This window comes from Salmo trutta, chromosome 5 (assembly GCF_901001165.1).
Source record: "Salmo trutta chromosome 5, fSalTru1.1, whole genome shotgun sequence".
Lineage (NCBI taxonomy): Eukaryota > Metazoa > Chordata > Actinopteri > Salmoniformes > Salmonidae > Salmo > Salmo trutta.
In genome coordinates this window covers 66621455-66692340 of record NC_042961.1, presented here as the reverse complement: position 1 = coordinate 66692340, position 70886 = coordinate 66621455, and the positions used below count along the sequence as shown (strand labels likewise).

Here is a 70886-nt window from a genome sequence, read left to right as displayed (position 1 = left end):
TTATTTTCAGCAAACTCAACATGTGTAAATATTTGTATGAACATAAGATTCAACAACAGAGACATAAACGGAACAAGTTCCACAGACATGTGACTAGCAGAAATGGAATAATGTGTCCCTGAACAAAGGGGGAGTGGGGGTCAAAATCAAAAGAAACAGTCAGTATCTGGTGTGGCCACCAGCTGCATTAAGAAATGCAGTGCATCTCCTCCTCATGGACTGCACCAGATTTGCTTGTTCTTGCTGTGAGATATTACCCCACTCTTCCACCAAAGCACTTGCAAGATTCCGGACATTTCTGGGGGGAATGGCCCTAGCCCTCACCCTCCGATCCAACAGGTCCCAGACGTGCTCAATAGGATTGAGACCCGGGCTCTTCACTGACCATGGCAGAATACTGACATGTGATTGTATCCCAAATAGCCCTCTATTCCCTATGAAATGCACTACTTTTGACCAGAGCCCATAGTGAATATGTTGCCCTGGACAAATGTAGTGCACTTGTTTTAAAGGCTAATGCTAATTCCACAAACTCCCAATTACCCTCTGGACACGCCCCTCTCCTGCTAACTCACCACACCTGAACTCACTCTGCTAATCACCAATTCCTCTTCCATTCCTTTGGTATATAAGCAGCTTGTTCTACCTGGGTTTGTTCTGCATTTGTGGTGTCCCAGTTCCTTTATTGGTTCTGTTGTTGGTTGGCTAAAGTACCTTCCTGCTATTGAAACATTTAAAGGGTTTTAATTTCCTGCATTGTGGCATAATATCCTGTTCATCCTAGCTTGTGTAGCATTATGGTGTTGCTAGCCCAGTATTAGACCTTTAATTTATCTGTAAGGGACTTGTTACAGCTTGTGAGATGAGACATGGTCCAATGATGGTACCTGCTAGCAGAATGTCTCTTACATCTATAATCCTGTAGACTGTTCTGCTCGGTTGCCCTTTGCACTGAGTCTCAGTGAACAAGAAACTATGAAATGCTGTTTTTTTTACCCCCCCCCACCCTCAAATTCAAACAGATTCATTCCATGTTTGCTCAGCTGTCTTGCTAACCCCCCTCACAACACGAGTTATTGATCACAGCTCAGTGCTGTAACTGGTGACTTACCAGAACCATCTAGCGTATTAAGGATGGATCTTCAGAGGTGGGACCCATGCTGCCAGCAGGTACCTCATTTAACATCTCCTGAATGCAAACGCTTTGACAGATTTCCAAATAACTTTACAGGGAGAGCACACTTTGCAACAATCTGAGTTATCACAGACTTTCCTGATGGCCATTTCACCTTACCTACAGGTGTTACAAGCCACTAAGCCTTACCTGCCAGCCTTTAATATTATGCTTTTATTTTTTGTTGGACAATAAAAGAACCAGAACTGAATATGGTTCAACCATAATGCCTGCATTCTGACAGATTTGGAAATAGCCAAAGCTGCAGGGCATTTCTACATTTGGGAACTAGGCTTCTGATTCTCAGTGCTGCCTTTGCTCTAGGAGATGCAAGTAAGAGTCCACTTTTCTTCACTCATTCTGTATTTTTATTGTAGAATAGGTGACTGACTGATCTTCAAATAACATTGTAGCTGTGATTTGTACACTGGCCTTTAAAGCCACATGTAACTTCTCCTTACAGATTCAATTCTAGAAGAAGACTTGTGTCCTTCCGGTTGGACCAAATATGGATCAAGCTGCTAAATGTTTGTAAAGACTACAAGGAGCTGGCCTGAAGCAGAGGTTTCGCCCTTACCATCTACTGTGAATTTGGAGGGACAGTGCAGTTGAAATTAGCTCCTTTTACATTACCTTAAAGGTGATACTTTCTTAAACGGCAACACATGACTGATGTGAAATACTGAACATCCCTTTAAATTAACCTTTTAAGACAACATATTTTGCTACAGGGGTACAATAGGAACCATCTTTCACAGTAATCCTATTGCAAGATATTCCCTACATAGTACACTGCTTTTAACCAGGGCCTATAGGGTCACAGCTAGTCCACTATATAGGGAACAGGGTTCTATTTGGGACACAACTCATCCATCTATTCCATTGTCGTGTTCTTCCAGAAATACAGAAAGTCACCTTGATGACAAGGTTTGGTGAAAGAGAGGCTTGACCCTCACAAAGAAAAGGCACGCTAGCTATTCACCCTCTCCCACCTTCTCTGCTCCTCACAAAAGAATGCTGCTCGTCTTTAGCCTTAAGACATTGATCTATCACCTCTCATCTTGCAGACTGTTTTAAATTAAATACACTGAGATTGTGGTATTTCTTGCACAATACTTTTGCACTACGATGATGTAAAAACGTACTACAAACGTCTGCTAACATTAGCCACCGCTAGCTGAGAATCATTGGGAGCGGTGGGGCAGGCTGTGCCGGTCCTCTTTCTTTTCTTTTTTTTTCAACGGTCTGAAAGATGCTGGAAATTAATATCTTCTTAATGCAAAGACCAGGAAACTCTGGAAAAAATACACGGCGATTTATATAAATTAATGGCTCTGAATGCACTGTCAGCATGCAGCCAAAAGTTACCAACCACTTTTGGAGCTAACTAGCTAGTGCTCTCAAATGGAATCCTTATGTCGACAGCAGATGAGACTTGTGTTCATAACATGGCTAACTTACCTAGCTAACAAAACAAGTTATATTAACAGGATAGATAGCTGGCCATCAGCAACATTGGGTTGTCAATGAGACAGAGCTCGCTAACCAGCTGAGCCAGCAAACAAAATAATCATTTCGTATTTGAAAAAATACCCAACAGACTCTGCATTTCAGGAATCACAGTAGCAAGTATCCCTGGTGCGCTGTTGAAATATTTAGCCATTTGAAACTATTTGTTTTTCAATGAAAACTCTACCTTTTTGTAATCATCTCAATGGATTTCATGTGTTTTAAACATGAGCTTGTCCAAGGTGTTGGACTTGACGACAGTTGCTATTCATTGGAGCTCTACGATCAGATGCCCAACATTCTGGGGCAAAAGGTCAATAAGACAGACAGCAGGGTTGGCAGTTAATTAAAATGAATGTAACATTCCAGAGCTTATAGTTAACGTTATGCTGCGTCTAAAGTCTATCTGCTGACATCACAATGATGACAAAAGGTTTTCCTGCTCATTATTTATCTCATTCTGAAATGTCATTGTGTTTCCAAGACATTATAATGCACTTCAGACTACATCTTCCTCAGCTTCAATTAGGTAGAATTAAGTATCTTCATAACCATATTGTGACCCAATATGCAAGACATGAATGTGTTACAAAAGTTGAATACCTTCACTTTGAATTGACCCCAACCCTGTCAAACAGGTAGATATCGGACATGTCTAGCAGGTTTTGGGCTGGACAGAAAGTATGCGGAGGTTTGAAGGATGAGAGATAGATTGAGAAAAATAGAGGGAGGGGTCTGACTGGACGGGTCCTTAAAAAGGAGAGGAGGGAGAGGTAGAACTCAACTCACGGGCAGGACAGAGAGAGACACTAGAACTCAACTCAACTCAACTCACAGGCAGGACAGAGAGAGAGAGAGACCCAGTGAAGACCTTTGAAGATCTCTGAAGAAGTGAAGCTACAACTGAAGACTTCAGAAGGTGAGATTCCAACATCTGTTCATCTAATACTGTCCCTGTCTGCGTCCCAACTGACCTCCTATTCCCTATGTAGTGAGCTACTTTAGACAAGGGCCCATATTACCTTTGTGGCCCTGAGCTATTCTCTATTTAGTTCACTGTGGGTCCTGGTCCAAAGTACTGCACTACATAGCGGATAAGAAGCCTTTTGGGAAGCATCCATGTTCCTGTGTGCTAGGTGAATCTATTGTATGTAGTTGAAGAGATGATACCTGGGATGACCAGGACCGAGTTGAGAAAATGCTGCCTTAGCAGTTGCATCATTTTTGTAGCTAACACAGGGTTTCCTTAACCTCTCTGTCACGGATCCCTCCGGTACTGTTGCTCTTTCCGTGCACCAGTTTCGGAGGTCTAAGTCACCGGCCTCTAGGAACTGAACTGTGTCATTACCCACACATGGTCCCCATATTCTCCCCTGATTAATAAACGTTTAAGTGTGCCCTTTGTTCTCAATCGATGTATTGTTCCAATGTCCATTGGTAGTTGGTGGTGTGAAAACCTGTGCCTTGTTGTGTTGGCGTTCGTGCCGCTTGCATTGTGCATAGATGATTACGAGTCTCGTCCCGTGTATTTATTCAAGGTACTCTTCGCTCTTTTGAATGGGTTTCAGCCCTGTGTTTTGTATAAGTGTTTGTTTGATTATAAAAAAAATTGCATGCAGTGGGCATAATAAAGTTAAAATAAAAAACTTTGCTTTTATAATTAAAATATTGAAGCTTTATAGTTACGTGATGACATCACGTACTCCAACAAACAACGATTAATCCGACTCATTTTCCAACAATTTGAAACCCTTTGTTCCATTCTTGGACTTCACTGTTCTCCACTCATCTTTTTCGCAAACTGTACTCAACTTGCTTTCAACTTCAAACGACACTTTTGATTCCGCCGTCTCCACCAACCTCCTCACAAAACTCGAGAGGGAGGGGTCTGACTGGATCTGTCCATAAAATAGAGAGGTGGGAGACTTAGAACTCAACTCACAGGCAGGATTTCAGAAAGTGAGATTTCAAACTGTTCATCTAATACTGTATGTGAATGTATCCCAAATAGCCCTCTATTCCCTATGAAGTGCACTACTTTTGACCAGAGCCCAAAGTGAATATGTTGCTCTGGACAATGTAGTGTACTTGTTTTGAAGGATAAGGCTTATTCCACAAACTCCCAATTACCTTCTGGACACGCCCCTCTCCTGCTTGCTCACCACACCTGAACTCACTCTGCTAATCACCAATTACTCTTCCATTCCTTTGTATAAAAGCAGCTTGTTCTACCTGGGTTTGTTCAGTATTTGTAGTGTCCCAGTTCCTTTACTGGTCCTGTTGTTGGTTGGCTAAAGTAAGTTCCTGCTTTTGAAACATTATGTTTTTAATTTCCTGTGTTGTGGCATAATGTCCTCTTCATCCTAGCTTGTGTATTGTTATGGTGTTGCTAGCCCAGTATTAGACCTTTAATTTAACTGTAAGGGACTTGTTACAGCTTGTGAGATGAGAAATGGTCCAATGATGGTACCTGCTAGCAGAATGTGTCTTACATCAATGTTCTGGTTGGTTGCCTTTTGCACTGTCTCAGTGAACAAGAAACTATGAAATGCTAATTTACTTTCACCCCCCCCCCCCAAAAAAAACAAACATGGATTCCATGTTGTGCTCAGCTGTCTAGCTAATCCACCTCACCATATGGGCACCATGTTGGGCCATACTGAAGAAACATGGACGTGCAAAGCCAGAACACAACATTGGCAGCCATATTTGGATTGGTAGTGTATAAACTAGATTTAGTTATTGAACAGTGCTGTAAATGGTGATTTATCAGAACCATGTGTATTATGGATGGTTCTATAGAGGTGGAACCCATGCTGCTAGCAGGTACCTCATTGAACCATGTTGTCTAGCAAGCTGTTGCTATGGAATGTCCTTAGACCTTGCTTCATTAATTAATAGGTCTAATATTGGGCTGTGGTGTAACTTACTGGTCAGTCGTATGTTAATGTGTGTATTCATCCAGCACCACATGTTATCACAGCCTTTCCTGATGGCCATTTCACCCTACCTACTGGTGTTACAAGCCACTAAGCCTTACCTGCCAGCCTTTAATATTATGCTTTTATTTTTTGTTGGACAATAAAAGAACCAGAACTGAATATGGTTCAACCATAATGCCTGCATTCTGACAGATTTGTCAATAGCCAAAGCTGCAGGGCATTTCTACAGTTGGGAACTAGGCCTGTTTTACCCCAGTGTGAGTGGAGAGAAATACCTGCCCAGAAGTTCTCCTCAGCCCTGCTTAGGGAATAGGTTGGCATTTAGGAGAGCAGATATATTCCTCTTCTAATCTACTGTATGTGGAGTTGAATCTGGTTTTGATGGCTTCACTCTTTATTCTCTCAGGAGACTCCATGACCATGTTGACCAGTCTTCTGATTCTCAGTGCTGCCTTTGCTCTAGGAGATGCAAGTAAGAGTCCACTTTCCTTGACTCATTCTGTATTTTTATTGTAACATAGGTGACTGACTGATCTCCAAGTAATATTGTACCTGTGATTTGTACACTGGCGTTTAAAGCCACATGTAACTTCTCCTTACAGATTCAATTCTAGAAGAAGACTTGTGTCCTTCCGGTTGGACCAAATATGGATCACGCTGCTTAATGTTTGTAAAGACTACAAGGAGCTGGCCTGAAGCAGAGGTATAACCCTTACCATCTAGTGTGAATTTGAAGTGGAAGTGTAGTTGAAATTAGCTCTTTGACATTACCTTAACGGTAATACTTTCTTAAATGGCAACACATGACTGATGTGAAATACTTAACTTCCCTTTAAGATGGGAATTTTCTATACATATTTAATGTGGAGTCGTGCCTCCTGTATACTAGAAGCCACAGGACATGGTTTAAGACGGAGGTGAACTAATATCTTTTTAAGAGAATATTTTTAAAGGTTATTAGTTGTGATGGTCAAGTCCAGAAGACAAATTCTCAGCAACACTGGCTTATACATGAAATGTCTTTGTTCCCATCTACTGCTTGGCTGTTGCTGTAGATAATGTTTTTTAATTGACTTGCCTAGTTAAATAAATACTTTCTTCTCTAGCGGAACTGTGTGTCCCTTGGTGATAAACTGGTGTCTGTACCCAACGTTGTGAAGTACCTTGGCGCAAACCTGTCATCTGTGCACAGCTCCGCGGAGGAGGAGTTTCTACAGGCTTTGGTCTTGGTCAAGACTGTTGGTTTCCCTCCTACCTGGATTGGTGGATTTTATTCTGTTAAGGTGGGACCATTAAGCACAGTGTTCTATAGAGCATTACTGCAAGGAACTCCGTTCCATCTCATATTGCTCAAGTGAAGAGCAGACCTGGATTAAAAAAATAAACGTGAGGTGTGGCATGTTGGCACCTGTAATTATTTTTAGTAATTCTATCTGAGTTGTGTAATGCTATATTGTGTGGACCCCAGGAAGAGTAGCTGCTGCTTGTTAACAGCTACTGTACTGGGTTCCACATAAAATATCAAGAGTACTTAGGTAGCCTAGCCGTTAAGACCATGGGGCCAATAAAGGCAAGGCTGGTAGTTTGAATCCCAGAGCTCACTCCGTGAAATCTGACGTGCCCTTGAGCAACGCCCTTAACCTAATTGATCCTGTAAGTCCTAGATGAGAGAAAATCTACTAAATTACATTTAACTGTCAACTTAAGTAGGAGGCTTTTATACAGATGTGAAACGGTTCTAGGTAAGTATAAATGTTCTTGTAAACATGTGTATGGTCTTTGAAATGCATATGGATGATTGCAGATGTGAGGATTAGACTCCACGTTGTTCTTTACACAAGCAACAGTCCCAGTCGGAGGGTTTTGAAGTAGTGGTAGCTTTAACTGTTTTGTTGTTTCAGGTGGTAGAGGAACGACTACATTTAGTTTGTATTCTGAATCCCACTTTCCCCCCTCAGGACAGGCGGTGGTTCTGGAGCGATGGCTCTGACTTTGATCACCAGAACTGGGCAAAAGGAAGGCCCGGCAATGTTGGTGCCGGAGAGACTTGTATTCATATCAACTTTGGAGGTACAGTAATCCCAGTATCATTCATTGATCCAGTCATCAAATTAAACTTTATTCCCAGTTCATTTAACAATTGACTCTCATGTACACTTTCCTACTGTTGTGTGTCTTGTGTACAGCTGAATATTTTGGTTCTGTGTTTCGTCTTCAGGTCAAAAGCGCTGGAACAATGCTTTATGTGGAAGGAGCTTGCCCTCGGTGTGCTCCCTGAGACTCCTGCCGCTTCGCCAGACTATACATTAAAAGCAGCAATGCTATTCCGTAGTGTCTGCATCCTCAATACTTCATGGTAACGTCAAATACTTTGCTGCTAAATGACGTTTCAGTTACTACACAAATGTTGAGGAGTTGTTTGCAGCCAATAAAACGTGTACACTATTTTGTCTCATGAGTCATTGAACATGAATGATGCGTTGTAGTTAGTACTTTCTCTTACTGGTCCCCTGTGGGACTCAAACCCACAACCCCAATGTTGCAAGTGCCATGCTTGACTGCGCCACCAGGACTTAACTTTATGTTAATGTAGACCTGTGAAATGCCGCAATATGTTTAGGATACTGACGGTTGAAAAGACATGTTTAACCTGTCATGAAGTTCTTTTGATTATAAATGTTTCTTAAGTTGTGTGTTAAAGAACTGAGAAGGTCATTAAGCGTTATGCCTGTCCTTTGTCACCACTCTAAAAACAGGTGGTTTTTATTCACCTAGGCAAGTCCACTTGTTTACCATGACAACCTACTCTGGACGGCGCTACGCCAATTGTGCGCCGCCCTATAGGACTCCGAATCACGACTGAATGTGCTACAGCCTGGAGATGAACCAGGTACTGTAGTGACTCCTCTTGCACTGAGATGCAGTGCCTTTGACATCTGTGCTGCGCAGGTTCCTGGAGTATCGTTTAGGGGTTCCCCCTAGTTACAATTTTAAAGAAACCCCATGTTCAAAGAACCCCTTTATAAGTGATCCTTGAAGAGAAAATAAAATCCTGAGGTGACATGCAAGGTCATCATTTGAAATCTGGGGTGTTGCTGTTCTCTATCCATAGCCAGAATGTTCACCGTTGCCCTCTTTGAGCACAGTTGACCCCCTCCCCCTTGCACCATCTCCCTACCCAGGCCCTGTGAAGGCGGTCGTAAATTCCATAGGAAATGTCCTGCCTAACCGGCCACAGTTGAGACAGAGGGGTTTCATAGAGAGACAAAGAATTCTTCCAACTCACAGAATTGGAGAACCGAACGACCATTTATGTTCTGGAGAAGGTATAAAAGATCGGTGAAGGGTCCAGCTACGAACTGGTCCGCTTGGTACAATTTTGTGATACCCATTGGAGACAATAGTACCATACTAAGGTTTATATAATAGCCCCAGATATGGGACTTGCATCTAAATGGTTGTATTAATAAGGATAAAGCTTTTTGGAATACGTTGAGATGCTATGTAGTGATAATGTGAGAACATATTTCTGATCAAAGCTTAACCTGTCTAGGACCGGCGGGACGAATTTGTCCCACCTACGTAACAGCCAGTTGAATCCTGTGGCGCGATTTTCAAAACCTTTGAAATGCTGTTACTTCAATTTCTCAAACATATGACTATTTTACAGCTATTTAAAGACAAGACTCTCGTTAATCTCACCACACTGTCCGATTTCAAAAAGGCTTTACAACGAAAGCAAAACATTAGATTATGTCAGCAGAGTACCCAGCCAGAAATAATCAGACACCCATTTTTCAAGCTAGCATATGTCACAAAAACCCAGAAGACAGCTAAATGCAGCACTAACCTTTGATCTTCATCAGATGACACACCTAGGACATGTTATACAATGCATGCATGTTTTGTTCAATCAAGTTCATATTCATATCAAAAACTAGCTTTTTACATTAGCATGTGATGTTCAGAACTAGCATACCCCCCCAACTTCCGGGGAATTTACTAACAATTTACTAAATTACTCACGATAAACGTTAACAAAAAGAATAACAATTATTTTAAGAATTATAGATATATTACTACTCTATGCACTCGATATGTCCGATTTTAAAATAGCTTTTCGGATGAAGCACATTTTGCAATATTCTGAGTAGATAGCCCGGCATCACAGGGCTAGCTATTTAGACACCCACCAAGTTTAGCCTTCACCAAAATCACATTTACTATTAGAAAAGTTTGATTACCTTTCCTGTTCTTTGTCAGAATGCACTCCCAGGACTTCTACTTAAATAACAAATGTAGGTTTGGTCCAAAATAATCCATAGTTATGTTCCAACAGCGATGTTTGTTCGTGCGTTCTAGACACTATCCCAATGGTAAATAACGGTCATGCGCACGGCGCATTTCGTGACAAAAGATTTCTAAATATTTCATTACCGTACTTCGAAGCATGTCAACCGCTGTTTAAAATCAATTTTATGCCATTTTTCTCGTAAAAAAGCGATAATATTTCGACCGGGAATCTGCAATTAGGTAAACAGCCGAAAGAAAATAGTGCACGGGGTCGAATCGGGCACGCGCCAAATTCCATTCTCCTCTGATAGATCACTTGGCAAAGGCGATTATGTCTTTCAGCCTGAGGCTGCCTCGTCATCGTTCAGGTTTTTCCCGGGCTCTGAGAGCCTATTGGAGCCGTAGGAAGTGTCAAGTTACAGCTAAGATCCTGACTCTTCAATAAACAGAAGCAAGAACAACACCTTGTCAGACAGGCCACTTCCTGCATGAAATCTTCTCAGGTTTTTGCCTGCCATAGGAGTTCTGTTATACTCACAGACACCATTCAAACAGTTTTAGAAACTTTAGGGTGTTTTCTATCCAAAGCCAATAATTATATGCATATTCTAGTTACTGGGCAGAAGTAGTAACCAGATTAAATCGGGTACGATTTTAATTTGATGTGAAAATACTGCCCCCTATCCCAAAGAAGTTAAATCGGTCATTGGCACGCCCCCCCAGGGACACAGACAGGACCAGGCGTCATGTGACAAGCCTGTTCTATGTTCACGTATAAAACCCCCACCCTGATTTTCTTTCATCAGACCAGGCCTCCACTCCATGACGAGTTGGCCAATAGGTTTGACCATCCAATTCCTCTACTGAAAGTTAACTACACCACGTGGTTAACTTTTAGACTATCGATACCGACAGAATAAGAAGTCTATATTATTAGTCTGCAGCTAAGTACTCGATATCATCGAACGCGAAGACAGACGAAACACCCATTCTATAACGACATTAATGAATGTCGCTTTGAAAGACCCTTTCTAACGAAGAGAGAGAGAACTCCAACAGAACGACCTTTCCAACGAAGATCGACGACACACTGAGTGTAAATATATATATTGATCGCAATTGTTTCCGAATGAGTGAGCATTCACGTGCAAAGGATTAGCATATCAATTGTTAATATTTATCAACTCTGTAGTGTCTTCTCAGCTGCCCTTTATGACCCTTTGTTTAAGACACCAGCCATGCCGGTTTTAGCCCACTAGGGCACATTACTCCACCAATGCTTTGTAACGATAACAACTGTTTGTATGCTTTCTGTGAATTACTTAGTTAGTAAATCAATTATTTAAGACAATTGATGTATGGATGACTGTTTAGTAAAGGCTGGATTTGTGCAGATACAACAATTTACGACGTTTGGAATGAGACTGGACGCGAGGTAAAATACACCATTTAAACCAGAAGATATCGGCCTATACTGTAATATAGATATGTTATAATATAGGAAAGTTTATATTAGCAAAATTATAACTTTTAATCTGAATACTTTTCCTTGGTGCCCCGATCTCCTAGTTATTACAGTTAAACGATTAATCAGTTTAAACGCGGAATAATAATAACCAGGGAGGTATTTTGATAAACATGTCTTCAGTTAATGGTGCCCAAAGACCCGACACAGTGCACGTGGCAGAACAGGATTCCCGTTATATTCAGCGGTGTAGGCAGGTCAAAGTCTGAACCTGAACATTATTATACAGATTAACACGCACACGACAGAATTCATGCCTTGATTTTTGTAGGTGACAGAAACTTTTGCATAATAGCTTTCATACCTTGTCCATAATGTAGAGTCCTATGTGGTATCCTTGAGTTAATCTAACCACGTTGTCCGATTTCAAAAAGGCTTACGGCGAAAGCATAAAGTTAGATTATGTTCGGAGAGTACATGAACAATAGCTGTGTGTAATGTTTTGTCAATTCAAAGACAGGCATCACCAAAAGCAGAAAACCAGCTAAAATTATGCACTAACCTTTGACAATCTCCATCAGATGACACTCCTAGGACATTAGTTAGACAATACATGCATTTTTAGTTCTATCAAGTTTCATATTATATCCAAAAACAGCGGTTTTACTATGGCGTTGATGTTCAGGAAGTCAGTTGCCTCCCAATAACCGCCAGTCAAATCAGCACAACAAATTAAATAATTACTATTCGAAAACATTGGTAAAATATTATATTGTCATTCAAAGAATTATAGATTTACATCTCTGAACGCAACCGGATTGCCAGATTAAAAATAACCTTACTGGGAAATCACACTTGCAATAACTGAGCACTGCGCCCAGAAAAATACGCTTTGCGATACAGACTACCGCCATGTTGGAGAGATCTAAAAATCGAAAATAACTATGTAAATAATCCATTACCTTGATTTCTTCATCAGATGTCACTTCCAGGAATCCCAGGTCCATACGAATGTAGTTTGTTTGAAAAAGCTCATCATTTGTCCAAAAGCTCCGTGTTGTTAGCACATGATCTATGCCCGCCGGACTTTACTTCATGAACGAGGGGAAAAAAATATTTACGTTCGGTCAAACATGTCAAAACGTTGTATAGCATAAATCATTAGTGCCTTTTTTAACCAGAACATGAATAATAAAGGCGGACGATTGGAACGAGTACCCAAGATGAACTCGACGCGCGCCAGAGTCTCATCGGCCACCACCGTTCCATGGCTCTTGTTCGGTCAGATCTCACAGTATAAGACTCAAAACACTTTGTAAAGACTGGTGACATCTAGTGGAAGCCATAGGAAGTGCTCAACGATTAATAAGCCCCTGGTGTGTTTCAATGGCATAGGCTTAAACGTAATTCAACACATCAGGTATCCACTTCCTGTCAGAATTTGTCTCAGGGTTTTGACTGCCATCTGAGTTCAGTTTATACTTAGACACCATTCAAACAGTTTTAGAAAATTCAGTGTTTCTATCCAAACCTGAACAATATGCATATTCTAGCTTCTGAGTTGGTGTAGGAGGCAGTTAAAAATGGGCACATATTTTTTTCAAAATTCTCAATACTGCCCCCTAGCCCTAAGAAGTTAAAGGATGGTAAATGTGCTCTACATAAACTTTGACATGCCTCATCTGTATACCTGCAGACAAGTCTTCTGCACGCAATACAGCTAACCTTATGATTATCCATTGAATTGTGTCCATTCTCTGTTTAACATGAACACACAGGAAAATAGATGGTAACAAACTATATTTAGATCATAAGGGACAAACCTCACCTTGATCTTTCCATTTCAGTTAAGCGCCTGCTACTGTCCATTTAAATGTTTGTTGGGCAGGTAGGTTCCTTGATGAACCCCATCTTCCTTGGGGTTCTTGGATTAACCTTCTAGGCCATTTTCAGTGCCAAGAACCGTAAGGTTCTTCAAAGAACTGCGGACCTTAGAACTCTAGTTAAACCCCCACATTTTTATTGTACTCTGACTAGGATTCAAAAGGCACTCGCACATCTCTTTGTTGCATGGTTTTAGTTGAATAAGATGAGGAAGAGCACCGTACATGCTAGTCTCACTGCTCTAAGGATCGGCCTCGTTAGATCTTTCAGTGTTCACAACCTGCACCTCTATGTAGACTGCTCCAAACACATCCGTTCAATGCAGCCAATGGGGTTGGAGTATGAGAGAATATAAGTGTTACCCAAAAATAACAATGCGCATGAGTATTCTAATAAAGTGTGTACATAACGTGTCAAACAAGACATCGACCTACCAAGTAAGTTGTCATTAATCATTGGGTTCTGTACAAGAATAAAACATGAGTAGACTAAAGTGGCAGCATTAATTCATGTTCACATTTACAACATAAATAGGCATTTCATCATTAAGACCTTTTGGGAATAATGAGGGTGAAAATCCCAGAACATTCTTCAAAAGACACTGATATGACCCCACCATCAAAAGAAAAAATGGCAATTCTTTTGCTTTTCACACAAGCCTCATCTGAAGGTAGAAGAGTTTAAATAATGAAGACATACAGTTAGAGCATGTACTTTATTTTACAGGATGATATAATGCATGAAGCAAACAATGGAATGATTTAGTGAAATGTGAAGATGTAGATTCAGTAAAGGGGTCTTTCATCCCTCTGTGGCCTGGAACAATTCTTCAGCCTCAGAGTAGCATGGTTTTGACTGTGGACTCTGTATATATTGGAATGACATTTTGATGTCTATGGAGGACCAAAGCTGCCATAGAGTTAAATGAATATATAAAGAGAAATCCACAAAAAAGGAAATACTGACAGATTTGATTCCACAGTCCAAGTCCTGCAATCAGAGTTAGGATGCTAATATTTGTAAACTCTTTCAGTTTTGTTCTGTGGGTGTCACCGAGTAGGCTGACACCCCATATCATGGACCCAAGAGCCATAGGCATTAATAAGGCCTTGCCTGTGCACGTGACTAAACCCCACAACCCCCTTCTAAGCTGTCCATCTTTCTGATTTCCACCAATTAGAGTTGATGAGGGACAATAGAGTGCTGAGTACCAGGCAGTTAGCAAGTGTGGTAGGCTACTAATGACCATCACCAGCATCAGAGCTTGGAGAAGCCTAACTACTACATGGTCACATGGAATTTGACTGCCTTCATGTCCTGTAACCACAAGTGTATTGGCAATACAGTCCTACTCCTTCCTCTATTTCCCAGAAATGGACTGGTTCAGATAATCACACCAACAATAAAGTAAGTAAATCAACAGTTTAATCTCTGGATTCCTTCTTGTATTGAATGTGAATCAGTTCCTGTAGTACAGTAAAGACAACTGTCAGTCTTCTACATCTTAGTTCCAACACCTTTCATCTACAATTAGACACATCAAGAACCAGCTGCAAGAAGTAACATTTAGTGAATGAGTATGTATATACACACGCACCTTGCTGGAACAGTTGCTAGCAGTTCCTGGTGGGGTCTCTGTACCCTGGATCTTCTGTCCAGTACTGGTCACACACCAACAGTAACCTACCAGAAATAGACATGTTGCATATAAACACATTGAATTGTCACATTCAACTGAATTGGAGAATTTAGTGTGCGTCAGTGTTAACCTGTAGAGCCCGAACATTGCTTAGGGGTGTATTGTCCATGGTGGTCACACGTGGGGATGTAGGCGCCATTTGGGCCATTTATAGCAGCATCTCTAGCATCCTCACAGGGGGTCTTGGGTCGTATCACCGCGCCATCTATAGCATCCTCACAGGGGGTCCTGGGTCGTATTATAGCATCTGGACACAGGTAACATACATTGTAATGTGGACATACAATAACACTGCAGGACAATGTAAGGGCAGAATATATATTAGCCAGAATAGAGTTCCATTTCAGATGCAACCTACGTACTTCCTGGCTAAATATTGAAGTTCAGCTACATGTTTATATTGCCTATGTAGTCAAAATTCAGTGTGTCTTTCATATAACAGCTGATGAAACTAAGACTGAAAGTGGGGGTAAATTGTAGTTATTGCCTGATGATTGGATTGTCTAGCAACTATACATCCAGTTCAAAGATCAAGCCATTCATATCAGAACACCTCAGTCCAGCATCTAGACACCAATATACATCTCTGGAACTAGACGAGTGGCAGGTAGCCTAGCAGTTAGAGATAAGGCCAGAAGTTCAAGTCAGTGAGCTGACAAGTTGATATATCCATCTATGTGCCCTTCAGCAAGGCACAACCTTCATTTCTCCAGTGTCACGGTTGATAATGGCTGACCCCTCAGAGGGTGTCCATTGGAGAACCGGGTATGAATAGAAACACATGTCCAATTCACACCTGCGTATTAATACCTACATGTGTGTGAAGTAGAACAGAGCAACACCAACAGATGTTTTTATTAAAGTGTTGGTGAGTAGGTGTGAGGTATGTCACTCTTACCTCCCAGAGCAAAAGCTGTGCTGACAAGCAGAATGATGGTCAATATTGCCATGGTGAAAGTCTCCTGAGAGAGAGAACAAGAGTGAGATTAGTTGAGCATTTTAAATCATCTGGAATGGCTGTGGGTACTAGAGGAGAGGTTAAGGAAACACTGTAAGTACAAACCTTAAATAACTGCCAAAGCAGCAATTTCTAAACCCAGTCCTGAGGACCCCCAAGAACCAAGTAGTCGCAACACAGTGCTACTAGTCTTCTGACAGCCGCAAGTATCATTTCTTCAACCACATAGTAGATTAGCCTTGCACACAGGAATATGTATCCTTCCCAAATGACTCCTCACTCCTTATGTAGTGAACTACCTTTGACGAGGGCCTACAATGCACTACATAAGGAATGGGAAGCATTATAGATATTGTCAGAGACTACCCATTTACTGCAAAGGTACGGATTAGTCTACGCTATTAAATCCAGGGGGCCGCTCCACAAAATGTACCAAGTATATAGTGCACTACGTTTGACCAGGCCACATAACATTAAGGTACCATTTGAGATGCAGCTGAATAATGATGCACGCTCACCTTCTGCACTCTTCCAAGGGATTCACTGGTTGTCTCTCTGTTGTCTGTGAGTTATGGTCTACCTCTTCCACCTCTCCTTTTAAAGGACCTGTCACAGGTGTGACTAGTTGCCTCATTAACCCAACGAGAGATCCCGATGTTGGCCATTAGCTGGTGGTGTAAACAACTTAAGTAGAAATACTTTAAAGTAGTACTTAAGTCGTTTTTGGGGGGTAACTTTACTTTACTATTTATATTTTTGACAACTTTCACTTAACTACATTCCTAAAGAAAATAATGTACTTTTAACTCCATACATTTTCCCTGACACCCAAAAGTATTCGTTACATTTTGAATGATTAGCAGGACAGAAAAATGGTCAAATTCACACACTTATCAAGAGAATGTCCATGGTCATCCCTGCTGCCTCTGACCTGTCAGACTCACTAAACACAAATGCTTTGTTGTAGATTGTGACTGAGTGTTGGAGTATGCCCCTGGCTATCCATAATTATATTTAAAAAAACAAGAAAAGGAATTTGAAATGATTTATACTTTTGCTTTGATACTTAAGTATATTTGATCAATGACATTTAATATTGATACTTCAGTATATTTAAAACGGAATAATTTTAAACCTTTGCTCAAGTAATATTTACTGGGTGATTTTAACTTTTACTTGAGAAATTTTCTCTGAAGGTATCTTCATAGGCAGTAAAGAGAGTAGTAGAGGAAGATGGCTCCAGTATCGAGGGATCCTGAGAGGCTCCTTGTGAGTATGCCGTTCCCAATAGAGAGTGATAGGAATAACGTGTTTCAGTAAGGTTGGTTTCTTAGCATTCATAGCCATGGTGATCAACTGTACCGCAGATTAGAACATAAATCACAGAAAATGTATGTTGTGGTGGCAGCTGCATAAAACTCCTTGGGTTACGAGATTTTACAGCAGAACAGTTACAAGGTGTGATGAACGATAGTGTCCCGTTCTCCCAGGCTGCCGGCCTGCTGTAGGATAAGATAGACCCAAGTAGTGGAATAGTGGTGAGGTTTTAATGGGTCTAGAATCAGATAGGGCCAATTAGTGGAATAGTGATGAGGTTATAATGGGTCTAGTATCAGATAGGGTCATGTAGTGGAACAGTGGTGAGGTTTTAATGGGTCTAGAATCAGATAGGGCCAAGTAGTGGAATAGTGGTGAGGTTATAATTGGTCTAGTATCAGATAGGGTCATGTAGTGGAATAGTGGTGAGGTTTTAATGGGTCTATGGTCAGATAGGGTCAAGTAGTGCAATAGTGGTGAGATTTTAATGGGTCTATAGTCAGATAGGTTCAGGTAGTGGAATAGTGGGAGGTTTTAATGGGTCTATGTTCAGACAGGTTCAGGTACTGGAATAGTGGTGATGTTTTAATGTGTGTATGGTTAGTTGGTAGGGCAATTTTTGTTTTCTGTTTTTTTTTCTATCCCTTTCCCCATTCTTTTATACCCTCCCCTTTTTTGTGTCACAAAATGTCATGAATTCACTCTCCAGAACAGGACACAGCCCACACGTTATAACTCAGTCCACGTAAACTTGCATCTCAGCCCATGTAGACTTGCGTCTTCAGAGCGTAGCTGGATTGTGCATCACTTGCAATCAATCAAATCAATCAAATGTATTTTTAAAGCCCTTCTTACATCAGCTGATGTCACAAAGTGATGTACAGAAACCCAGTCTAAAACCCCAAACAGCAAGCAATGCAGGTGTAGAAGCACGGTGGATAGGAAAAACTCCCTAGAAAGGCCAGAACCAAGGAAGAAACCTAGCGAGGAACCAGGCTATGAGGGGTGGCCAGTCCTCTTCTGGCTGTGCCGGGTGGCGATTAAAACAGAACATGGCCAAGATGTTCAAATGTTCATAGATGACCAGCAGGGTCAAATAATAATAATCACAGTGGTTGTCGAGGGTGCAACAGGTCAACAAGTCAGTAAATGTCAGTTGGCTTTTCATAGCCGATCATTCCGAGTATCTCTATCGCTCCTGCTGTCTCTAGAGAGTTGAAAACAGCAGGTCTGGGACAGGTAGCATGTGCGGTGAACAGGTCAAGGCTCCATAGCCGCAGGCAGAACTGTTGAAACTGGAGCTTCAGCACGGCCAGGAGGACTTGGGACGACACATATCTTGATGCTGGGGACCACCACCCATAAAAAAAAACGTTTCTGGCTAAAGAGACAAGACTAACAAGGGAAATCCATGAACTAATAGTACAGGTAGATAGCAATAAAAATGATACTACAGAGATACAAAATAAGTTAGAGGAAAAACAAAAGAACTTGAGGAACTTATTCAAGAACGATCTAATGTAATCTATTACAAAAATAAAGCAAACTGGATGGAATATGGAGAAAAATGCACCAAATTCTTCCTGAATCTCCAATACAGGAACACTAACAAAAATAATTTGCAGAAACTCGTTACTGAAGACGGAGTCGTCTATGATTCTCCGAATTATCTTTTAAAAGAGGAAGCTAATTATTTTAGGCAGATGTTCACATTAGTAGCTTTGGATAGAAAACACTCAAAAGTTTCTAAAACTGTTTGAATGGTGTCTGTGAGTATAACAGAACTCAAATGGCAAGCCAAAACCTGAGAAGATTCTGTACAGGAAGTACCCTGTCTGACCATTTCTTGGGCTTCTTTGTCATCTCTATCCAAAACAAATGATCTCTGCTGTAACGTGACATTTTCTAACGCTCCCATAGGCTCTCAGAAGGCGCCAGAACGTTAAATGATGACTTTGCAGTCTCTGGCTGAAAAACAGTAGCGCACTTGGTAAGTGGTCGATCTGAGAACAATGAGACGGGCTTGCGCGTGCACGAGACGACTCCATTTTCAACTTTGAGACCTTTGAACGAAAACAGGGTTTCCCGGTCAAAATATTATCGCTATTTTACGAGAAAAATCACATAAAAATTGATTTTAAACAGCGTTTGACAAGCTTCGAAGTACGGTAATGGAATATTTTGAATTTTTTTGTCACGATACGCGTCACCCTTCGTCACCCTTCGGATAGTGTCTTGAATGCCCGAACAAAACGCCGCTATTTGGATATAACTATGGATTATTTGGAACCAAACCAACATTTGTTATTGAAGTAGAAGTCCTGGGAGTGCATTCTGATGAACAGCAAAGGTAATCCAATGTTTCTTTTGGTAAATCTGAGTTTGGTGAGTACCAAACTTGGTGGGTGTCAAATTAGCTAGCTCGTGATGGCGAGCTATCTACTCAGAATATTGCAAACTGTGCTTTCACCGAAAAGCTATTTTAAAATCGGACACCGCGATTGCATAAAGGGGTTCTGTATCTATAATTCTTTAAAAAAAAATTATGTTTTTGTGAACGTTTATTGTGAGTAATTTAGTAAATTCACCGGAAGTGTTCGGTGGGAATACTAGTTCTGAACGTCACATGCTAATGTAAAAAGCTGGTTTTTGATATAAATATGTACTTGATTGAACAAAACATGCATGTATTGTATAACATAATGTCCTAGGAGTGTCATCTGACGAAGATCATCAAAGGTTAGTGCTGCATTTAGCTGTGGTTTTGGTTTTTGTGACATTACATGCTAGCTTGAAAAATGGGTGTCTGATTATTTCTGGCTGGGTACTCTGCTGACATAATCTAATGTTTTGCTTTTGTTGTAAAGCCTTTTTGAAATCGGACAGTGTGGTTAGATAAAGGAGAGTCTTGTCTTTTAAATGGTGTAAATTGTCATATGTTTGAAAAATGGAAGTTTTCGGATTTTCGAGGAGTTTGTATTTCGCGCCACGCCCAATCATTGGATATTGGAGTGGTGTTCCGCTAGCGGAACGTCTAGATGTAAGAGGTTTTAAGAAAGTTGATGAGCTTAGAGCAAGGATTTCTTTCCAGAGAGACATCGGGTCCTGTAACATACTTTGTTTCACGGAAACATGGCTCTCTCGGGATACTCTGTCGGAGTCGGTTAAAGCCAGCTGGATTCTCAGTACATCGCGCACACAGGAAAATATATCTCTCGGGCAAGCAGAAGGGCGTGTTTCACGATTAATGACTCATGGTGTAATTCTAGGAACATACAGGAACTCAAGTCATTTTGTTCAACCGACCTAGAACACACAATTAATTGCCAACCATATTATCTCCCAAGAAAATTCTCCTCCGTCTTCGCCACGTCCGTTTCCTTGCCACCTCAAGCCGAAACCGACGGCCGTCAAAATAACTTGATTGGACTTTATGCAAACTGGAAACCACATATCCTGAGGCTGCATTTATTGTAGCTGGGGACTTTAACAAAGCAAATGTAAGGACTACGCTGCCGAAGTTCTATCAACATATTGACTGTCCAACTCGCGCTGCTAAGACAGTCGACCATTGCTATTTAAACTTCCGGGATGCTTACAAGGCCCTCCCCCGCCCTCCTTTCAGCAATTCTGACCACGACTCCATCTTGCTCCTCCTGTCCTATAGGCAGAAACTCAAACAGGAAGTGCCCGTGCTTCGTACTATTCAATACCCTAACCAGAAACTGTGGATAGATGGTAGCATTCGCACGAACCACCGCATTTAATAATCATTAAGCTCGAGGCCCTGAACCACACCCTGTGCAACTGGGTCTTGGACTTAGATACAGGCCGCCCCCAGGTGCTGAAGGTAGGAAACATCACCTCCACTCCGCTGATTCTCAATACTGCAGTCGCACAAGGGTGAGTGCTAAGCCCCCTCCTGTACTCCCTGTTCACCCATGACCGCGTGGCCAAGCACGCCTCCAACACAATCAAGTTTGCAGACAACCCTAAAGGCTTGATTACCAATGATGAGACAGCCTACAGGGAGGGCGGCTCTGGGAGTGTAGTGCCTGGTTAACAACCTCTCACTCAATGTCAACAAAAGGAGATGATCGTGCACTTCAGGAAACAGCAGAGGGTACACCCCCTTATCTACATTGACAGGACCACAGTGGAGAAGGTGGAAAGCTTCAAGTTCCTTGGCGTACACGTCACTGACAGACAAATGAACCACCCACACAGTGTGGTGAAGGCACAACAGAGCCTCGTCAACCTTGTGGCTAAAGAAATTTGGCTGGTCACCTAAAACCCACACATTTTTACAGATACACAGTTGAAAGCATCCTGTCAGGCTGTATTGCCGCCAACGCTCGTCAGAGGGTGGTGCGGTCTGCCCAAGGAATTACCGGGGGCAAATTATCCCCCCTCCAGGAAACCTACAGCACCCAATGTCACCGACAGGCAAAAAAGATCAAGGGCAACCACCCGAGCCACTGCCTGTTCACCCCACTATCATCTAGAAGGAAAAGTCAGTACAGGTGCATCCAAGCCAGAACCGAGAGACTTAATAGCTACTCTCTCAAGGCCATCACTAGCACTTTAGAGGCTGCTGCCTATAGGAAGCGGCTAGGTCACTGGCCACGTCAATACTATTTACATATCTGCCATTCCTCATCTCATATGTATATACACACTGTATCTTAAGACATTCCGCTCTGACTTCTTCCATAGGTTTATAGTCTTTATTCATTCCTACTTAAGTGTATACACGTTGTGTAATTTGTTAGATATTACTGCACTGTCGGAGCTAGAAGCACAAGCATTTTGCTACACCCACAACATCTGCTATTAACCTGCATGTGACCAATAGTTGATTTGCAATTACATTGATGTCAGTGATTAGAGGGATATAAAGTGCTGAGTACCAGGCAGTTATCAAGTATAGTAGGCTACTAATGACCATCAGCAGCATCATAGCTTGGAAAAGCCTAATTACCATGACTAAGTGGTCACATGGAAGTGACTGCCTCATGACCACAGGTGTGGTGGTAATACGGTCACCATAGCCTTATTCCTTCCATTTCCCAGAAATGGACTGGTTCAGCATATCACACCAACAATAAAGAAATTGAAGCAACAATTTTAGATCTGGATTTATTCATATAGAATGTGAATCAACGCCCATAGTACTGTAAAGACAAGCATCAAAGTAATGCCAATGTTTTTGCAAAGTCTTCTCAACGGCTTGGTTCCACTGCCTCTCATCTGCGAGAACCACTATAATTAAACAAAAACAAATATTAACACTCAGAACAAGCTGCAAAGAATGAACATTTAGTGAGTGAGTGTACCTGCATGCACATTTGACAGAAGCAGTGCCTGGTGGAGTCTCAGTACCCAGGATCTTTTGTCCAGTTCTGGTAACACACCAAGAGGAACCTACCAGAAGTGGACATGTTAAAAAGCTGTTGCATAAGTCCCCACAAGAAAAGTAAACAAACATGTGACATTTTGTTAGTCCCCATGAGGTCAAATGCTATTTCCAAGGGGGTTAAGGTTAGAATTAAGGTACGGTTTTTGTGTTAAGGGTAGAGGAAATAGGATTTTAAATGGGACTGAATTGTGTGTCCCCACAAGGTTAGCTGTACAAGACTGAGTGAGCGGTAACCTGTAGATCCCCAGTGTTGCTCAGGGGTGTATTCTCCCTGGCAGTCACACGTGGGGACGTAGACTCCAGGCGGGCCATTTATCACAGCATCTCTAGCACGCTCACAAGGGGTCTTGGGTCGTTTCATTGCATCTGGACACACAGGTAACATACATTGTAACGTAGACATAACATTCTGGAAGCTTGGGCTGCATCCCGTGTGGGACCCTACTCCCCTATGGGCCCTGGTCAGAAGTAGTTTATACGGAACAGGGTTCCATTTCAGATGCAACCTAGGGACTTCCTGGCTAAAAAAATAGAAATTCTGCTACTTGTTTAAAGGGCCATGCAGTCAAAATTCAGTTTCTGTGTTTTGTATAACTGCTGATGACACTAAGACTGTAAAAGTGGGGGTAAATTGTTCAGTGTCATTTCTTGATAGTTGCTAGACAAGCCAGTCATACATACAGTTGAATGATTAAACTATTCATATCAGAATACCTCAGTCCAGCATCTAGACACCGATATACATGTCTGGAACTAGAAAAGTGGCAGGTAGCCTAGCGGTTAGAGAGTTGGGCCAGTAGTTCATGTCAGTGAACCGACAAGTTGGTATATCCATCTATGTTCCCTTCAGCAAGGCACAACCTTCATTATTCCAGTGTCAGAGGGTGTCCCATGGAGAAGCGGTTATGAAAACATTTCCAATTCACACCTGCATGTGTGAAATAGGACAGAGCAACACCCACTAATGTTAATTAAAATGCAGGTGTGAGGCATGTAACTCTTACCTCCGAGAGCAAAAACCGTGCTGATAAGCAGAATGATGGTCAATGTCGCCATGATGATAGGTCTCCTAAAAGAGAGGATTAGATGAGAATTTTAATCAGCTGTGATAGTACTGGAATATTACAAGTCAGTGGAGTGGCTGGTGGAACTAGAGGAGAGGTTAAGGAAACCCTGTGTTAATTACAACACTTAAGCAACTGCTAAGGCAGCATTTTCTAAACCCAGTCCTGAGGACCCCAAGAACCGAGTATTGGCAACACGGTGCTACTAGTCTTCTGTCAAAACTCAGGTATCATCTCTTCAACCACATACAATAGATAAGCCTGGCACACAGGAATATGCATCCTTCACAGATGGCTCCTCATTTCTTATGTAGTGAACCATCTTTGGCAAGGGCCCATAATGCACTACATAGGGATTGGGAAGCAGCCTAGATGTAGTCAGAGACTACCCAGTTACTGCAAAGGTAACTATTAGTCTATGCTCTTAAATGCAGGGGGTCACTCCACAAAATGGCACCCTATATAGTGCACTACATTTGACCAGGGCCACATAAGATTAAGGTGCCATTTGAGATGCAGATAGTCTATTAAATAATGATACAATCTCACCTTCTGCACTCTTCCAAGGGATTCACTGGTCTTCTCTCTGTTGTCTGTGAGTTATGGTCTACTCTTCCACCTCTCCTTTTAAAGGATCTGTCACAGGTGTGACTAGTTGCCTCATTAACCCAACGAGAGATCCCGATGTCCGCCATTAGCCAATGATGTAAAGTACTTAAGTAAAAATACTTCAAAGAAATACTAATTCGTTTTTTTTGGGTATCTTTACTTTACTATTTATGTTTTTGACAACTTCACTACATTCCTAAAGAAAATAATGTACTTTTTACTCCGTACATTTTCCCTGACACCCAAAAGTAATCATTACATTTTGAATGATTAGCAGAACAGAAAAATGGTCCAATTCACACACTTAAAAGAGAACATCCCTGGTCATCCATACTGCCTCTGATCTGGCAGACTCCCTAAACACAAACGCTTTCTTTGTAAATTATGTCTGAGTGTTGGAGTGTGACACTGGCTATCTGTAATTAAATTAAAAACAACAAGAAAATGGTGCCGTCTGGTTTGCTTAGTATAAGGAATTTATATAAGGAATAGTATAAGGAATTTGAAATGATTTATACTTTTATTTTTGATACTTTAGTATATTTAAAACCGAATACTTTTCTCAAGTAATATTTTACTGGGTGACTTTCACTTTTAATTGAGTCATTTTCTATGAAGGAATCTTCATAGGCATTGAAGAGAGTAGTAGAGGAAGATGGGTCCAGTTTCGAGGGATCCTGAGAGGCTCCCTGTGAGTATGCCGAGGCCAATAGAGAGTGATAGGAATAACATGTGTTTCAGTAAGGCTCTATTTTTATGTCTGTTTTTTTCTAAACCATTTCCCCATTCTTTTTTACCTTCCCCTTTGTGTCACAAATTGTAATGAATTCACAAACCAGAACAGGACAGCCCATGCTGTAGGACTCAGCCAACGCAGTGCGACTCAGCCCACAAAGTATTTATTAAGTTATACGTTTTAAAAACATTACCATATATTCATTACAGATTTCACAACATATTAAGTGTGTGCCCTCAGGCCCCTGCTCTACTATCACATATCTATATCACAAAATCCAAGCAAGTGTACATGGGTGTAGTGTGTATGTTATCGTGTGTTTGTATACATGTGTCCATGTTTATGTTACTTCAGTCTCCACTGTTCTTTAGGGTGTATTTTTATCTGTTTTTTAAATACAATTCTACTGCTGGCATGAGTTTCTTGATGTGGAATAGATTTCCATGTCGTCATGGCTCTATGTAGTACTGTGCGCCTCCCATTGTCTGTTCTGGACATGGGGAATGTGAAGAGACTTCTTGTACCATGTCTTGTGGGGTATGTATATATATACTGCTCAAAAAAATAAAGGGAACACTTAAACCACACATCCTAGATCTGAATGAAAGAAATAATCTTATTAAATACTTTTTTCTTTACATAGTTGAATGTGCTGACAACAAAATCACACAAAAATAATCAATGGAAATCCAATTTATCAACCCATGGAGGTCTGGATTTGGAGTCACACTCAAAATTAAAGTGGAAAACCACACTACAGGCTGATCCAACTTTGATGTAATGTCCTTAAAACAAGTCAAAATGAGGCTCAGTAGTTTGTGTGGCCTCCACGTGCCTGTATGACCTCCCTACAATGCCTGGGCATGCTCCTGATGAGGTGGCGGATGGTCTCCTGAGGGATCTCCTCCCAGACCTGGACTAAAGCATCCGCCAACTCCTGGACAGTCTGTGGTGCAACGTGGCATTGGTGGATGGAGCGAGACATGATGTCCCAGATGTGCTCAATTGGATTCAGGTCTGGGGAACGGGCGGGCCAGTCCATAGCATCAATGCCTTCCTCTTGCAGGAACTGCTGACACACTCCAGCCACATGAGATCTAGCATTGTCTTGCATTAGGAGGAACCCAGGGCCAACCGCACCAGCATATGGTCTCACAAGGGGTCTGAGGATCTCATCTCGGTACCTAATGGCAGTCAGGCTACCTCTGGCGAGCACATGGAGGGCTGTGCGGCCCCCCAAAGAAATGCCACCCCACACCATGACTGACCCACCACCAAACCGGTCATGCTGGAGGATGTTGCAAGCAGCAGAACGTTCTCCACGGCGTCTCCAGACTCTGTCACGTCTGTCACCTGCTCAGTGTGAACCTGCTTTCATCTGTGAAGAGCACAGGGCGCCAGTGGCGAATTTGCCAATCTTGGTGTTCTCTGGCAAATGCCAAACGTCCTGCACGGTGTTGGGCTGTAAGCACAACCCCACCTGTGGACGTCGGGCCCTCATACTACCCTCATGGAGTCTGTTTCTGACCGTTTGAGCAGACACATGCACATTTGTGGCCTGCTGGAGTTCATTTTGCAGGGCTCTGGCAGTGCTTCTCCTGCTCCTCCTTGCACAAAGGCGGAGGTAGCGGTCCTGCTGCTGGGTTGTTGCCCTCCTATGGCCTCCTCCACGTCTCCTGATGTACTGGCCTGTCTCCTGGTAGCGCCTCCATGCTCTGGACACTACGCTGATAGACACAGCAAACCTTCTTGCCACAGCTCACATTGATGTGCCATCCTGAATGAGCTGCACTACCTGAGCCACTTGTGTGGGTTGTAGACTCCGTCTCATGCTACCACTAGAGTGAAAGCACCGCCAGCATTCAAAAGTGACCAAAACATCAGCCAGGAAGCATAGGAACTGAGAAGTGGTCTGTGGTCCCCACCTGCAGAACCACTCCTTTATTGGGGGTGTCTTGCTATTTGCCTATAATTTCCACCTGTTGTCTATTCCATTTGCACAACAGCATGTGAAATTTATTGTCAATCACTGTTGCTTCGTAAGTGGACAGTTTGATTTCACAGAAGTGTGATTGACTTGGAGTTACATTGTGTTGTTTAAGTGTTCCCTGTATTTTTTGAGCAGTGTATATATATTATGTATAGGTGTCTGAGCTCTGTGCCAGTAGTTCAGACAGATTGGTGCATTCAACACCTCTCACAAATACAAGTAGTGATGAAGTCAATCTCTCCTCCACCTTGAGCCAGGAGAGATTGACATGTACTTTATTAATGTTAGCTCTTTGGATATCCAAGTGCCAACCGTGCTGCCCTGTTCTGAGCCAATTGCAATTTTCCTAAGTCCCTCTTTGTGGCACCTGACCACACGACTGAACAGTAGTCCAGGTGCGACAGAACGAAAGGCTGTCGACCTGCCTTGTTAGTGCTGATAGTGCTTCAAGCTGTGTAAGGGCTATTTGACCAAGAAGGAGAGTGATGGAGTGCTGCATCAGATGACCTGGCCTCCACAATCACCCGACCTCAACCCAATTGAGATGGTTTGGGATGAGTTGGACTGCAGAGTCAAGGAAAAGCAGCCAACAAGTACTCAACATTTGGAAACTCCTTCAAGACTGTTGGAAAAGCATTCCACGTGAAGCTGTTTGAGAGAATGCCACAAGTGTGCAAAGCTGTCAAGGGAAAGGGTGGCTACTTTGAATAATCTCAAATATATTTTTTGTTTAACTTCTTACATCTACACGTTCCGCTAGCGGAACGTCTGCTCCAATATCCAATGATGGGCGGGGCGCGAAATTCAAACTCCTCTAAATCCGAAAACGTACACTTTTCAAACATATGACTATGTTACAGCTATTTAAAGACAAGACTCTCCTTTATCTAACCAAACTGTCCGATTTCAAAAAGGCTTTACAGCGAAAGCAAAACATTAGATTATGTCAGCAGAGTACCCAGCCAGGAATAATCACACAGCCATTTTTCAAGCTAGCATATCATGTCACATAAACCCAAACCATATCTAAATGCAGCACTAACCTTTGATGATCTTCATCAGATGACACACCTAGGACATTGTGTTATACAATACATGCATGTCTGTTCAATCAAGTTCATATTTATATCAAAAACCAGCTTTTTACATTAGCATGTGACGTTCAGAACTAGCATTCCCACCGAACACTTCCGGTGATTTTACTAAATTACTCACGATAAACGTTCACAAAAAGCATAACAATTATTTTAAGAATTATAGATACAGAACTCCTCTATGCACTCGATATGTCCGATTTTAAAATAGCTTTTCGGATGAAGCACATTTTGCAATAATGTAAGTACATAGCCCGGCGTTACAGGGCTAGCTATTTAGACACCCACCCAGTGTAGCCTTCACCAAAATCACATTTCCTATAAGAAAATGTTCTTACCTTGCTTGTTCTTCATCAGAATACACTGCCAGGACTTCTACTTCAATAACAATGTAGGTTTGGTCCCAAATAATCCATCGTTATATCCAAACAGCGACGTTTTGTTCGTGCGTTCTAGACACTATCCCAACGCTAAATCTCGGCCACGAGCATGACGCAAAATATGACAAAAAATTTCGAAATATTCCATTACCGTACTTCGAAGCATGTCAACCGCTGTTTAAAACCAATATTTATGCAATTTATCTCGTAGAGAAGCGATAATATTCCGACCGGGAATCTGCCTGTCTGTAAACTGAGGAAAAAAACCAAAAGCCGGGGGCGGGGCGTGTCACGCGCCTAAGGCTTAGTCCATTGACTGACCACTCAGCTTTTGCTCTCGTGTGCTTCAGCCAGGGCTTTGAATGACATCATTCCTGTTTTTCCCGGGCTGTGAGACTCCATTGTTGACGTGAGAAGTGTCACGTAAGAGCAGAGATCCTTTGTAAACGATAGAGAGAATCAAGAAGGGCAAGAAATGTTCAGACAGGGTACTTCCTGAACAGAAGCATCTCAGGTTTTTGCCTGCCATAGGAGTTCTGTTATACTCACAGACACCATTCAAACAGTTTCAGAAACTTTGGAGTGTTTTCTCTCCAAAGCTAATAATTATATGCATATTCCAGTTTCTGGGCAGGACTAATAATCAGATTAAATCGGGTACGTTTTTTATCCAGCCGTGAAATTACTGCCCCCTAGATGTAACAGGTTAATACATGATTCCATACGTGTTATGTCATAACTATTATTCTACAATGTAGAAAACATATATTTTATTTCACAAGTTCTCATTTACAATTGCGACCAGAATTGGATGTAGTCTATCACAGTGCTATCCGTTTTGTCACCAAAGCCCCATATACTGCGACCTGTATGCTCTCGTTGGATGGCCCTCGCTTCATACGCGTCGCCAAACCCACTGGCTCCATGTCATCTGCAAGTCTTTGCTAGGTAAAGCCCGCCTTAACTCGGCTCACTGGTCACCATAGCAGCACCCACCTGTAGCACGCACTCCAGCAGGTATATTTCATTGGTCACCCCCAAAGCGAATTCCTCGTTTGGCCGCCTTTCCAAACTCCAAGAATCACTGAAGCCTCATATCTCCCTCACTAACTTTAAGCAAACCCGTTGTCAGAGCAGCTCACTGCACATAGCCCATACTGTATTTATTTAGCCCCTTTGCACCCCAGTATCTCTACTTGCACAGCTATAGCTCGTGTTTAATTGCTATAATGTAATTACTTTGCCACTATGGCGTATTTATTGCCTTACCTCACCTGATTGCATACACTGTATATAGACTTTCTCTACTGTATATTTGTTCCATGTGTAACTCTGTGTTGAACATTTGCTTTATCAAATGAGAACTTGTTCTCAACTAGCCTACCTGGTTAAATATATATTTTTAAAACACAACTGTGACCTGTTCAAATGCATCACTGGTACTGTAGATATTGTAGTGCTAGCATATAGAAAGCTGATGGGATTCTCCTGTTTTTCAAAGAAGCCATCATGCTGGTCTCACGCAATTGCATAGGTTATAGAAATGTTGCGCAACATGAGCTCATTAAGTAATTTCGATTTTCAAATGCCATTTGCATTGATGTCAGAGTGATTAGAGGGACAATAGAGTGTTGAGTACCAGGCAGTTAGCAAGTGTGGTAGACTACTAACGACCATCACCAGCATCAGAGCTTGGAGTAGCCTAATTCCTACATGGTCACGTGGAATTTGACTGCCTTCATGTCCTGTAACCACCGGTGTGGTGGTAATACAGTCACCATAACAGTCCTACCCCTTCCTCCATTTCCCAGAAATGGACTAATTCAGATAAATTGTTCAGCATATCACACCAACAATAAAGTAAGTAAATCAACAGGTTAATCTCTGGATTCCTTCATGTATTTATTTGTATGGAATGTGAATCAGTTCCTGTAGAACAGTAAAGACTACTGTCAGTCTTCTACATCTTTAGTTCCAACGCCTTTCATCTACAATTAGACAAAAAAAACCATCAAGAACCAGCTGCAAAGTAATAACATTTAGTGAATGATATATAAACACACACCTTGGTGAAACAGTTGCTAGCAGTTGATAGCAGTGCCTGGTGGAGTCTCGGTACCCTGGATCTTCTGTCCGTAGCTGGTCACACACCAACAGTAACCTACCAGAAAGACATGTTGCATATACAATATATACACATTGAATTATCACATTCGATTTTAGTGTGTGTATGTGCGTCCGTGTTAACCTGTAGAACCCGAACATTGCTTAGGGGTGTATTGTCCATTGTCGTCACACGTGGGGATGTAGGCTCCAATTGGGCCATGTATAGCGGCATCTCTAGCATCCTCACAGGGTCGTATCATAGCATCTGGACACAGGTAACATACATTGTAATGTGGACATAACATTGCAGGAAAATTTATGGACAGAATATACATGTCTGGAATCTTGGGTTGTGTCCCATATGGGCCCTGGTCAGAAGTAGTTTATACGGAATAGGGTTCCGTTTCAGATGCAACCTAGGTAACCCCCCCCCCCTAAAGATTTAGATGCACTATTGTAAAGTGGTTGTTCCACTGGAGATCATAAGGTGAATGCACCAATTTGTAAGTCGCTCTGGATAAGAGCTCTGCTAAATGACTTAAATGTAAAATGTAAATGTCTAAATATTGAAATTCTGCTACTTGTTTAAAAGCCCTGTGCAGTCAAAATTCTGTTTCCCGTATAACAGCTGATGAAACTAAGACTGGAAATTGTATCAGTGTTATTTCCTGATAGTTGCTAGACAAACCGATCGTAATTCCAGTTGAATGATCAAACCATTCATATCAGAATACCTCACTCAGTCCAGCATCTAGACACCAAAATACATCTCTGGAACTAGAGGAGTGGCAGGTAGCCTAGCGGTTAGAGAGTTGGGCCAGTACCGTAATTTCCGGACTATTAAGCGCACCTGAATATAAGCCGCACCCACTGAATTTTAAAAAATATATTATTTTGAACATAAATAAGCCGCACATGTCTATAAGCCACAGGTACATTGAAACAAATTAACTTTACACAGGCTTTAACGAAACACAGCTTGTAACAAAAAATTATAAGTAAGCTTTAGTTGTCTTTTTGCACCGAGTCAATACCTCACGCTGCCGATTCCAACGTCTTATCATCGACTCAAGACCACGCTCCCGTGCAGCAGCTCCATTTCCTTTTCCAACAGCCAGATCAATTGACTTCAACTTGAAAGCTGCATCATATGCATTTCTCCGCGCCTTTGCCATGATGAGGGTGATAAAATGACTACCGTGATCAGAATGATGGGAAGTTCGAGAGCGCTCGATTTAATCTAAACAGTAAACCAAAAAGTTGTTTGACCTTAACCCGGTCGGCAATTTCGTTGGTCTAATGAAAGCTTCATGCAGTAAAAAAAAAAAACTGAGCACGTCACAGAATGTGTTTTTTTTTTAAAACTTGAAAGCTGGAAAAATCCATATATTCGCCACGTCATTGTTTAAGCCGCAAGGCTCAAAGCCTGGGAAAAACAGTTGCGGCTTATAGTCCGGAAATTACGGTAGTTCAAATCAGTGAGCTGATATATCCGTCTATGTGCCATTCAGCAAGGCACAACCTTCATTTCTCCAGTGTCAAGGTTGATAATGGCTGACCCATGGAGAACCGGTTATGAATAGAAACACATGTCCAATTCACACCTGCGTATTAATACCTACATGTGTGTAAAGTAGGACAGAGCAACACCAAATAAGGTTTTTATTAAAATGTGGTGAGTAGGTGTGAGGTTTGTCACTCTTACCTCCCAGAGCAAAAGCTGTGCTGACAAGCAGAATGATGGTAAATGTCGCCATGGTGATCGTCTCCTGAGAGAGAGAACAAGAGTGAGATTAGTTGAGCATTTTAAATAATCTGGTACGGCTGTGGGTACTAGAGGAGAGGTTAAGGAAACCCACTGTTAGGTACAGAACTTACTCATCTGCCAAAGCAGCATTTTCTAAACCTAGTACTGAGGACCCCAAGAACCAAGTATGGGCAACACAGTGCTACTAGTCTTCTGCCAAAACTCAGGTATCATTTCTTCAACCACATACAATGGATTAGCCTGGCACACAGGAATATGCATCTTCCCAAATGGCTCCTCATTCCTTATGTAGTGAACTACCTTTGATGAGGGCCTACAATGTGCTACATAGGGAATGGGAAGCATTATAGATATTGTCAGAGACTACCCATTTACTGCAAAGGTAACTATTAGTCTATGTGATTAAATGCAAGGGGGGTGGGGTCACTCCACAAAATGGCACCCTATTTAGTGCACTACATTGACCTGTGCCATTTGAGATGCAGGTAGTCTATTAAATAATGATACAATCTCACCTTCTGCACTCTTCCAAGGGATTCACTGGTCTTCTCTTTGTTGTCTGTGAGTTATGGTCTACATCTTCTACCTCTCCTTTTAAAGGATCTGTCACAGGTGTGACTAGTTGCCTCATTAACCCAACGAGAGATCCCGATGTCCGCCAGAAGACAGTGGTGTAAAGTACTTAAGTAAAAATACTTCAAATAAATACTAATTCGGTTTTTTGGGGTATCTTTACTTTACTATTTATGTTTTGACAACTTCACTACATTCCTAAAGAAAATAATGTACTTTTTACTCCGTACATTTTCCCTGACACCCAAATGTACTCATTACATTTTGAATGATTAGTAGAACAGAAAAATTGTCCAATTCACACACTTAAAAGAGAACATCCCTGGTCATCCCTGCTGCCTCTGATCTGGCAGACTCCCTAAACACAAACGCTTTCTTTGTAAATGATGTCTGAGTGTTGGACTGTGACACTGGCTATCAGTAATTAAATTAAAAACAACAAGAAAATGGTGCCGTCTGGTTTGCTTAGTATAAGGAATTTATATAAGAAATAGTATAAGGAATTTGAAATGATTTATACCTTTATTTTTGATACTTTAGTATATTTACAACCGAATACTTTTCTCAAGTAATATTTTACTGGGTGACTTTCACTTTCTATGAAGGAATCTTCATAGGCAGTGAAGAGAGTAGTAGAGGAAGATGGGTCCAGTTTCGAGGGATCCAGAGAGGCTCCCTGTGAGTATGCCGTTCCCAATAGAGAGTGATAGGAATAACATGTGTTTCAGTAAGGCTGGTTTCTTAGCATTCATAGCCATGGTGATCAACTGTACCACAGAAATGGAACATAAATCACAGAAAATAGATGTTGTGGTGGTAGCTGCAGAGAACTCCTTGGGTTACGAAATTTTACAGCAGAATAGTTACAAGGTGTGATGAACGATAGTGTCCCGTTCTCACAGGCTTCTGGCCTGCTGTAGGATCAGATTGGGCCAAGTGGTGGAATAGTGGTGAGGTTTTGATGGGTCTAGGATCACACAAAAGCACGAGTGCAAGCACACACACACACACACACACACACACACACACACACACACACACACACACACATACTAAATTATCCAATTTTAGTTAACCTCGGGATCGGTGTCCCCCATGCGGGGCGGTTGAGCTAACGTAGTCTTATGTGATTAGCATGAGGTTGTAAGTAACAAGAACATTTCCCAGGACATAGACATGTCTTATTTGGTCAGATAACTTAACTTCTTGTTCATCAAACTGCACTGTCCAATTTACAGTAGCTATTACAGTGAAAAAATGCCATGCTATTGTTTGAGGAGAGTGTACAGTTATCTATTTGAAAATGTATATATTGATCAATTAGGCACATTCGAGCAGACTTGAAACAACATTTTGAATAGAAATGTAAAACTTGCCATCTAGTAGCCAATATATAAATTGCGCCTAGAGTCCTAAGTCAGATAATCTTCATTAATAAACACATTTGTTGATGCAACATTTTCAACAGAAATTAAATGGTTCATTGGATCAGCGTAAAACTTTGCACATACACTGCTCCCATCTAGCCAAATTCTAAATTCACCTGGGCAGGAATAATACATTATGGCCCCTGATTCGAGACAGGTGTATTACAATTGTCCATTGTAAATCAAAACAAATTTCATACATTTAGTATCTTTACAAGATTAAATCAAGAATAGTCTGATGGGTGACAATATTACCCTATAAACTGTGAATGATATATTATCACTTATGTCCAGTGTAATTCAAGAAACAGCACATAACTTTTTTTTGGCTACTTTTTCAAATCAAAGTGTAATTTAATGTTTTTATTTTACTTTAATTTAACTAGGCAAGTCAGTTAAGAACAAATTCTTATTTTCAATGACCGCCTAGGAACAGTGGGTTAACTGCCTTGTTCAGGGGGAGAACAACAGATTTGTACCTTGTCAGCTCGTGGATTCGATCTTGCAACTAGTCCAATGCTCTAACCACTAGGCTACCCTGCCGCCCGATATGTTTTGATAAGGTTTGTGTCACTACTAAAGTGGCCAAATAACTTCTTAAAAATGAAACACATTAATCCACTTTATAATGGGTGTAGAGCCTAACTGGAATACATTTGCAGCGCGTGAGTTTCTCATTTGGGGAAAATAATTTTCACTATAAAAATGCAGCTTGATAATAAAAGCAAAATGAAAAGCTGAAAAGTATTAAACCTCTTTGTTACGGCAAACCAAAACAAGTTCAGGAGTAAAGGTTTTCTTATATAGTCACATTATAACTTGCATGGACTCACTCTGTGTTCAATAATAATGTTTGACATGATTTTTGAATGACTACCTCATCTCTGCACCCCACACATATAATTATCTGTAAGATCCCTCAGTGGAGCAATGCATTTCATACACAGATTCAACCGCAAAGAACAGGGAGTTTTCCAATGCCTTGCAACGAAGGGCACCTATTGATAGATGAGTAAAAATAAAAGAAGCAGGATATTGCAACAATAAGGTAATTTATCCATTTAATTGGGGATTTTGATGTGTGCTTGGGGCTATTGTCTTGCTAGAAGATTCACTTGCGGTCAATGTCAGCATTCTAACAGAGAGAACTCGTTTTTTTTGGGCTATAATGTCCTGGTACTTGGTCAAGTTTATGATGCCGTTGACCTCAAAATGCGTCACAGAACCAGTGGTAGCAAAATATCTTCATAAACGTTAAAGATGCAGAACCAAATTTTACTGTAGGTATGAGGTACTTCTCTGCAAATGCTTCTGTTTTTCCACACCAAAACCACCACTGATGTTCATAACTAAAGAGCTCTATTTTCATGTCATCTGACCATAGCACTGCCTGGAGTTTGATAAATGGCACTTGGATTGGAACCAGTGTTATTTCCTCCTTAAAGGGATAGTGCAATATTTTGGCAATTAAAACCTTTTTCTTCTTACCCAGTGTGGTGGATGAATCAGAATTAGTTGGGTAACATAGATAATGAAGATGTTTTATTAGTATAATATGCTTATGTGAGATACTTGTCATTAGAGAGTGTCCTTTGGACTCTGGTGTCTTTCAGTTGCACGTAACCCTTGGCTGGGGCTCAGTCATTTGGGGCTCAGTCATTTGGGGCCAACAGAGGGGAGAGGTCAGACTTGTTTTTTACATGTCTCTGTTGCTATGCAGAATATCAGCAAGAGAGGAGGACAGAATGAAACATTGTCTTCATATGTGAATGTGTCTTTACCTATTCTTAAACCATGGGGAGGGATGGCGTGATTAATGGGGAACCAATTATTTGTCTCCACAATGTCTGTGCGCAAGTTACTCCCCTCAGTGAGCTTGTCCAGGAGTGGGAACAAGAGGTGTTTTACTGAGGATGGGCCTCTATGTGATAGCACTGACAGAGGAGATTTATGGTGTATTTTGATAAGAACGCCTAAAAAGCATTCCAGAGGACATGAGCTAATGGTTTTGTTCAATACCGTACCAGGGAGGGACAGTTCTAGGGAGACCAGACACCGGTCTATATAATGAACACTGTTGAGATAGCAGTTGCTGTCTGCTGTGTTTTATATATATCTTTTCATACAAAACTTAACTGAACTGTTCCTAAGATCTGTGGTTTGTCATGTCAAAGGAGGGTGGATATTTCCTATAAAATATCTCAGTAGCCATTGTGTTGGAACCTCCCTTTTTCAATGGTTCATTCGAGAGAGTGCATTATTGAAGGTCAAGTGCTTTTGGAAAAGTATCTTAATTATTAAAGATGTAGTTTAAACTCAGACTGGTGTGTTTGTAACTCTCCTCATTTGGTAATGCAGAAATTAGCCACCACACCAGAGTCAGATTTTGTCTCTGTATGCAATTTGAAGGACTTTGAAGGTAGTTTTTCCATCGATCGCTAACTAGCGTCAGCGCAATGACTAGAAGTCTTAGGGATCTGCTCTCATAGTTAGCAATTGTGCTGAAGCTACAGTAGTTAATTAAAAAAACTTCCTTCAAACTAAAGAAAGAGGGCTAAATTGCCAAAATCTCACAATATCCCTTTAACACCTTGACCGGTCATCTTTCCTCCTCTTATCTCCTCACCTAACCTCTCCTCTTTCATATACCTCTCTTCCCTCCTCCTCTCCTCCCCTCTCCCCTCTCCCATACCTCTCTTCCCTCCTCCTCTCCTCCCCTCTCCCCTCTCCCATACCTCTCTCCCCTCCTCCTCTCCTCCCCTCTCCCCTCTCCCATACCTCTCTTCCCTCCTCCTCTCCTCCCCTCTCCCCTCTCCCATACCTCTCTTCCCTCCTCCTCTCCTCCCCTCTCCCCTCTCCCATACCTCTCTTCCCTCCTCCTCTCCTCCCCTCTCCCATCTCCCATACCTCTCTTCCCTCCTCCTCTCCTCCCCTCTCCCCTCTCCCATACCTCTCTCCCCTCCTCCTCTCCTAACAACACAAACCCTGGTCCTACTTTCACTCTCCCTCCTCCAGACCTTCAGCTTTAAACATTTTGTCGACATTTAGAAAGTTTGCATAGAAAAAATATGTGACAATTGCCTGCTACAGTGAGATTCCGTTGAACTGTCTTGTGTCGATAAAAACAACTGGACGTAATAACTTCCTTAAAAAGGAGAGGAGGGAGACATAGGACTCAATCTCAGCCAAAGGGAGAGTTAGAACTCAACTCACAGGCAATATTTCAGAAAGTGAGATTTCAACATATGTTCATCTAATACTGTATGTGAATGTATCCCAAATAGCCATCTATTCCCTTTGGAGTGCACTATTTTTGACCAGAGCCCATAGTGAATATGTTGCCCTGGACAAATGTAGTGCACTTGTTTTAAAGGCTAATGCTTATTCCACAAACTCTCAATTACCCTCTGGACACGCCCTTCTCCTGCTAACTCACCACACCTGAACTCACTCTGCTAATCACCAATTCCTCTTCCATTCTTATGATATAAAAGCAGCTTGTTCTACCTGGGTTTGTTCAGCATTTGTGGTGACCCAGTTCCTTTATTGGTTTTGTTGTTGGTTGGCTAAAGTAAGTTCCTGCTTTTGAAACAGTTATATGTTTTTAATTTCCTGTGTTGTGGCATAATATCCTCTTCATCCTAGCTTGTGTAGCGTTATGGTGTTGCTAGCCCAGTATTAGACCTTTAATTTAACTGTAAGGGAACTGTTACAGCTTATGAGATGAGACATGGTCCAATGATGGTACCTGCTAGCAGAATGTCTCTTACATCTATAATCCGGTGGACTGTTCTGATTGGTTGCCATTTGCGCTGCGTCTCAGTGAACAAGAAACTATGACATGCCGTGTTTACTCCCCCCCCCCCCCCCCCACCCCCCCCCCCCCCCCCCCCCCAAAATCAAACATGGATTCCATGTTGTGCTCAGCTGTCTAGCTACCCCCCCCCCCCCCACACAATATGTCCACCATGCTGGGCCAGACTGAAAGTAGAGAACATGGATGTGCAAAGCCAGATCACAACATATCACTGCATTTCCTGATGGCCATTTCACCCTACCTACTGGTGTTACATGCCACTAAGGCTTACCTGCCTTTTGTCTTCTGTGTTTATTTTTTGTTGGCTAATAAAAGAACCAGGATTGTATATGGTTCAACCATAATGCCTGCATTCTGACAGATTTGGCAATAGCCGACGCTGCAGGGCATTTTTACATTTGTGAACTAGGCCTCTATTACTCCAGTATGAGTGGAGAGAAATACCTGCCCAGATGTTCTCCTCAGCCCTGCTTAGGGAATAGGTTGGCATTTAGGAAAGCAGACATATTCCTGTTCTAATCTACTGTATGTGGAGTTGAATCTGGTTTTGATGGCTTCACTCTTTATTCTCTCAGGAGACTCCATGACCATGTTGACCAGTCTTCTGATTCTCAGTGCTGCCTTTGCTCTAGGAGATGCAAGTAAGAGTCCACTCTTCTTGACTCATTCTGTATTTTTCTTGTAGCATAGGTGACTGACTGATCTACAAATAATATTGTAGCTGTGATTTGTACACTGGCGTTTAAAGCCACATGTAACTTCTCCGTACAGATTCAATTCTAGAAGAAGACTTGTGTCCTTCCGGTTGGACAAAATATGGATCACGCTGCTTAATGTTTGTAAAGACTACAAGGAGCTGGCCTGAAGCAGAGGTATAACCCTTACCTTCTACTGTGAATTTGAAGAGGAAGTGTAGATGAAATTAGCTCTATGACTTTACCTTAACGGTAATACTTTCTTAAATGGTAACACATGACTGATGTGAAATACTGAACATCCCTTTAAGATGGGAATTTTCTATACATATTTAATGTGGAGTCTAGCCTCCTGTATACTGGAACCCACAGGACATGGTTTAAGACAGCGGTAAACTAATATCTTTAAGAGAATGTTTTAAAAGGGAATTAGTTGTGGTGGTCAATATTTGGTTGAGTCCAGAAGACAAATTCTCAGCAACACTGACTAATACATGAAATGTCTTTGTTCCATCTACTGCTCGGCTGTCATTGTAGATAATTTTCTTAACAGACTTGCCTTGTTAAATACTTTCTTCTCTAGCGGCACTGTGTCCCTTGGTGATAAACTGGTGTCTGTACCCAACGTTGTGGAGTACCTGGGCGCAAACCTGGCATCTGTGCACAGCTCAGAGGAAGATCAGTTTCTACAGCTCTTGGTCAAGATTGTTGGTTTCCCTCCTACCTGGATTGGAGGATTTTATTCTGTTAAGGTGGGACCATTAAGCATAGTGTTATATAGAGCCATTACTGCAAGGAACTCCGTTCCATCTCATATTGCTCAAGTGAAGAGCAAACCTGGATTCAAAAAATAAACGTGAGGTGTGGCATGTAGGCACCTGTAATTCTTTTTTGTAGTTCTGTCAGTTGTGTAATGCTATTTTGTGTGGACCCCAGGAAGAGTAGCTGCTGCTTGTTAACAGCTACTGATATGGGTTCCATACAAAATATTAAGAGTAGCTGTTAAGACCATGGGGCCAATAAAGGCAAGGCTGCTAGTTTGAATCCCAGAGCTCACTCCGTGAAATCTGACGTGCCCTTGAGCAACGCCCTTAACCTAATTGATCCTGTAAGTCATTCTAGATGAGAGAATCTACTAAATTACATTTAACTGTCAACTTCAGTAGGAGGCTTTTATACACATGTGAAACGGTTCTAGGTAAGTATAACTGTGATCAATTCTGGACAGTCTTCTTGTAAACATGTGTATGGTCTTTGAAATGCATTGGGATGATTGCAGATGTGAGGATTTGGCTCCACGTTGTTCTTTACACAAGCAACAGTCCCAGTCGGAGTGTTTTGAAGTAGTGGTAGCTTTAACTGTTTTGTTGTTTCAGGTGGTAGACGTAGGACTACATTTAGTTTGTATTCTGAAACCCCACTTTCCCCCCTCAGGACAGGCGGTGGTTGTGGAGCGATGGCTCCGACTTTGATCACCAGAACTGGGCAAAAGGAAGGCCCGGCGATGTTGGTGCCGGAGAGACTTGTATTCATATCAACTTTGGAGGTACAGTAATCCCAGTATCATTCATTGATCCAGTCATCAAATTAAACTTTATTCCCAGTTCATTTAACAATTGACTTATGTAGACTTTCCTACTGTTGTGTGTCTGTGTACAGCTGAATATTTTGGTTCTGTGTTTTGTCTTCAGGTCAAAAGCGCTGGAACAATGCTTTATGTGGAAGGAGCTTGCCCTCGGTGTGCTCCCTGAGACTCCTGCCGCTTCGCCAGACTATACATTAAAAGCGGCAATGCTATTCCGTAGTGTCTGCATCCTCAATACTTCATAGTAACGTCAAATACTTTGCTGCTAAATGAGATTTCAGTACACAAATGTTGAGGATTTGCTTGCAGCCAATAAAATGTGTACACTATTTTGTCTCATGAGTTATTGAACATGAATGATATGTTGTAGTTAGTACTTTTTCTTACTGGTCCCCTGTGGGACTCAAACCCACAACCACAATGTTGCAAGTACCGTGCTTGACTGCGCCACCAGGACTTAACTTTATGTAAATGTGGAACTGTGAAATGCCGCAAAATGTTTAGGATACTGACGGTTGAAAAGACATGTATAACCTGTCACGAAGTTATTTTGATTATAAATGTTTCATAAGTTGAGTGTTAAAGAGCTGAGAAGGTCATTAAGCGGTATGCCTGTCTTTTTTCACCACTCTAAAGAGGGTTTTTATTCACCTAGGCAAGTCCACTTCCTTGTTTACCATGACAACCTACTCTGGACGGCGCTACGCCAATTGTGCGCCGCCCTATAGGACTCCGAATCACGGCTGAATGTGCTACAGCCTGGAGATGAACCAGGTACTGTAGTGACTGCTCTTGCACTGAGATGCAGTGCCTTTGACATCTGTGCCACTCAGGCGCAGGTTCCTGGAGTATCCTTTAGGGTTTCTTCAAATTGCAGCTAGGGGAACCTTCATGTTCAGAGAACCCGTTAAGTGATCCTTGAAGAGAAAATATAGTTATGAGGTGACATGCAAGTCCAACATTTGGTATCTGGGGTGTTGCTGTTCTCTATCCAAAGCCAGAATGCTCACCGTGCACAGCAGAACAGGATTCCGGTTATATTCAGTGGTGTAGGGAGGTCAAAGTCTGAACATTGTTATTATACAGATTAACAAGCACACGACAGAATTCATGCCTTTATTTTTGTGGTGACAGAACTTTTGCTAATAGTTTTTATACTTTGTCCATAATGTAGAGTCCTTTGTGGTTTTCATTGAGTTAAAGGAGGATGGTAAATGTGATCTGCATAGCAATTGACATTCCTCGTCTGTATACCTGCACACAAGTGAGCAGTTCAGTCTTCTGCACGCAATACAGCTAACCTTATCTTACCTCATGATAATCCATTGAATTATGTCCATTCTCCTAAAATGAACACACAGGAATAGATGGTATCGAACAATATTTAGATCATGCAATGCAGCGGTCCCCAACCTTTTTTAGGCCACAAACCGGTTTAATGTCAGACAAAATTTTCACGGACCGGCCTTTAACCTCTCTAGGGTATGTGGGACGAACTCGTCCCACCTACGTAACAGCCACTGAAATCCAGTGGCGCGATTTTTGAATCGTTAGAAATACTATTACTTAGATTTCTCAAACATATGACTATTTTACAGCTATTTAAAGACAAGAATCTCGTTAATCTAACCCCACTGTCCGATTTCAAAAAGGCATTACAACGAAAGCAAAACATTAGATTATGTCAGCAGAGTGCCCAGCCAGAAATAATCAGACACCCATTTTTCAAGCTAGCATATGTCACATAAACCCAAACCACAGCTAAATGCAGCACTAACCTTTTATGTTCTTCATCAGATGACACACCTAGGACATGTTATACAATACATGCATGTCTGTTCAATCAAGTTCATATTTATATCAAAAACCAGCTTTTAACATTAGCATGTGACGTTCAGAAAAAACATACCCCCCGCAAACATCCGGGGAATTTACTAACAGTTTGCTAAATTACTCACGATAAACGTTCACAAAAAGCATAACAATTATTTTAAGAATTATAGATACAGAACTCCATGCACTCGATATGTCCGATTTTTAAATTGCTTTTCGGATGAAGCACATTTTGCAATAATCTAAGTACATAGCCCGGCATCACAGGGCTAGCTATTTAGACACCCACCCAGTTCAGCCTTCACCAAAATCACATTTCCTATAAGACAAATGTTCTTACCTTTCTTGTTCTTCGTCAGAATACACTGTCAGGACTTCTACTTCAATAACAAATGTAGGTTTGGTCCCAAATAATCCATCGTTATATCCAAACAGCGACGTTTTGTTTGTGAGTTCTAGACACTATCAGAATGCTACATCACGGTCTCGCGCATGGCGCATGGCGTGACAAAAAATGTCTAAATATTCCATTACCGTACTTCGAAGCATGTCAACCGCTGTTTAAAACCAATTTTTATGCCATTTATCTCGTAGAAAAGCGATAATATTCCGACCGGGAATCTGCAATGAGCCTAAACAGCCGAATGAAATTTCTCCACGGGGACGAATCGTGCATGCGCCTCATTCAATGGTCCTCTGATCGGCCACTTACCAAAGGCGATAATCTGTTTCAGCCTGAGGCTGACTCGTCATCCTTCATGTTTTTCCCGGGTTCTGAGAACCTATTGGAGCCCTGGGAATTGTCACGTTACAGCTAAGATCCTTACTTTTCAATAAACAGATGCAAGACGCACGACTCCTTGTCAGACAGGCCACTTCCTGCATGAAACCTTGTCAGGTTTTTGCCTGCCATAGGAGTTCTGTTATACTCACAGACACCATTCAAACAGTTTTAGAAACTTTAGGGTGTTTTCTATCCAAACCTGAACAATAATATGCATATTCTAGCTTCTGAGTTGGTGTAGGAGGCAGTTAAAAATGGGCACATATTTTTTCCAAAATTCTCAATACTGCCCCCTAGCCCAAACAGGTTTTAAGGTGTGGCGGCTAAATACACAAACTAAAATGATACGACCGGCATAAAAACAGGTATTTTTTAATTATAATAAACGTGAATCCACTGTGTACTCGTATTCAACTTTATTAGTAGCGTCCTCGTAACATCGCAACATAACATGAGTAACGTCCTCTCTGCCCCCTAACGCTCTCTGGTCACTATGGTAACGTTTAAACATGCCTTAAAAATAAGATACAGCACAAAAATAAAGTGCATGAAAAATACAACTCACCATAACGCTAAATCAGTGGGAGCCCTGAGCTTGTTTCTCTGCAACGAGACAGTCCCATCTAGGGGTAATGGGAGACAATGACACCCGAAGTGTGTTGCTTATGTCTTATGTCCAGTCTACTCCGTAATTTTGTTTTGGTTGCTGTCACTGCAGAATATCCCGCTTCACGCAAATAGGATGTCGGAAATGGCAACAGGGTTTTCAATGCTGTTGTGGCGATCTCAGGGTTATTCTGCCGTGACTTTAATACAGAACACCGGCAGAGTTGTCTCGAACATACTTTTAAGGCCGCTGTCATTTGCGATCTCCAGCAGTTATTCTTCTTGCATAGACATGCTGGAATCACCTGGTTTGTTGACAAATGGGTCGCGGATCCATTCCTTGGCAGTTCCTGGGTCTTTTGTGGTTGGGAAGTAGCGCTCAAACTCTTTTAAAAGCAAAGACAGGTGATCGTGCACCAGCTCGGGCTCAGTCTCTTCCAAAATCCCCGCCAATGTTTGAAACATGTCAAATATACCTCTGTTCACGCGCCGTCCCCACGAATCCAGTTTGGCTTTAAATGCAGCTACTTTATCTGCCAACTTGAAGACAGTTGAAAACAGTTGTCATTTTCCCCTGAAGTGACCGATTGAGTTCATTGAGCAGGTTGAATATGTCGCACAAGTAAGCGAGTTTTGCAACCCATTCCTCGTCACTGAAATGTGCTGCCAGCGGTGATTTTTTTCCTGAGAGAAATCTCTGCAGCGGCTCTTGTAATTCAAACACTCTGGCCAGCGATCTCGCTCGGAATAACCATCTTATTTCTGTGCTTCGCGTTCATTTTTCATTATAAAACATTGTTCAGACTCAGATAATAAATAAAACGGAAATAATGTAAGTTATTTATTCTTTCTCTGCGGCCCGGTACCAAATGACCCACAGACCGGTACCGGTCCACGGCCCGGGGGTTGGGGACCGCTGATGCAAGGGACAAACCTCACCTTGATCTTTCCCTTTCAGTTAAGCGCCTGCTACTGTCCATTCAAATCGAAATGTTTGTTAGGCAGGTAGGTTCCTGCAAACCCCCCTCCAGCTAAGGAGGTTCCTTGATGAACCCCACCTTCTATGGGGTTCTTGGACAAACCTTTCTGGGGCTATTTTCAGTGCCAAGAACCGTAATGTTCTTCAAAGTACTGCGGACCTTAGAACTCTAGGGAAACCCCACATTTTTATTGTACTCTGACTAGGATTCAAAAGGCACTCGCACGTCTCTTTGTTGCAGGTGCATGGTTTTTGAATAAGATGAAGAACACTGTTCATGCTAGTCTCACTGCTCTAAAGCTGTACGTATCGGCCTTGTCAGAGCTTTCAGTGTTCACAACCTGCACCTCTATGTTGATATTGCTCCAACCACATCCATTCAATGCATCCAATGGGGTTGGAGTATGAGAGAAAATAAGTGTTACCCAAAAATAACAATGTGCGTTTCATGAGTATTCTAATAAAGTGTGTACATAACGTGTCAAACAAGACTAAAATCGCACAGAGTACATAGACCTATCAAGTAAGTTTCCGTACAAGAATAAAACATGAGTAAACTAAAGTGGCTGCATTAATTCATGTTCACATTTACAACATAAATAGGCATTTCATCATTAAGACCTTTTGGGAATAATGAGGGTGAAAATCCCTAAACAATCTTCAAAAGACACTGATTTGACCCCACCATCAAAAGACACTGATATGACCCCAGAATCAAAAGACACTAATATCAAAAGACAATATGGCGGTTGTTTTGCTTTTCACACAAGCCTCACCTGAAGGTAGACCAGTTAAAAAAATGAAAAGACATATACAGTTTATTAGGTACACCCCTCTAGTACTGGGTTGGATCCCCCCCATTGCCTCCAGAAAAGCTTGAGTTCTTCAGGGCTTGGAAACATTGCTCAATTGGTATCAAGGGACTTAACGTGTACCAGGGAAACATCAATCCACCTCCTCCACCAGCCTGTACCGTTGACACCAGGCAGGATGTGGCCGTGGACTGATGTTGCTTCCACCAAATCCTGACTCTGCCATTAGCATGACGCAACAGGAACCGAGATTCATTGGGCCAGGCGATGTTTTCCACTCCTCAATTGTCCAGCTTGCATGATACCTGACATTCTCTTTTGACGTTTCATCAACGAGCTGTTTTCACCCTAAAGTACTGCCACTGATTGGATGCTTTTTGTTTGTCGCAACATTTCCCTTGCTGACAGGTGTATAAAATCGAGCAAGCAACCACGCAATCTCCATAGACAAACGTTGGCAGAAGAATTGCCTTACAGAAGAGCTCAGTGACCTTCAATGTGGAACCTTCATAGGAAGCCACCTTTTCAACAAGTCAGTTTGTAAAAAGTCTGCCAGGAGAACGCTAACTGTCCGAATGCATAGTGCCAACTGTAAAGTTCGTTGGAGGAATAACGGTCTGGTGCTGTTCATGGTTCGGGCTAGGCCCCTTAATTCCAGTGATAAACAATCTTAACGGTGCTGCATACAATGACATTGTAGACAATTCTGTGCTTCCAACTTGTGGCATCAGTTTGGGGAAGGCACTATCCTGTTTCAGCATGACAATCCCCCCGTGCAGGTTTATCGAGATTGGTGTGGAAGAACTTGACTGGCCTGCACAGAGCCCTGACCTCAACCCCATTCAATACTTTTGGAATGAATTGTAACTCCAACTGTGAGCCAGGCCTAATCGCCTAAAATCAGTGCCTGACCTCTAATGCTCATGGCTGAATGGAAGCATGTCCCCGCAGCAATGTTCCAACATCTAGTGCAAAGCCTTCCCAGAAGAGTGGAGGCTGTTATAGCAAAAACAGGCCCAACTCAATGATTTTGGAATGAGATGTTTGACAAGCAGGTGTCCACATACTTCTGGTCATGTGGTGTGTGTTTTAGTTAGCAAATTATAGGCTGAACATTTCCTTACCCCTCAAGTTATTAATTCCCCTTCACCTAGGGCAATGATGTGAATCACCCATACTTTCATGCTAGCTAATACTGTACTAACCATGTTCATTTTCTGGCAAGTTGCCTCCAAATACTGGCATGAACATTAAGTACCCTAACAATGATTAGATTAGTCTGGCCCCAAAAGATCAGAAGGAAGCAAATGTAACAAAACCAGGAGATATGAACCATATTTCATCAAGTCATCCTACAAGTTCTAATACAACATTTACTCATGTAAAGACCAAGAGCATGTACTTTATTTTACAGGATGATATAATGCATGAAGCAAACAATGGAATGATTTAGTGAAATGTGAAGATGTAGATTCAGTAAAGGGGTCTTTCATCCCTCTGTGGCCTGGAACAATTCTTCAGCCTCAGAGTAGCATGGTTTTGACTGTGGACTCTGTATATATTGGAATGACATTTTGATGTCTATGGAGGACCAAAGCTGCCATAGAGTTAAATGAATATATAAAGAGAAATCCACAAAAAAAGGAAATACTGACAGATTTGATTCCACAGTCAACGTCCTGCAATCAGAGTTAGGATGCTAATATTTGTAAACTCTTTCAGTTGTTTTCTGTGGGTGTCACTGAGTAACCTGATGCCCCATATCATGGACCCTAAGATCATAGGAGTAAAAAAAACAACCTTGCCTGTGCACGTGACTAACCCCACAACCCACTTCTAAACTGTCCATCTTTCTGATTTCCACCAATCAGAGTTGATGTCAGAGTGATTAGAGGGACAATAGAGTGCTGAGTACCAGGCAGTTAGCAAGTGCGGTAGGCTACTAATGACCATCACCAGCATCAGAGCTTGGAGAAGCCTAATTACTAAATGGTCACGTGGAATTTGACTGCCTTCATGTCCTGTAACCACCGGTGTGTGGGGGTAATACAGTCACCATAACAGCCCTACTCCTTCCTCCATTTCCCAGAACTGGACTGGTTTAGATAAATTGTTCAGCATATCAGCACACCAACAATAAAGAGAGCAAATCATCAACAGTTAAATCTCTGGATTTCTTTATTTATTTGTATGGAATGTGAATCAGTTCCTGTAGTACAGTAAAGAAAACTGTCAAAGTCTTTTCAACGTCTTCGTTCCAACATTTTTGTCTACGGCCACAGCTACAATTACAGACAAAACAACAACAACATAAACATTAACATCCAGCTGCAAAGAAATAACATTTAGTGAATGAGTGAGAGTGTGTGTGTGTGTTTGTTTCTTTGTGTGTATATACACCTTGCTGGAACAGTTGCTAGCAGTTGATAGCAGTTCCTGGTGGGGTCTCCGTACCCTGGATCTTCTTTCCAGTACTGGTCACACACCAACAGTAACCTACCAGAAAAAGCCATGTTAAAAACCTGTTACAAATACAATATTTACACATTTTACTGTAACACATTGAATTGTCACATTCAACTGAATTGGAGAATTTACTGTGTGCTTCTGTGTATGTGCGTCAGTGGTAACCTGTAGAGCTCCAACATTGCTCAGGGGTGTATTGTCCATCGTCATCACAAGTCGGGATAAAGGCTCCAATTGGGCCATTTATCACGGCATCTCTAGCACGCTCACAGCGAGTCTTGTGTCGTATCATACCATCTGGATAAACAGGTAACATACATTGTAATGTTGACATAACATTGCTGGACATACATTCTGGATGCTTGGGCTGTCAATCTCAATCTTATACATCTCTGGATCAAGAGAAGTGGCAGGCGGTTAGAGAGTTGGGCCAGTTACTGAAAGATTGCTAGTTTGAATCCCTGAGATGAGAAGTTGAAATATCTGTCTATGTGCCCTTGAGCAAGGCACAACCTTAATTTATAGTGTCACAGCTGACCTTTTTAACCTCTCTAGGGTAAGTGGGATGAAATCGTCTATTCAACAGCCAGTGAAAAATCAGAGAACCACATTTAAAACCACAAAATGTCATAATTCAAAGTTCTCAAACATAGGACTAATTTACACCATTTTATAGATACACTTCTCCTGAATCGAACCACGTTGTCCGATTTCCAAAAGGCTTTACAGCGAAAGCAAAACATTAGATTATGTTAGGAGAGTACATCGACACAATAACCACACAGCCATTTTCTAAGCAACTAGCATGCATCACAAATACCCAAACCACAGCTAAATGAAGCACTAACCTTTGACGATCTTCATCAGATGACACTCCTAGGACATTATGTTATACAATACATGCATTTTTTTGTTCGATAAAGTTCATATTTATATATATAAAATCAGCATTTTACAGTGGCGCGTGACGTTCAGAAAATATTTTCCCTCCAATACTGTCGGTGAATCAACATCACTATGTACAAAAATACACGTCATAAACTTTAGTAAAATATTATACTATCATTCAAAGAATTATAGAATTAACATCTCGTGAATGCAACCGCATTGCCAGATTTCAAAATAACTTTACTGGGAAATCACGCTTTGCAATAATCTGAGTACTGTGCTAAGAAAAATACACTAGGCGATACAGATAGCCGCCATGTTGGAGTCATCTAAATTCATAAATAGTATTAGAAATATTCACTTACCTTTGATGATTTTCATCAGAAGGCACTTCCTTGAATCCCAGATACTCAACAAATGTTGTTTTGTTCGATAAAATCCATAATTTATGTGCAAATAGCTCCTTGTGGTTCGCATGTTCAGTAGGCTACTCAAAATGTACGAAGCGCGCGGAAAATGTCACGACGAAAAGTAAAAACAAAATCGATTTACGTTCGTTCAAACATGTCAAACGTTGTATAGCATAAATCTTTAGGGCCTTTTTCAATCAGAACTTCAACAATATTCCAACCGGACCATTGCATTGTCTTATAAAACGTTTTGGAACAAAGCAGCCACCCACATGAACGCACGCCTATGTAGTGATGGCCCTCCCCTTGTAACCAACTTTCCAGGCTTCTCCTTTGGTCTGTGTTTACCGGAGAAGACTCAAAATGAACCCTAACTCACTGTGTGTTCGATTGGCAATGACTTGAAAGGACTACAAGCACCAGAATTCTCACTTCCTGCTTAGATTTTCTCAGTTTTTTGCCTGCCATATGACTTCGGTTATACTCACAGACATCATTCAAATAGTTTTAGAAACTTCAGAGTGTTTTCTATCCAAATCTACTAATAATATGCATATTCTAGTTCCTGGGCCCGAGTAGTAGGCCGTTTAATTTGGGTACGTTTTTCATCCGGCCGTGAAAATACTGCCCCCTACCCTAGTGAGGTTAAGTATACTGAAGTATCAACATTAAATGTAATTGATCAAATATACTTAACCTGTTATGGATAGGGGGCAGTATTTTCACGGCCGGATAAAAAACATACCCGATTTAATCTGATTATTACTCCTGCCCAGAAACTAGAATATGCATATAATTTTTAGCCTTTAGTTTCTAAAACTGTTTGAATGGTGTCTGTGAGTATAACAGAACTCATTTGGCAGGCCAAAACCTGAGAAGATTCTGTACAGGAAGTACCCTGTCTGACCATTTCTTGCCCTCCTTGATCATCTCTATCCAAAACAGAGGATCTCTGCTGTTACGTGACACTTCCTACAGCTCCCATGGGCTCTCAGAAGGCGGCAAAAAGCTGAATGGTGGCTTTGCAGGCCCTGGCTGAAAAACATTAGCGCGTTTGGATATTGGCCGGTCAGAGTACTATGAGACTGAGGCTAGTGCACGAGGGGACACCATGTTTTTATTTTCTCTCTCTTTGTACTAAAACACGATTTCCCGGTCGGAATATTATCGCTTTTTTACGAGGAAAATGGCATAAAATTGATTTTAAACAGCGGTTGACATGCTTCGAAGTACGGTAATGGACTATTTAGACATTTTTTGTCACGAAACGCGTCGGGCGCGTAACCCTTCGTCACCCTTGGATAGTGTCTTGAACGCACGAACAAAACACCGCTATTTGGATATAACTATGGATTATTTTGAACCAAACCAACATTTGTTGTTGAAGTAGAAGTCCTGGGAGTGCATTCTGATGAAGAACAGCAAAGGTAATAACATTTTTCTTATAGTAAATCTGACTTTGGTGAGGGCTAAACTTGATGGGTGTCTAAATGGCTAGCCCTGTGATGCCGGGATATCTACTTAGAATATTGCAAAATGTGCTTTCACCGAAAAGCTATTTTAAAAATCGGACATAGCGAGTGCATAGAGGAGTTCTGTATCTATAATTCTTAAAATAATTGTTTTTTGTGAACGTTTATCGTGAGTAATTTAGTAAATTCACCGGAAGTGTTCGGTGGGACTGCTAGTTCTGAACGTCACATGCTAATGTAAAAAGCTGGTTTTTGATATAAATATGAACTTGACTGAACAAAACATGCATGTATTGTATAACATAATGTTGTAGGCGTGTCATCTGATGAAGATCATCAAAGGTTAGTGCTGGATTTAGCTGTGGTTTGGGTTTATGTGACATATACTTGCTTGGAAAATGGCTGTGTGATTATTTGTGTCTATGTACTCTCCTAACATAATCTAATGTTTTGCTTTCGCTGTAAAGCCTTTTTGAAATCGGACAATGTGGCTAGATTAACGAGAGTCTTATCCTTAAAGTGGTGTAAAACAGTTGATTGTTTGAGAAAATTGAATTGTGGTATTTTAGTTGGTTTTGTATTTCGCGCCGTGCGATGCCATTGGCTGTTGGCTAGGGGTTCCGCAGGCGGAACGGTGTTCCGCTAGCGGAACGTCTGTCCTCAACAGGTTAACCTGTTGGGGCTAGGGGGCAGTATTTGCACGGCCGGATAAAAAAAACTTACCCGATTTAAACTATTTACTACTCTTGCCCAGAAACGAGAATATGCATATAATTAGTAGATTTGGATAGAAAACACTCTAAAGTTTCTAAAACTGTTTGAATGGTGTCTGTGAGTATAACAGAACTCATATGGCAGTCAAAACCCTGAGACAAATCCTAACAGGAAGTGGAAATCTGATGTGTGGAATCACATTCAAGCCTTTGCCTATGAAACACACAGGGACTGGTTACTCATTTAGCACTTCCTAAGGCTTCCACTCGATGTCAACAGTCTTTACAAAGTGGTTTGAGTCTTCTACGGTAAAAACTGACCAAACTAGAAGCCTGGAAACTTGGTCACAAGCGGAAGGCCATTACTACTATGGCGCGCATGCATGTGGGGACTGTTTTGTTCCGAAACGTTTTATAAGACAATGCAATTGTCCGCTTTGAATATTATTGAAGTTCTGATTGAAAAAGGCCCTAAAGATTTATGCTATACAATGTTTGACATGTTTGAACGAACGTAAATAGATTTTTTTTGTACTTTTAGTGGCGACATGTTCCGCGTGCTTCGTACATTTGGAGTAGCCTACAGAACGCGGAAACAACAAGGAGCTATTTCGACAAACCACCAGACCGAGCCTCCACTCCATTACGAGTTGGCTGAAGGTTTGACCATGCATTCCTCTTACTGAACTTTAACCTCTCTTGGGCAGGTGGCACCAAATCGTCCCACCTACGTAACAGCAAGTTGAATCCTGTGGCGCGATTTTCAAATACCTTAGAAATGCTATTATTTCAATTTCTCAAACATATGACTATTTTACAGCTATTTAAAGACAAGACTCTCATTAATCTAACCACACTGTCCGATTTCAAAAAGGCTTTACAACGAAAGCAAAACATTAGATTATGTCAGCAGAGTACCCAGCCAGAAATAGTCAGACACCCATTTTTCAAGCTAGCATATAATGTCACAAAAACCCAGAAGACAGCTAAATGCAGCACTAACCTTTGATGATCTTCATCAGATGACACACCTAGGACATTATGTTATACAATACATGCATGTTTTGTTCAATCAAGTTCATATTTATATCAAAAACCAGCTATTATATTAGCATGTGACGTTCAGAACTAGCATACCCCCGCAAACTTCCGATGAATTTACTAACAATTTACTAAATTACTCACGATAAACGTTCACAAAAAGCATAACAATTATTTTAAGAATTATAGATACAGAACTCCTCTATGCACTCGATATGTCCGATTTTAAAATAGCTTTTCGGTGAAAGCACATTTTGCAATATTCTAAGTAGATAGCCCGGCATCACAGGGCTAGCTATTTAGACACCCACCAAGTTTAGCACTCACCAAAATCAGATTTACTATTAGAAAAGTTTGATTACCTTTCCTGTTCTTCGTCAGAATGCACTCCCAGGACTTCTACTTCAACAACAAATGTAGGTTTGGTCCCAAATAATCCATCTTTATATCCAAACAGCGGCGTTTTGTTTGTGCGTTCTAGACACTATCCCAATGGTAAATAAGGGTTACGCGCATGGCGCATAACGTGACAAAAAAAATCGAAATATTCCATTACCGTACTTCGAAGCATGTCAACCGCTGTTTAAAATCAATTTTTATGCAATTTATCTCGTAACAAAGCGATAATATTCCGACCGGGAATCTGTGTTTCGGTAAAAAGAGGGAAAAACAGAAAGGCGGGGGCGGCCAGTGCACGAGCATGAAGCCCTTTGTCCTCTGATAGACCACTTAGACCACTTGTGTTTCAGCCAGGGCTTTGAATTACGTCATTCAGGTTTTTCCCGGGCTCTGAGAGCCCATTGGAGCCGTAGGAAGTGTCACGTAACAGCAGAGGTCCTTTGTAATGAATAGAGATGACAAAGAAAGCCGATAAATGGTCAGACAGGGTACTTCCTGTACAGAATCTTCTCACGTTGTGGCCTGCCAAATGAGTTCTGTTATACTCACAGACACCATTCAAACAGTTTTAGAAACTTTGGAGTGTTTTCTCTCCAAAGCTAATAATTATATGCATATTCTAATTTCTGTGCAGGACTAATAATCAGATTAAATCGGGTACGTTTTTTATCCAGCCGTAAAAATACTGCCCCCTAGCCATAAGAGGTTAACGTATGTAAACTTCTGACCCACTGGAATTGTGATATAATTCAGTGTAAGTGAAATAATCTGTCTGTAATAATATTTGGAATAATTACCTGTGTCATGCACGAAGTAGATGTCCTAACCGACTTGCCAAAACTATAGTTTGTTATCAAGAAATTTGTGGAGGGGTTGCAAAACGAGTTTTAATGACTCCGACATAAGTGTATGTAAACTTCCAACTTCAACTGTCAGTGTGAGGTATGTCACTCTTACCTATGGGAGCAAAGGTGTCTCCCAGAGCAAAAGCTGTGCTGACAAGCAGAATGATGGTCAATGCCACCATGGTGATAGTCTGGAGAGAGAGAGAGAGAGAGAGAGAAGTTGAGCATTCGAATCAGCTGTGCTTGTACTGGAATACTCCAAATCAGTGGAATGGCTGTGGGTACTAGAGGAGACGTTAGGAAATCCTGTGTTAGGTACATAACCTACTGTACAGCTGGGGGTACTAGAGGAGAGGTTAGGAAATCCTGTGTTAGGTACATAACATACTGTACAGCTGGGGGTACTAGAGGAGAGTGTCACGTTGTTATCAAGGAGACAGGAATGCATAATAGTTTTTTATTTATTTACCCAAATTACAGAGTACCATTTAAAGGCACGAGGACGAAGACCTAACAAACACGAATACAAAACACAGGGCTGAAACCCAAACAGAAGAGCGAGGTGTACCTTGAATAAATACACAGGACGAGACCAGATAACAAAAGCGCACAATCATACAACACGGGACAAGACCCGTAATCATCAGTGCACAAATCAAGCGGCACGAAAGCCAACACAACAAGGCACAGGTACTCACACGACCAACAACCAACGGACATTGGGACAATAATCGACAGCCCAATTGAGAACAAAGGGCACACTTATACAATTACTATTCAGGTGTGGGTAATGACACAGTTCAGTTCCTAGAGGCCGGTGACGTAGACCTTTGAAACTGGTGCACGGAAAGTGCAACAGTACCGGGGGGGTCCGTGACTGAGAGGTTAAGGAAACCCTGTGTTAGCTACAAAAATGATGCAACTGCTAAGGCAGCATTTTCTCAACTCGGTCCTGGTGATCCCAGGTATCATCTCTTCAACTACATACAATAGATTCACCTAGCACACAGGAACATGGATGCTTCCCAAATGGCTTCTTATCCCCTATGTAGTGCACTACTTTGGACCAGGGCCCACAGTGAACTAAATAGAGAATAGCTCAGGGCCACAAAGGTAATATGGACCCTTGTCTAAAGTAGCTCACTACATAAGGAATAGGAGGTCAGTTGGGACGCAGACAGGGACAGTATTAGATGAAGAGATGTAAAAATCTCACCTTCTGAAGTCTTCAGTTGTAGCTTTACTTCTTCAGAGATCTTCAAAGGTCTTCACTGGGTCTCTCTCTGTCCTGCCTGTGAGTTGAGTTCTATCTCTCCCTCCTCTCCTTTTTAAGGACCCGTCCAGTCAGACCCCTCCCTCTATTTTTCTCAATCTATCTCTCATCCTTCAAACCTCTGCATACTTTCTGTCCAGCCCAACACCTGCTGGACCTGTCCAACATCTACCGGTTTGACAGGGTTGGGGTCAATTCAAGGTGAAGGTATGCAACTTTTGTAACACATTCATGTGTTGCATATTGGGTCACAAGATGGTTATGAAGATTATCTTGAACACTGATGTCCTACTGAATGTTCTACTTAATTCTACCTAATTGAAGCTGATGAAGATGTAGTCTGAAGTGCATTATAATGTCTTGGAAACACAAATGACATTTCAGAAGGAGATAAATAATGAGGAGGAAAACCTTTTGTCATCATTGTGATGTCAGCAGATAGACTTTAGATGCAGCATAACGTTAACTATAAGCTCTGGAATGTTACATTCATTTTAATTAACTGCCAACCCTGCTGTCTGTCTTATTGACCTTTTGCCCCAGAATGTTGGGCATCTGATCGTAGAGCTCCAATGAATAGCAACTGTCGTCAAGTCCAACACCTTGGACAAGCTCATGTTTAAAACGCATGAAATCCATTGAGATGATTACAAAAAGGTAGAGTTTTCATTGAAAAATAAATAGTTCAAAATGGCTAAATATTTCAACAGTGCACCGGGGATACTTACTTCTGTGATTCCTGAAATGCCGTAGGACCAGCAGCATTCCTTTGTGAGGAGGAGAGAAGGTGGGAGAGGGTGAATAGCTAGCGTGCCTTTTCTTTGTGAGGGTCAAGCCGCTCTTTCACCAAACCTTGTCATCAAGGTGACTTTCTGTATTTCTGGAAGAACAGGACAATGGAATAGATGGATGAGTTGTGTCCCAAATAGAACCCTGTTCCCTATATAGTGGACTAGTTGTGACCCTATAGGCCCTGGTTAAAAGCAGTGTACTATGTAGGGAATATCTTGCAATAGGATTATTGTGAAAGATGGTTCCTATTGTACCCCTGTAGCAAAATATGTTGTCTTAAAAGGTTAATTTAAAGGGATGTTCAGTATTTCACATCAGTCATGTGTTGCCGTTTAAGAAAGTATCACCTTTAAGGTAATGTAAAGGAGCTAATTTCAACTGCACTGTTCAACTGCACTGCATCAAGGTGACTTTCTGTATTTCTGGAAGAACACGACAATGGATGACGTATGTCCCAAATAGAACCCTGTTCCCTACATAGTGGACTAGTTGTGACCCTATAGGCCCTGGTCAAAAGAAGTGTACTATGTAGGGTATATCTCGCAATAGGATTATTTTGTAAGATGGTTCTTATTGTACCCCTGTTGCAAAATATGTTGTCTTAAAAGGTTATTTGAAAGAGTCCTACTCCTTCCTTCATTTCCCAGAAATGGATAGGTTCAGATAAATTGTTCAGCATATCAAACCGACAATAATGATGTCACGTCCTGACCAGTAAAGGGGTTATTTGTTATTATAGTTTGGTCAGGACTTGGCAGAGGGTATTTGTTTAGAGTGTTTAGGGGTTTATTAGATTATGTGTTTTTGTAGAGGGTATTTGTTTAGAGTGTTTCGGGGTTTGATGGTTTATGTGTCTAAGTAGAGAGGGTATTGGTTTAGAGTGTTTCGGTGTTGTCGGGTTGTGTGTAGGTTAGATCTAGGTGATATAGTTCTATGTGCAGTTTTGATTTGACCTTCAATTGGAGGCAGCTGTTCCTCATTGCCTCTGATTGAAGGTCCAATGTATAGGGGTAATTTAGAATGGGGTATTGTGGGTAGTTGTGGTTGCATAGCTTTGTGTTTAGCCTGCAATCCTGTTTGTCCATACGGTTTCTTGTTTTGTAAAGTGTTTGTGGTTTTTTGTAATAAAATGTAAAAATGAGCACTCAACCCGCTGCGCTTTGGTCCACTATCTACGACGGTCGTGTTAAAATGGACAGTTTAATCTCTGGATTTCTTCATTTATTTTAATGGAATGTGAATCAGTTCCTGTAGTACAGTAAAGACAACTGTCAGTCTTCTCAACATCTTCGTTCCAACGGTTTTCATCTACGCTCACATCTACAATTAGACAGAAACAGCATTCAGAATCTGCAGTAAAGAATTAACATTTAGTGAATGAGTGAGTGTGTCTGTGTACTTAGGTGAAACAGTTGATCTTGGTGGAGTATTATTACCCTGGATCTTCTGTCCAGTAGTGTTCACACACGAACAGTAACCTACCAGAAATGGACATGTTAAAAACATGTTACATATAAACTCAGCAAAAAAAGAAACGTTCTCTCACTGTCAAATGCGTTTATTTTCAGCAAACTCAACATGTGTAAATATTTGTATGAACATAAGATTCAACAACAGAGACATAAACGGAACAAGTTCCACAGACATGTGACTAGCAGAAATGGAATGTGTCCCAGAACAAATGGGGGGGTGGGGGTCAAAATCAAAAGAAACAGTCAGTATCTGGTGTGGCCACCAGCTGCATTAAGTACTGCAGTGCATCTCCTCCTCATGGACTGCACCAGATTTGCTTGTTCTTGCTGTGAGATATTACCCCACTCTTCCACCAAAGCACTTGCAAGATTCCGGACATTTCTGGTGGGAACGGCCCTAGCCCTCTCCTCCGATCCAACAGGTCCCAGACGTACTCAATGGGATTGAGACCCGGGCTCTTCGCTGGCCATGGCAGAATACTGACATGTGATTGTATCCCTAATAGCGCACTATTCCCTATGAAATGCACTACTTTTGACCAGAGCCCATAGTGAATATGTTGCCCTGGACAAATGTAGTGCACTTGTTTTAAAGGCTAATGCTAATTCCACAAACTCCCAATTATTCTCTGGACACGCCCCTCTCCTGCTAACTCATCACACCTGAACTCACTCTGCTAATCACCAATTCCTCTTCCGTTCTTCTGGTATAAAAGCAGCTTGTTCTACCTCGGTTTGTTCTGCATTTGTGGTGTCCCAGTTCCTTTACTGGTATTGTTGTTGGTTGGCTAAAGTACGTTCCTGCTATTGAAACATTTAAAGGCTTTTAATTTCCTGCATTGTGGCATAATATCCTGTTCATCCTAGCTTGTGTATTGTTATTGTGTTGCTAGCCCAGTATTAGACCTTAAATTTAACTAAGGGAATTGTTACAGCTTGTGAGATGAGACATGATCCAATGATGTTACTTGCTAGCAGAATGTGTCTTACATCTATGATCTGGTAGACTGTTCTGCTCGGTTGCCATTTGCGCTGAGTCTCAGTGAACAAGAAACTATGAAATGCTGTTTTTTTTACCCCCCCCCTCCCTCAAATTCAAACGGATTCATTCCATGTTGTGCTCAGCTGTCTTGCTAACCCCCCTCACAACACGAGTTATTGATCACAGCTCAGTGCTGTAACTGGTGACTTACCAGAACCATCTAGCGTATTAGGGATGGATCTTCAGAGGTGGGACCCATGCTGCCAGCAGGTACCTCATTTAACATCTCCTGAATGCAATCGCTTTGACAGATTTCCAAATAACTTTACAGGGAGAGCACACTTTGCAATAATCTGAGCACTGCGCTCAGAAAAAAACAGCAGGCAATTACAGATACCCGCCATTTTGGAGACGTCTAAATGCATAAATAGCATAAGAAATATTCACTTACCTTCTTCATCAGAAGGCACTTCAAGGCATCCCAGGTCCACAAATGTTTTGTTCGATAAAGTTAATAATTTATGTCCAAATAACTCCATGTCGTTTGCGTGTTCAGTAGGCTACTCAAAATGTAGGGTGCGTGAGGAAACCTTCACGATGAAAAGTTTTTTAAAAAGTACTAGTTACGTTCGGTCAAACATTGTATAGCATCAATCTTTAGGGCCATTTTCTCCTTCGGTCTGTGTTTGCTGCAAAATCCTCAAATAACTTTCTAAAGACTTGACATCTAGTGGAAGCCTTAGGAAGTGCAAAATGAACCATAACTCACTGTGTGTCAGAAAGCCAAGAACTTGAACAAAATACAGCCAACAGATTTTCATTTCCTGGTGGGGTTTTTTCTCAGGTTTTTGCCTGCCATATGAGTTCTGTTATACTCACAGACATCATTCAAACAGTTTTAGAAACGTCAGTGTTTTCTATCCAAATCTACTAATAATATGCATATCCTACATTCTGGGACAGAGTAGCAGGCAGTTTAATTTGGGCACGCTTTTCATCCAGAATTCCGAATGCTGCCCACTACCCTAGAGAGGTTAACCATGTCTAGCAAGCTGTTGCTATGGAATGTCCTTAGACCTTGCTTCATTAATTAATAGGTCTAATATTGGGCTGTGGTGTAGCTTACTGGTCAGTCGTATGTTAATGTGGTGTATTCCATCCAGCACCACATGTTATCACAGCCTTTCCTGATGGCCATTTCACCTTACCTACTGGTGTTACAAGCCACTAAGCCTTACCTGCCAGCCTTTAATATTATGCTTTTATTTTTTGTTGGACAATAAAATACCCAGAATTGAATATGGTTCAACCATAATGCCTGCATTCTGACAGATTTGGAAATAGCCAAAGCTGCAGGGCATTTCTACAGTTGGGAACAAGGCTTCTGATTCTCAGTGCTGCCTTTGCTCTAGGAGATGCAAGTAAGAGTCCACTTTTCTTGACTCATTCTGTATTTTTAATGTAGAATAGGAGCTGGCCTGAAGCAGAGGTTTCGCCCTTACCATCTACTGTGAATTTGGAGGGACAGTGCAGTTGAAATTAGCTCCTTTACATTACCTTAAAGGTGATACTTTCTTAAACGGCAACACATGACTGATGTGAAATACTGAACATCCCTTTAAATTAACCTTTTAAGACAACATATTTTGCTACAGGGGTACAATAGGAACCATCTTTCACAGTAATCCTATTGCAAGATATTCCCTACATAGTACACTGCTTTTAACCAGGGCCTATAGGGTCACAGCTAGTCCACTATATAGGGAACAGGGTTCTATTTGGGACACAACTCATCCATCTATTCCATTGTCGTGTTCTTCCAGAAATACAGAAAGTCACCTTGATGACAAGGTTTGGTGAAAGAGAGGCTTGACCCTCACAAAGAAAAGGCACGCTAGCTATTCACCTTCTCCCACCTTCTCTCCTCCTCACAAAGGAATGCTGCTGGTCCTACGGCATATCTCTCTTCCAATACTTTAGCCTTAAGACATTGATCTATCACCTCTCATCTTGCAGACTGTTTTAAATTAAATCACACTGAGATTGTGGTATTTCTTGCACAATACTTTTGCACTACGATGATGTAAAACCGTATTACAAACGTCTGCTAACATTAGCCACCGCTAGCTGAGAATCATTGGGAGCGGTGGGGCAGGCTGTGCCGGTCATCTTTTTTTTTCTTTTTTTCAATGGTCTGAAAGATGCTGGAAATTAATATCTTGTTAATGCAAAGACCAGGAAACTCTGGAAAAAAATACAAATCGATTTATATAAATGAATGGCTCTGAATGCACTGTCAGCATGCAGCCAAAAGTTACCATCCACTTTTGGAGCTAACTAGCTAGTGCTCTCAAATGGAATCCTTATGTCGACAGCAGATGAGACTTGTGTTCATAACATGGCTAACTTACCAAGCTAACATGACCTAGCTAACATTACCTAGCTAACAAAACAAGTTATTTTAACAGGATAGATAGCTGGCCATCAGCAACATTGGGTTGTCAGTAATCATCTCAATGGATTTCATGTGTTTTAAACATGAGCTTGTCCAAGGTGTTGGACTTGACGACAGTTGCTATTCATTGGAGCTCTACGATCAGATGCCCAACATTCTGGGGCAAAAGGTCAATAAGACAGACAGCAGGGTTGGCAGTTAATTAAAATGAATGTAACATTCCAGAGCTTATAGTTAAAGTTATGCTGCATCTAAAGTCTATCTGCTGACATCACAATGATGACAAAAGGTTTTCCTCCTCATTATTTATCTCCTTCTGAAATGTCATTTGTGTTTCCAAGACATTGTAATGCACTTCAGACTACATCTTCCTCAGCTTCAATTAGGTAGAATTAAGTATCTTCATAACCATATTGTGACCCAATATGCAACACATGAATGTGTTACAAAAGTTGAATACCTTCACTTTGAATTGACCCCAACCCTGTCAAACAGGTAGATATCGGACATGTCTAGCAGGTTTTGGGCTGCACAGAACGTATGCGGAGGTTTGAAGGATGAGAGATAGATTGAGAAAAATAGAGGGAGGGGTCTGACTGGAAGGGTCCTTAAAAAGGAGAGGATGGAGAGGTAGAACTCAACTCACAGGCAGGACAGAAAGAGATACTAGAACTCAACTCAACTCAACTCAGAGGCAGGACAGAGAGAGAGAGAGAGAGAGAGAGAGAGAGAGAGAGAGAGAGAGACCCAGTGAAGACCTCTGAAGAAGTGAAGCTACAACTGAAGACTTCAGAAGGTGAGATTTTTACATCTCTTCATCTAATACTGTCCCTGTCTGCGTCCCAACTGACCTCCTATTCCTTATGTAGTGAGCTACTTTAGACAAGGGTCCATATTACCTTTGTGGCCCTGAGCTATTCTCTATTTAGTTCACTGTGGGTCCTGGTCCAAAGTAGTGCACTACATAGGGGATAAGAAGCCCTTTGTTCTCAATTGATTTATTGTTCCAATGTCCATTGGTAGTTGGTCGTGTGAGTACCTGTGCCTTGTTGTGTTAGCTTTCGTGTCGCTTGTATTATGCATAGATGATTACGAGTCTCGTCCCGTGTATTTATTCGAGGTCCTCAGGTTTCTGCCCTGTGTTTTGTATACGTGTTTGTTTAGATATAAAAAAATATTGCATGCAGTGGGCATAATAAGTTAAAATAAAACACTTTGCTTTTATAATTAAAGGTTTGAAGCTTTATAGTTATGTGATGACAACACGTACCCCAACAAACAACGATTAATCAGACTCAATTCTCGCTAACTGTACTCAATCTGCTTTCAACTTCAAACGACACTTTTGTTTCCGCTACCTCCACCATCCTCCGCACAAAAATTGAGGGAGGGGTCTGACTGGATGGGTCCTTAAAAAGGAGAGGAGGGAGACTTAGAACTCAACTCACAGGCAGGATTTCAGAAAGTGAGATTTCAACATCTGTTCATCTAATACTGTATGTGACCGTATCTCAAATAGCCCTCAATTGCCAATGAAGTGCACTACTTTTGACCAGAGCCCATAGTGAATATGTGGCCCTGCACATGTTTTGAAGGATAATGCTTATTCCACAAACTCCCAATTACCTCTGGACACGCCCCTCTCCTGCTAACTCACCACACCTGAACTCACTCTGCTAATCACCAATTACTCTTCCATTCCTTTGGTATATGAGCAGCTTGTTTTGTCTGGGGTTGTTCAGAGTTTGTGGTGTCCCCGTTCCTTTATTCGGCCTGTTGTTGGTTGGCTAAAGTAAGTTCCTGCTATTGAAACGGCTCTATGATTTTCATTTCCTGCATTGTGGCATAATATCCTGTTCATCCTAACTTGTGTATTGTTATGGTGTTGCTAGTCCAGTATTAAACCTTTAATTTAACTGTAAGGAAATTGTTACAGCTTGCGAGATGAGACATGGTCCAATGATGTTACCTGCTAGCAGAATGTGTCTTACATCTATAATCCTGTAGACTGTTCTGATTGGTTGCCATTTGTACTGCGTCTCAGTGAACAAGAAACTATGAAATGCTATTTTTACTTATACCCCCCCAAATCAAAAATGGATTCCATGTTGTACTCAGCTATCTAGCCAATCCACCTCACCATATGGGCACCATGCTGGGCCAGAACGGAAGTAGAGGAAACATGGATGTGCAAAGCCAGAACAAAACATTGGCAGCCATATTTGGATGGGTAGTGTATAAACTAGATTTAGTTATTGATCAGTGCTGTAAATGGTGACTTATCAGAACCATCTAGTGCATTATGGATGGCTCTTCAGAGGTGGGACCCATGCTGCTAGCAGGTACCTCATTGAAAACTAAATTCATAAAGAAAATAATGTAAAGTGAAAGTTGTCAAATGTAAAGAGACCCCCCAAAAATGACTTAAGTACTACTTTAAAGTATTTTTAAATAAGTTCTTTACACCACTAACTAATGGCCCGACAACGGGACCTCTCATTGGGTTAATGAGGCAACTAGTCACACCTGTGACAGGTCCTTTAAAAGGAGAGGTGGAAGAAGTAGACCATAACTCAGAGACACCCAGTGAATCCCTTGGAAGAGTGCAGAAGGTGAGAGTGCATCGTTATTTAATAGACGATCTGCATCTCAAATTCTACCTTAATGTTATGTGGCCCTGGTCAAACGTAGTGCACTATGTAGTTGTGACATTTTGTGGAGCGGCCCCCTGAATTTAAGAGCATAGACTAATCCGTACCTTTGCAGTAAATGGGTAGTCTCTGACAATATCTATAATTCTTCCCATTCCCTATGTAGTGCATTGTAGGCCCTCGTCAAAGGTAGTTCACTACATAAGGAATGAGGAGCCATTTGGGAAGGATGCATATTCCTGTGTGCCAGGCTAATCTATTGTATGTGGTTGAAGAAATGATACCTGAGTTTTGGCAGAAGACCAGTAGCACTGTGTTGCCAATACTTGGTTCTTGGGGTCCTCAGTACTGGGTTTAGAAAATTCTGCTTTGGCAGTTGATTAAGTTTTGACTGTAACAGTGGGTTTTCTTAACCTCTCCTCTAGTACCCACAGCCATTCCAAATATTAAAATGCTCAACTAATATCTCTCTCTCAGGAGACGATCACCATGGCGATATTGACCATCATTCTGCTTGTCAGCACAGCTTTTGCTCTGGGAGGTAAGTTGGTGTTGCTCTGTCCTACTTCACACACATGCCGGTGTGAATTGGAAATGCGTTAATATTCATAACCGGTTCTCCATGGGACACCCTCTGAGGGGTCAGCCATTATTAAGGTTGTGCCTTGCTGAAGGGAACATAGACGGATATATCAACTTGTCAGCTCACTGACTTGACCTACTGGCCCAACTCTAACTGCTAGGCTACCTGCCAGTCCTCTACTTCCAGAGATGTATAATGGCGTCTAGATGCTTGACTGAGGTATTCTGATATGAATGGTTTGATCATTCAACTGGATTTACGATTGGTTTGTTTAGCAACTATCAGGAAATAACACTGATACAATTTCCAGTCTTAGTATCATCAGCTGTTATACGGAACACAGAAACAGAATTTTGACTGCACAGGGCTTTTAAACAAGTAGCAGAACTTCAATATTTAGCCAGGAAGTACCCAGGTTGCATCTGAAGAGGAACCCTATTCCGTATGAACTTCTTCTGACCAGGGCCCATATGGGACGCAACCCAAGATTCCAGAAATGTATATTCTGTCCGTACATTTACCTGCAATGTTATGTCCACATTACAATGTATGTTACCTGTGTCCAGATGCTATGATACGACCCTGTGAGGATGCTAGAGATGCCGCTAAACATGGCCCACCTGGAGCCTACGTCCCCACGTGTGACGACAATGGACAATACACCCCTGAGCAATGTTCGGGCTCTACAGGTTAACACTGACGCACATGCACACTAAAGTCACTTGAATGTGATAATTCAATGTGTCTATATTGTATATGCAACATGTCTATTTCTGGTAGGTTACTGTTGGTGTGTGACCAGCTACGGACAGAAGATCCATGGTACGGAGACTCCACCAGGCACTGCTATCAACTGTTAGCAACTGTTCCACCAAGGTGTGTGTGTGTGTGTATATATCTATATCATTGACTAAATGTTTCTTCTTTGCAGCTGGTTCTTGATGGGTATTTTTTTGTCTAATTGTAGATGAAAGGTGTTGGAACTAAGATGTCGAAGACTGACAGCTGTCTTTACTGTACTAAAGGAACTGATTACATTCCATACAAATAAATACATGACGGAATCCAGAGATTAACCTGTTGATTTACTTACTTTATTGTTGGTGTGATATGCGTAACAGCCAGTGGAATCGCGTGGCGCGAAAAACAATTACCTCAAATGCTATAACTTATATTTTTGAAACATATGACTATTTTACACCATTTTAAAGACAACTCATTTATCTAACCACATTGTCCGATTTCAAAAAGGCTTTACAACAACAGCAAAACATTAGATTATGTCAGGAGAGTACCCAGCCAGAAATAATCACACCCATTTTCAAGCTAGCATATGTCAAAAACCAAAACCACAGCTAAATGCAGTACTAACCTTTGATCTTCATCAGATGACACTCCTAGGACATTGTTATACAATACATGCATGTTTTGTTCAATCAAGTTCATATTTATCAAAAACCAGCTTTTTACATTAGCATGTGACGTTCAGAACTAGCAAACATACCGAAATCTTCCGGTGAATTTACTAAATTACTCACGATAAACGTTCACAAAAAACATAACAATTATTAAGAATTATACATACAGAGCTCCTTTATGCAATCACTATGTCAGATTTTTAAAATAGCTTTTCGGTGAAAGCACAATTTGCAATATTCTCAGTAGATAGCCCATCACGGGCTAGCTATTTAGACACCCACCAAGTATAGCCCTCACCAAAGTCAGATTTACTATTAGAAAAGTTTGATTACCTTTGGTGTTCTTCGTCAGAATGCACTCCCAGGACTTCTACTTCAATAACAAATGTTGGTTTGGTCCCAAATAATCCATAGTTATATCCAAATAGCGGCGTTTTGTTCGTGCGTTGTAGACACTATCCGAAGGGTGACACGCATATCGTGACAAATTTCATAATATTCCATTACCGTTCTTCGAAGCATGTCAAACGCTGATTAAAATTAATTTTTATGTGATTTTTCTCGTAAAATAGCGATAATATTCCGACCGGGAGTCGTTGTTTTCGTTTATGACTGAAAATGTAAACATGGAGTCGTCACGTGCGCCCGTCTCATTGTTCTCAGATCGACCACTTACCAAATGCGCTACGTTTTTCAGCCAGTAACTGCAGAGTCATCATTCAACGTTCTAGCGCCTTCTGAGAGCCTATAAGAGCCTTAAAGTGTCACGTTACAGCAGAGATCCTCTGTTTTGGATAGAGGTGACAAAGACCAAGAAATGGTCAGAGAGGGCGCTTCCTGTTTGGAATCTTCTCAGGTTTTGGCCTGCCATATGAGTTCTGTTATACTCAGACACCATTCAGTTTTATCCAAATCAAACAATTATGCATATTGTAGTTACTGGGCAGGAGTAGTAACCAGATTAAAATCGGGTACGTTTTTTTTTTTTTATCCAGCCGTGCAAATACTGCCCCCTATCCCCAACAGGTTAAGAAAAGTGGACTCTTACTTGCATCTCCTAGAGCAAAGGTAGCACTGAGAAGGTAGCACTGAGTGAAGCCATCAAAACCACAGATTCAACTCAACATACAGTAGATTAGAACAGGAATATGTCTGCTTTCCTAAATGCCAACCTACTCCCTAAACAGGGCTGAGGAGAATATCTGGGCAGGCATTTCTCTCCACTCATACAGGAGTAATACAGGCCTAGTTCCCAACTGTAGAAATGCCCTGCAGCTTTGGCTATTGACAAATCTGTCAGAATGCAGGCATTATGGTTGAACCATATTCAGTTCTGGTTCTTTTATTATCCATCAAAAAATAAAAGCATAATATTAAAGGCTGGCAGGTAATGCTTAGTGGCTTATAACACCAGTAGGTAAGGTGAAATGGCCATCAGGAAATGCAGAGATATGTTGTGTTCTGGCTTTGCACATCCATGTTTCCTCTACTTTCAGTCTGGTCCAGCATGGTGGACATATTGTGAGGGGGGGTTAGCTAGAAACCTGAACACAACATGGAATCCATGTTTTTTTGGGGGGGGGGGGGGGGGTGAAAGTAAATTAGCATTTCATAGTTTCTTGTTCACTGAGACGCAGCGCAGATGGCAACCAATCAGAACAGTCTACCGGATTATAGATGTAAGACATTCTGCTAGCAGGTACCATCATTGGACCATGTCTCATAAACTGTAACAATTCCCTTACAGTTAAATTAAAGGTCTAATACTGGGCTAGCAAGACCATAACAATACACAAGCTAGGATGAACAGGCTATTATGCCACAATACAGGAAATTAAAACCCTATACATTTTTCAATAGCAGGAACTTACTTTAGCCAACCAACAACAGGACCAATAAAGGAACTGGGACACCACAAATGCAGAACAAACCCAGGTAGAACAAGCTGCTAATATACCAAAGGAATGGAAGAGTAATTGGTGATTAGCAGAGTGAGTTCAGGTGTGGTGAGTTAGCAGGAGAGGGGTGTGTCCAGAAGGTAATTGGGAGTTTGTGGAATAAGCATTATCCTTCAAAACAAGTACCCTACATTGTCCAGAGCAACATATTCACTATGGGCTCTGGTCAAAAGTAGTGCACTTCATAGGGAATATAGGGCTATTTGGGATGCATTCACATACATTTTAACATCTTGACCATGTTCTGTTATAATATCCACCCGGCACAGCCAGAAGAGGACTGGCCACCCCTCATAGCCTGGTTCCTCTCTAGGTTTCTTCCTAGGTTTTTGGCCTTTCTCAGGAGTTTTTCCTAGGGAGTTTTTCCCAGCCACCGTGCTTCTTTGACATGCATTGCTTGCTGTTTGGGGTTTTAGGCTGGGTTTCTGTACAGCACTTTGAGATTTCAGCTGATGTACAAAGGGCTATATAAATAAATTTGATTTGATACAGTATTAGATGAACAGTTGTTGAAATCTCACTTTCTGAAATCCTGCCTGTGAGTTGAGTTCTAACTGTTCCTTTGGCTGAAACTGAGTTCTACATCTCCCTCTCTATTTTATGGACCCATCCAGTCAGACCCTTCCCTCTCGAGTTATGTGAGGATGATGGTGGAATCAAAAGTGTCGTTTGAAGTTGAAAGCAAGTTGAGTACAGTTAGCGAGAAATTTGTGTAGAACAGTAAAGTCCAAGAATGGAACAAAAATGGGTTCAAATTGTTGTGGAAAATGAGTCTGATTAATCGCTGTTTGTTGTAGTACGTGATATCATCCCGTAACTATAAAGATTCAATCCTTTAATTATAAAAGTAGTGTTTTATTTTGACTTTTATTATGCCCACTGCATGCAATTATTTTTTTTTTTATAATCAAATGTAAAAATAGTTTTTTTGCAGGAAAAGGATTGTCGTGACTTTCAAGAATGCCTGAATTGCTTCACCTTGCTTTTCTGGTAGGCTCGATGCAAGTTTCACCATACAATTATTTCAGACATACAATGCAAGTTCCACCATGGCACAGACCATGATACATTGGCACAGACCATGGCGGTACGTTGGCACAGACCGCTTGTTTATTCCACACTCTAGGTATTTTATTTTTTTTTGGGGGGGGGGGGGCGTATTTATTACGTCCGGTTGTTTTTATCGACACGACAGTTCAACGGAAACTTACTGTAGCAGGCAATTGTTACATCTTTTTTTTCTATGCAAACTTTCTAAATGTCGACAAAATGTTTAAAGCTGAAGGTCTGGAGGAGGGAGAGTGAAAGTAGGACCAGAGTTTGTGTGGTGAGGAGGGGAGAGAGGTATGGGAGGGGTATATGAGAGTGGGGAGAGGAGGAGGGAAGAGAGGTGTATATGAAAGAGGTTAGGTGAAGAGAGCAGGAAAGATGACCGGTCAAGGTGTTAACCTGTTACATCTAGGGGGCAGTAATTTCACGGCTGGATAAAAAACGTACCCGATTTAATCTGATTATTAGTCCTGCCCAGAAACTGGAATATGCATATAATTATTAGCTTTGGAGAGAAAACACTCCAAAGTTTCTGAAACTGTTTGAATGGTGTCTGTGAGTATAACAGAACTCCTATGGCAGGCAAAAACCTGAGATGCTTCTGTTCAGGAAGTACCCTGTCTGAACATTTCTTGCCCTTCTTGATTCTCTCTATCGTTTACAAAGGATCTCTGCTCTTACGTGACACTTCTCACGTCAACAATGGAGTCTCACAGCCCGGGAAAAACAGGAATGATGTCATTCAAAGCCCTGGCTGAAGCACACGAGAGCAAAAGCTGAGTGGTCAGTCAATGGACTAAGCCTTAGGCGCGTGACACGCCCCGCCCCCGGCTTTTGGTTTTTTCCTCAGTTTACAGACAGGCAGATTCCCGGTCGGAATATTATCGCTTCTCTACGAGATAAATTGCATAAATATTGGTTTTAAACAGCGGTTGACATGCTTCGAAGTACGGTAATGGAATATTTCGAAATTTTTTGTCATATTTTGCGTCATGCTCGTGGCCGAGATTTAGCGTTGGGATAGTGTCTAGAACGCACGAACAAAACGTCGCTGTTTGGATATAACGATGGATTATTTGGGACCAAACCTACATTTGTTATTGAAGTAGAAGTCCTGGCAGTGTATTCTGATGAAGAACAAGCAAGGTAAGAACATTTTTCTTATAGGAAATGTGATTTTGGTGAAGGCTACACTGGGTGGGTGTCTAAATAGCTAGCCCTGTAACGCCGGGCTATGTACTTACATTATTGCAAAATGTGCTTCATCCGAAAAGCTATTTTAAAATCGGACATATCGAGTGCATAGAGGAGTTCTGTATCTATAATTCTTAAAATAATTGTTATGCTTTTTGTGAACGTTTATCGTGAGTAATTTAGTAAAATCACCGGAAGTGTTCGGTGGGAATGCTAGTTCTGAACGTCACATGCTAATGTAAAAAGCTGGTTTTTGATATAAATATGAACTTGATTGAACAGACATGCATGTATTGTATAACACAATGTCCTAGGTGTGTCATCTGATGAAGATCATCAAAGGTTAGTGCTGCATTTAGATATGGTTTGGGTTTATGTGACATGATATGCTAGCTTGAAAAATGGCTGTGTGATTATTCCTGGCTGGGTACTCTGCTGACATAATCTAATGTTTTGCTTTCGCTGTAAAGCCTTTTTGAAATCGGACAGTTTGGTTAGATAAAGGAGAGTCTTGTCTTTAAATAGCTGTAACATAGTCATATGTTTGAAAAGTGTAAGTTTTCGGATTTAGAGGAGTTTGAATTTCGCGCCCCGCCCATCATTGGATATTGGAGCAGACGTTCCGCTAGCGGAACGTGTAGATGTAAGAAGTTAAAGGGATATTGTGAGATTTTGGCAATTTAGCCCTCTTTCTTTAGTTAGAAGGAAGTTTTTATTTATTTAACTACCTTAGTTAGCAATTGTGCTGAAGCTATGAGAGCAGATCCTAAAGACTTCTAGTCATTGCACTGAGGCTAGTTAGCGATCGATGGAAAAACTACCTTCAAAGTCCTTCAAATTGCATGCGGAGACAAAATCTGACTCTGGGTAAGAAGAAAAAGGTTTTAATTGCCGAAATATTGCACTGTCAGTTTAAGGAGGAAATAGCACCGGTTCCAATCCAAGTGCAATTTATCAAACTCCAGGCAGTGCTATGGTCAGATGACATGAATATGGAGCTCTATAGTTATGAACATCACTGGTGGTTTTGGTGTGGAAAAACAGAAGCAGGTGCAGTGAAGTACCTCATACCTACAGTAAAATATGGTTCTGCATCTTTAACGTTTATGAAGCTATTTTGCTTCCACTGGTTCTGTGGCCCTTTTTAAGCTCAACGGCATCATAAACCTAACCAAGTACCAGGACATTATAGCCCAAAAAAACGAGTTCTCTCTGCCAGGATGCTGACATTGACCGCAAGTGGATCTTCTAGCAAGACAAATAACCCCAAGCACACATCAAAATCCACAATTAAATGGATAATTGA

At 41.4% G+C, this 70886-nt stretch overlaps 4 protein-coding genes and 3 long non-coding RNA genes across 11 annotated transcripts; 3 read left to right on the top strand and 4 right to left on the bottom strand.

Moving 5' to 3' along the window:
- Positions 1–686: 686 nt before the first annotated feature.
- On the top strand, positions 687–8070 carry LOC115194818 (ladderlectin). 4 transcript variants are annotated; one of them, XM_029754727.1, is made up of 7 exons: positions 4947–4979; positions 5818–5938; positions 6032–6097; positions 6228–6328; positions 6732–6908; positions 7584–7695; positions 7844–8070. In XM_029754727.1, exons 3-7 carry the CDS (start codon positions 6040–6042, stop codon positions 7933–7935), a joined length of 540 nt encoding a protein of 179 aa, XP_029610587.1. In that variant the 5' UTR covers positions 4947–4979; positions 5818–5938; positions 6032–6039; the 3' UTR covers positions 7936–8070. The 4 variants fall into 4 exon arrangements, with proteins under 4 accessions (XP_029610588.1, XP_029610585.1, XP_029610584.1 ...); XM_029754728.1 differs by lacking the exons at positions 4947–4979; positions 5818–5938 and adding an exon at positions 687–710; XM_029754725.1 differs by lacking the exons at positions 4947–4979; positions 5818–5938 and adding an exon at positions 3476–3602.
- Positions 8071–14699: 6629 nt separating this feature from the next.
- Positions 14700–24444, bottom strand: LOC115194867 (nidogen-2-like). The gene is made up of 7 exons (XM_029754798.1): positions 24274–24444; positions 23665–23729; positions 22895–23026; positions 22586–22665; positions 15037–15181; positions 14865–14950; positions 14700–14791 (listed from the first exon to the last, which is right to left on the bottom strand). Exons 1-7 carry the CDS (start codon positions 24417–24419, stop codon positions 14765–14767), a joined length of 681 nt encoding a protein of 226 aa, XP_029610658.1. The 5' UTR covers positions 24420–24444; the 3' UTR covers positions 14700–14764.
- Positions 24445–30414: 5970 nt separating this feature from the next.
- On the bottom strand, positions 30415–30690 carry LOC115194890 (uncharacterized). The gene is made up of 2 exons (XR_003878543.1): positions 30599–30690; positions 30415–30521 (listed from the first exon to the last, which is right to left on the bottom strand). It is a non-coding gene; the product is annotated as an uncharacterized LOC115194890 (long non-coding RNA).
- Positions 30691–30795: 105 nt separating this feature from the next.
- On the bottom strand, positions 30796–32973 carry LOC115194888 (uncharacterized). The gene is made up of 3 exons (XR_003878541.1): positions 32923–32973; positions 32345–32408; positions 30796–30904 (listed from the first exon to the last, which is right to left on the bottom strand). It is a non-coding gene; the product is annotated as an uncharacterized LOC115194888 (long non-coding RNA).
- Positions 32974–37900: 4927 nt separating this feature from the next.
- On the top strand, positions 37901–40833 carry LOC115194881 (uncharacterized). Of its 2 annotated transcripts, none has more exons than XR_003878530.1 (6): positions 37901–37978; positions 38800–38865; positions 38996–39096; positions 39503–39671; positions 40354–40465; positions 40611–40833. It is a non-coding gene; the product is annotated as an uncharacterized LOC115194881 (long non-coding RNA). The 2 variants fall into 2 exon arrangements; XR_003878531.1 differs by lacking the exon at positions 37901–37978 and adding an exon at positions 38679–38706.
- A 7085-nt stretch (positions 40834–47918) lies between these two features.
- On the bottom strand, positions 47919–55076 carry LOC115194843 (equistatin). The gene is made up of 4 exons (XM_029754765.1): positions 54969–55076; positions 53865–53943; positions 48150–48281; positions 47919–48014 (listed from the first exon to the last, which is right to left on the bottom strand). The coding sequence occupies exons 2-4, from the start codon at positions 53932–53934 to the stop codon at positions 47935–47937; spliced, it is 282 nt and encodes a 93-aa protein (XP_029610625.1). The 5' UTR covers positions 53935–53943; positions 54969–55076; the 3' UTR covers positions 47919–47934.
- An 8142-nt stretch (positions 55077–63218) lies between these two features.
- On the top strand, positions 63219–65034 carry LOC115194831 (nidogen-2-like). The gene is made up of 5 exons (XM_029754750.1): positions 63219–63338; positions 63855–63918; positions 64527–64649; positions 64741–64836; positions 64928–65034. Exons 1-4 carry the CDS (start codon positions 63234–63236, stop codon positions 64818–64820), a joined length of 372 nt encoding a protein of 123 aa, XP_029610610.1. The 5' UTR covers positions 63219–63233; the 3' UTR covers positions 64821–64836; positions 64928–65034.
- The last annotated feature ends 5852 nt before the right edge of the window (positions 65035–70886 follow it).

Coding starts and splice junctions, on each gene's coding strand:
- LOC115194818 (XM_029754728.1), top strand. CDS start 6,040: ATGACCATGTTGACCAGTCTTCTGATTCTCAGTGCTGCCTTTGCTCTA. Junction 6,909..7,583: donor GTGGATTTTATTCTGTTAAG/GTGGGACCATTA, acceptor TTCCCCCCTCAG/GACAGGCGGTGGTTCTGGAG. Junction 7,696..7,843: donor TATTCATATCAACTTTGGAG/GTACAGTAATCC, acceptor TTTCGTCTTCAG/GTCAAAAGCGCTGGAACAAT.
- LOC115194867 (XM_029754798.1), bottom strand. CDS start 24,419: ATGGCGGACATCGGGATCTCTCGTTGGGTTAATGAGGCAACTAGTCAC. Junction 15,182..22,585: donor GCACTGCTTCTGTCAAATGT/GCATGCAGGTAC, acceptor ACCCCCTGTGAG/GATGCTATAGATGGCGCGGT. Junction 14,951..15,036: donor GCAATGTTCGGGCTCTACAG/GTTAACACTGAC, acceptor TATTTCTGGTAG/GTTACTGTTGGTGTGTGACC.
- LOC115194843 (XM_029754765.1), bottom strand. CDS start 53,934: ATGGTGGCATTGACCATCATTCTGCTTGTCAGCACAGCTTTTGCTCTG. Junction 48,282..53,864: donor AGACACCTTTGCTCCCATAG/GTAAGAGTGACA, acceptor CTGTTTATCCAG/ATGGTATGATACGACACAAG. Junction 48,015..48,149: donor GCAATGTTGGAGCTCTACAG/GTTACCACTGAC, acceptor TTTTTCTGGTAG/GTTACTGTTGGTGTGTGACC.
- LOC115194831 (XM_029754750.1), top strand. CDS start 63,234: ATGAGGCAACTAGTCACACCTGTGACAGGTCCTTTAAAAGGAGAGGTG. Junction 63,339..63,854: donor CCCTTGGAAGAGTGCAGAAG/GTGAGAGTGCAT, acceptor TCTCTCTCTCAG/GAGACGATCACCATGGCGAT. Junction 63,919..64,526: donor CACAGCTTTTGCTCTGGGAG/GTAAGTTGGTGT, acceptor ACCTGTGTCCAG/ATGCTATGATACGACCCTGT.